General features: G+C 41.5%; 1 protein-coding gene across 2 annotated transcripts; it reads right to left on the bottom strand.

Moving 5' to 3' along the window:
- Positions 1-25,338: 25,338 nt before the first annotated feature.
- KCNK17 (potassium two pore domain channel subfamily K member 17) lies at positions 25,339-69,705 on the bottom strand. 2 transcript variants are annotated; one of them, XM_056568641.1, is made up of 6 exons: positions 69,601-69,705; positions 66,985-67,237; positions 30,920-31,034; positions 28,731-28,897; positions 26,559-26,727; positions 25,339-25,921 (listed from the first exon to the last, which is right to left on the bottom strand). In XM_056568641.1, exons 2-6 carry the CDS (start codon positions 67,198-67,200, stop codon positions 25,644-25,646), a joined length of 945 nt encoding a protein of 314 aa, XP_056424616.1. In that variant the 5' UTR covers positions 67,201-67,237; positions 69,601-69,705; the 3' UTR covers positions 25,339-25,643. The 2 variants fall into 2 exon arrangements, with proteins under 2 accessions (XP_056424616.1, XP_056424617.1); XM_056568642.1 differs by lacking the exon at positions 69,601-69,705 and having other exon boundaries at positions 66,985-67,462.
- Between the last annotated feature and the right edge of the window lie 2,384 nt (positions 69,706-72,089).

Raw genomic sequence — 72,089 nt, 5'->3', positions numbered from 1 at the left:
CCTAACATACAAATGGCACGCTGTGCCCAACCTCTGAGCTGGGCTAAGTCCAGAGGATCGTTAGAGGATGCTGCTTGCTCGGATAAATTTAGTATCTTGGTTAGTGGCCCTAGTAGATCTAAAATCCTGTCTTGGATGGTTTTGAACGAACGTTCTATCCCCTTTTTTACATATTTGCCTGACCTGGTCAGATATTTCATGAGGATAGGGTCCACTTCTGGAGTATTGGCCACTTTTTTGGCCATATAGGGCCAAGGGCATTCCGCTCTTAATTTGTTTCTGTTCACCCGGTCAAGTGACCGTCGGGTCCAGAATTCAATATAATTGGCCACTTGGGGTAAAGGTGCCCAGTCCCCTCAGCGGGGATGCGTGATGTCTTCCGGATTAAAGAAGGGTTGGCCTCATGTATCCAGGATGGCCTCACCTGGTACCTCCGGATCGGCGGCAGTAAGATCCGCCAGTAGGCCCGCATCATTATGGTCAGAGTCTGAATCTGAGCCGTCCGGCCCTACAGACTCATCAGCAGACTCCTCATCAGATGTTTCAAATGAGTCTGGCTTAGTCCGTCTGGCGGACTTATGCCTCTTGTTGGCATACTCCCCAAGGCCTGAGGGTCGAATAGAATCATTTATTGATGCGGGGTGACAGGCCATGGTGGGTCCTGTCTGAGGCACTGATTGTACTTCCCCTGCCGGGGAGTCGGAAGTCACCGTAACGTGCTTACGTTTACAGAGAGCCTTGCCTGTCTTAGCCGCCTCTCCAGTAGGAGCTCGATGAGGCACATCACGGGCGGCTGCAGAGGCCAGGGCCTCCTGTACAGACCTATGGATGAGGTCTTGTATCTGGGAAGCAGATAGCGTTTGGGTTGTTTCAGGGGTTAACAACTCCCTTACCACAGCAGCTTGAGAACTTTCTCCAGCCATCACAGTAATAATAATGAAATGAATAAAACAGTAAACAATAATAGGCTCTGATGATACTGAAGGTGACCAAGAAGAGCTTTATAAGAGCCCTGTATGGAAGGACAGTAGCACAATGCAAAAGGGGGGTATCCCCTTATAAAATAGGGAGTATAGTCCTGTAAAAGGGGAAAAACACCCAGAGTGCCTAGCAAAATACCTGCACACACTAATCTATTGCAGCGCGTCAGCTCCTAGCCTTCCCTCTCACCGCTCGCACCCGAATGGCGTTGGTGAGAGGAAGAGCAGTGAAGTCCTAGCGCTCAGAGCCGAAATCACACGAGATTTCGGCCTAGAGCGACGTGATAGGCCAGCCGCCGAGCAGGACGCGTTGCTATAGGCGTACTGAAGGAGGATAGCACGCCCCATTCCCCTCCTCTTCGCATGCTGGATTCCCGCGGCGGGAAGATGGAGAAGACCTCGGCGGTTCAGATCGCGATTCCCGACACAGTGTGCGGGTCTCTGAGAAGGTTACTGTTTCAGTCCTTCCGCGGCCCCTTCTCCCCCCTTTTTCCCCTGCCATCACTTACCCGGCGCCATTTTCTTTCATCGCGCCGGGTAAGTGAGGGGAGGGAAAAAAGGGGGGAGAAGGGGCCGCGGAAGGACTGAAACAGTACCCTTCTCAGAGACCCGCACACTGTGTCGGAAATCGCGATCTGAACCACCGAGGTCGCGGTCCCTGACAATGAGTAATAGACACAAGAATATAAGAGAATAGAAGAGAAAAGTACAGATAAGATTATGGAAAAAATAAAAGGTAGACAGGAAATATATAAAAAGGAAATAAATCTTGACAAAACATATACTGAAAGCAAATTAAGGAACATTGATCACTTAACTGACTGCCATGAGAGGAGATGTCCCAGGCAGCCCTTTATATATGAGCCAGTCGTTGATATACGTTTTAAAAATTGTTTTTAAAAATTCTGCTATGGGCATTAAAAAGAAAGATTTAATACAAGATATGAGCCTCCTGTCTGATATATAACTCAGGATCAGTACAGGATGAGTAATGTAATGTATGTACACAGTGACCTCACCAGCAGAATAGTGAGTACAGATCTGGAGTATAATACAGGATATAACTCAGGATCAGTACAGGATAAGTAATGTAATGTATGTACACAGTGACCTCACCAGCAGAATAGTGAGTACAGATCTGGAGTATAATACAGGATATAACTCAGGATCAGTACAGGATGAGTAATGTAATGTATGTACACAGTGATCTCACCAGCAGAATAGTGAGTACAGCTCTGGAGTATAATACAGGATATAACTCAGGATCAGTACAGGATACGTAATGTAATGTATGTACACAGGGATCTCACCAGCAGAATAGTGAGTACAGATCTGGAGTATAATACAGGATATAACTCAGGATCAGTGAAGGATAAGTAATGTAATGTATGTACACAGTGACCTCACCAGCAGAATAGTGAGTACAGCTCTGGAGTATAATACAGGATATAACTCAGGATCAGTACAGGATAAGTAATGTAATGTATGTACACAGTGACCCCACCAGCAGAATAGTGAGTACAGCTCTGGAGTATAATACAGGATATATCTCAGGATCAGTACAGGATAAGTAATGTAATGTATGTACACAGTGACCTCACCAGCAGAATAGTGAGTACAGATCTGGAGTATAATACAGGATATAACTCAGGATCAGTGAAGGATAAGTAATGTAATGTATGTACACAGTGACCTCACCAGCAGAATAGTGAGTACAGCTCTGGAGTATAATACAGGATATAACTCAGGATCAGTACAGGATAAGTAATGTAATGTATGTACACAGTGACCCCACCAGCAGAATAGTGAGTACAGCTCTGGAGTATAATACAGGATATAACTCAGGATCAGTACAGGATAAGTAATGTAATGTATGTACACAGTGACCTCACCAGCAGAATAGTGAGTACAGATCTGGAGTATAATACAGGATATAACTCAGGATCAGTGCAGGATAAGTAATGTAATGTATGTACACAGTGACCTCACCAGCAGAATAGGGAGTACAGCTCTGGAGTATAATACAGGATATAACTCAGGATCAGTACAGGATAAGTAATGTAATGTATGTACACAGTGACCCCACCAACAGAATAGTGAGTACAGCTCTGGAGTATAATACAGGATATAACTCAGGATCAGTACAGGATAAGTAATGTAATGTATGTACACAGTGACCTCACCAGCAGAATAGTGAGTACAGCTCTGGGGTATAATACAGGATATAACTCAGGATCAGTACAGGATAAGTAATGTAATGTATGTACACAGTGACCCCACCAGCAGAATAGTGAGTACAGCTCTGGGGTATAATACAGGATATAACTCAGGATCAGTACAGGATAAGTAATGTAATGTATGTAGACAGTGACCTCACCAGCAGAATAGTGAGTACAGCTCTGGAGTATAATACAGGATATAACTCAGGATCAGTACAGGATAAGTAATGTAATGTATGTACACAGTGACCTCACCAGCAGAATAGTGAGTCCAGCTCTGGAGTAAGGTTGGGTGTGTCTGTGCTCCTGTGACTTCCAGCAAACTTCCAGAGAAGCAGACTTTTCTTCCGCCCCTCCCCAGGTGTGTGGCAGACTCCTGGGTAGGGGTCTCTGCTATGGAGCCCCAGGAATCCAGGACTTCATTTTGCGCTCCCCGTTCTAGGCCGGAGGGGTGTGTGCGCGAACATGCAACGGCCAGTAGCCAGGATGGGGTCAGAAGATCGACCAGGGCCCACAGCAATGTGGGGCCCCCTCCCCCATCCCCAGCTGGGAGCTGCAAAGCTTCTAGCAAAAGTTCATCCAGGCCAAGAAGCTCATCCAGGCAGAGGAATGGAGTAAAGGCGTCTACATCAGTTTCCCCAGAACCCCAGCAATGGGGGGTAAAGGGGCCAAGGGAATCCCTGGCAATATTCACATCCAGAATGCCGGCCAAGATGGCTCAATATGAGGAGCTTGGGAAGCAGCTCAGAGGAATAAGAGCGGATTTAAAATGTGCCCGATACCAAGTGGATCAGTCATCCAGGGCCAAGAAGGCAGCATTTGCCGCTAAGGTAAAAACATTAAAGAAAAAAGTGGAGGAGATTGTGCGGATGAGGTCTGACATTGTGGAAGGTGCCGGCATTTTCCGTGAGAAGTTTGTCCATGGTGCTCGTTTCTCTGGTATGCCGGTCTCTAGAGATAATGATGATGATTGCCAGAGTGAGGAGGAGGAGATGGAGGAAGGTGAAGGAGGTGAGGAGAGCAATGTGAGTGAGGGGGATATGGATACTAATTCTGTGCGTGACACCACTGCTACCCCTGACCCCCCACTTACCCTGAGTGAAGACCGTGTGAACCCGGCTCAGGTGGCCTTACCTACCTCCAGTGAGGATGATGATGATAATGATGATGGCAGTAACTGCAGTCAAGGCAGCGGCTTGGCAGATGGGGGTCTCCTGCGGGCGATTGTAATGCAGGAGTCCCCCACCCGTCTGGAAAACTTCTCTTTTGGAGAGGATTTAGGCCCAGAGGAGGAGAGGAAGAATAAAAAAGCGAAGGGCAGGAAGAGGAAGAAAACGCAAGGACAAGTTAAGTTTGTCTTTTCTTCTTTCCAGCAGTCTGAGTCAGCTGAGAAGCCGATTCAGGATGCTGGGTCCCCCAACCTGCCAGACCCCGTTTCTGTAGTGGAGCGGGGCCAGCATGGGGGATACAGTAGTGCACCCAAAATGGCCGCGGGTGCGATAGAAAAAAAAGGGCACCCTCCTGTGAGGGGGGAGGGTGCCCAGGCACCAGAAAATGGTGGCAGATACCCTTGTTCGGGGGGCGGTACAGGTCCTGGCATTGCAGGGCACTCCCCTGTGAGGGGGGGGAGTGTTCGGGCACCGGACCTTGTTGGTTCAGGGGGCGGTCCCCTAGGTGATGCAGTCGGTACCGATCCTGGCACTGTGAAGGAGGAGGTTCCCTGCGCGTCAGCCGCAGTAGGCGGGGCGGGAGTGCGTCCAGAGGGACAGCTCCCGTCAAAATCGGCGGCGTGCGATGGGGCGGGGCCACCTATGATGGGGGCGGAGTCTGTGTCTGTGCCCAAAGACACTGGACAGAAGAGCCGTGCAGCTCCAATCATTAAGCCAGCAACCCTTATACCTGGAGTAATAGACCCAGCCAGCCCGGCCTGTAACACATCAAGGGAGAGTGTACGCAAGAGTGAAAGTGAGAGCAAAAATGTGAATAAAAATGGTAATGTGGGAGGATGTGAGTTATGGCAGTGTGCATGGGAGGAGTTGTAGTAGCAGTATGGATGAAGGGAGCGGAGTGCAAGAGAGGGGTGCAAGCGGGGTGCAAGAGAGGGGTGCAAGCGGGGTGCAAGAGATGGGTGCAAGTGGGGTGCAAGAGAGGGGTGTTTGTGAAATACAGGTGAGGAGTGGTAGTGGTATGCAAAAGAGAGGTGTTATGGCTGAGGCTTACATTAGGAACAAGGGTCCTGGTTTGGGGTCTGGTTCTGGTTCGACTGCCCCCCCGGTAGTGGCTGCTTCTCCCAGAAGCTATGCCAGCGTCACTGCCGGGGGATCAGGGGGATCTCCATCTCCATCTGGCTCTGGTGGTCAATTGCAACAGCGCCTCCTGGAGGCTCTACGTAGGGGAGACAGGTCAATCCATGTAGAGGGGAGGGGTGAGGTTGACCTGTCTTTTTGGATAGAAAGACATGGCTTAGGCGCCTTCCGAGAACAAAACGGGGAGGTGGTCTGGTCCCTTCCAACATCCGGGCAGGAAAGTGGCCGTAGGAATGTGGTCCGTTTGGTGTGGAGGGGCGAAGATGCGTGTCCGCCTCGGGGTAAGGTGGTTGAGCTCCTCCTCCAGATGGAATTCAGGGCAAGTGACATCTTTGCCCTGATCCACCCCTACGGTACTTCCGAGTTTGACATCAGCTTCGTTCGACCGGAGGGTTTGGAACTTTTCTGGTCGAACTATGAGGTGGTGAAAAGCGAGCCCGGCTGGCGGGATTTCGCCGTAAAGGCGATATCCCGTCAGAATCTGGCCAAGAAAGTGACTGTATTGACACGTAACGAGTCACTATCTTGCTATGACATCATGACCTGGCTCAGCAGATATGGTGATGTGACGGACATGCCGAAAAAGAACTATGACGAACATGGGATCTGGTCTGGGGCCTGGACGTTTTCCGTCAAACTTAAGCGTTCGGGGAGCACTGTTGCCCACATCCCATCAGCTGCTTTTCTTGGGAGAGACAGAATCCAAATTTTCTACCAGGGGCAGCCCAAGGTCTGTCACAGGTGTGGCAGCCCCACTCACTTTAGCGCAGCCTGTACCGTGCAGGTCTGTGCTCTGTGTGGTGGGGTAGGTCATCTTGCCGCATCCTGTAGGCAGATCCGGTGTCATCTGTGTGGTGTCTTAGGACACCCTTTCAGCCGTTGTCCTAGCGCCTTTGCCCGTGCGACGGTCACCTTGGCTGGGGAGAGCAGTAATGTTGCCTCAGCTGGGGAGGGCACGAGCGCGGGAGAAGGTGCAACAGGGTCAGTGAAGAGGAAAAGTCCCGCCAAGCTGAGGCGGGAGGCTAATCGGAGAAGGAGCAGGGAACTGGAGAGTTCCCATGTGGCAGGGGTAGCTTCTGGCCCTGCTCCAGAGGTTAGTCCTGAAACTGCTGAGGCCCTGGGGGAGAATGTGCTGGATGAGGAAATGGGGAGAATCTGTAAAGAAGAGGGCAGCAAGGCCAATCTTTCCGATTCCTCCCACTATGAAAGTGTGGATGAGGAAGGTGAAGAGAGGCCAAAAAAAAAGGGCAGTAAAGGGAGAAAGAAGAGGTCGGAGCCCTCTAGTCCTCGTCCTATGGACCAGGTCCCAAGATTGATCTGTCTAACCGGTACTCTGTCCTTGATGACATCTCCTCCCCTTCCATGGAGGGGGGGGTCGAGGATGGGGTGCCTGAAGTGGGGGAGCCTCCGGGGGGAACTGGGCCCTGTCCTGATGGGGCAATTTCCTCAGGGGATGGGGCCAAACCGGAGCCAGGTGGAAATGGGGATTCAAAAATGGACCAATCAGAATCCAAAAAACGGTCCAAAGAGAAAGAAGCCTCCTCATCTGGGGATGAGGGGGTGAAGAAAAAACAGAGATAATGGGGGTTAGGGCCATCTAACTCAATCACCCATGATGGCGGCACTCACCCCATTGACGCTGGCATCTATTAACTGTGCCAGCATAAAGTCTGATACGGCTAGATTCGCAGCCTTTGATTTTCTCGGCCGTGTTGATGCCGACATTTTCTTTTTACAGGAGACCAGGTTGTCAGATCTAGCCTCCCTGGTAAAAGCCAGGAGAGAGTGGAGGCGTGGCCCCTCCCACTGGTCTCTTGCGGCTGAGCCGTATAGTGGGGTGGCGGTCCTTTTTACCGCTCCTGTTGAATGCAGACGGGTTATTGAGTTAGAAATGGGGAGGTGCCTGATGTTAGATGTCCTCATGAAGGGGCAAGAGCTTCGGCTTATTAACATCTACGCCCCACAAACAAAGTGGGGACGAAAAGATCTCTTTATGAGGATTAAGCCCTTTCTTTTTACAAGCCGACAGGTGATCTTTGGAGGGGATTTCAATACTGTCACGAGATCCCAAGATAGGAGAGGCTCCAATGATCGGTTGGCTTATGATAGCATAGCCCTCAATAGTATAGTTAGGGAAGCTCGCCTAGAGGACGCCCACATCCGGAGCCCCTCAGGCCACGCGGGTTTCACCTATCATCGAGGTAGCTGCAGGTCTAGAATAGACAGGTTTTATTTAAAGGAGGAAGCCGTCTCTTCCGCAGTGTCCGTGGTTGAGGTGGAATTCTCCGATCACTGTATGATTTCTTTTTCCTTGAATGTTTCAGAGACCCCCCGGATGGGTAAAGGTTATTGGAAGCTGAATTCGTCCCTCCTGGAGGAAGCGGAGATAAGACAGTCCTTTGAGGATTTTCTTCAGAGTCAGGTACCTTTACTGGGCCTATGTAGTAGTAAGTCAGAGTGGTGGGAGATATTCAAGAAGCGGGTTGCGGGGTTCTTCCACCAGCTCTCGAGCCTCAGGTCCCTGAACAGGTATCGCCTGTATCAGGGTCTGAGGAGGAAACTCGAGCTTCTCGTCTCGACTGGAGGTAGCCGGGAGGATATCTCCAGAGTGAAGTCCTTGCTGATGAGGTGTCAGTACGATAGGCACGCATCTTTGGTTTTTGAGAGGGATTTCGGGAAGTACCGCTCGCCCGACCCTTACAGAAACTGTAAGATGTCAGTGAGTAGTAAAGTGGTCTCAGGACTGATTGATAGTACGGGATCTCTGAATCGGTCCAGATCAGGGATTTTGGAGGTCGTCAGATCCTTCTACTCGCACCTCTTGGGAAGGAAGGATCTAGATCGAGACAGGATGTCGGCTTTCCTGGCTGAAACCATTCCTGAGCCAGGGGTAGACCCCTCTCTTGATGTTTTGGCAGAAGAAATCAGGGAAGAGGAAGTGAGACTGGCGATCGAGGGGCTGGCCCCTAAGAAGTCGCCAGGTCCGGATGGCTTAACATCCGAGTGGTACAGGACCTTTAAGGAGTCTTTAGCTCCCCTCTTGACTGAGGTATTCAATGAGTGTCTCTCCTCGGGCACTCTGCCGAAGTCAATGAGGAGGTCAGCCCTGATTCTTCTCTCAAAGGGTAAAGATCCCAGCCGTATTGAGAATTGGAGACCCATAGCTCTTCTCAATGCGGACAGGAAACTTCTGGCCAAGATACTGTTTAATCGGCTGGTGAAGTTTGCACCCCGGCTCCTTTCGGGGGCCCAGCACTGCTCTGTTCCAGGCCGAAGCACCTTAAGTGCTGTCCTTAGTGTCAGGGAGGCAGTGGAGCGGAGTAGTGCAGGTCTCTGGAAGGGGTACTTGCTGTCCCTGGATCAGGCCAAAGCATTTGATCAGGTGAACCACGAGTACCTCTGGTCCTTCCTCCTGAGATATGGCTTACCGAGTACTTTTGTTAATTGGCTTAAGATCTTGTATGCAGGGGCAGAGAGTTTCCCACTGGTGAACGGTTGGTCTGGCCGCTCTTTTGAGGTGGGGTCCGGAGTCCGTCAGGGTTGTCCCTTGAGCCCGCTTTTATACATGTTCGCAATCGATCCCTTCATCCGGAGGGTAGATTGTGGGCCGTTGGCGGGAGTCGGGATGAGTCTGGCGGAGCTGGATGTCGCCCAGAGAGTGGTGGCGTACGCTGATGATGTCACCATCTTCGTGTCCTCGAGAGAGGAGGTCGATGTGGTGATGTCGGAAGTGGACCGCTACTCGGAGGCATCCGGGTCTAAGATCAACCAGGATAAGTGTGAAAGTCTCTGGCTGGGAGGGGGAGATCCCACGTTTGATCTCCCGGACACCCTTCCAGGGCCCCAAGAGTCAGCAAAACTTCTGGGCATCACATTTGGCCAGGATGATTATCCCACCAAAAACTGGGATGGTAAGCTCCAGGATGCCACTCAGAAGGTGAATCAGTGGAAGGGTTGGTCTATGACCCTCAGGGAAAGGGTACACCTGATCAAATCGTACCTGCTTCCCTTGTTTATCTATCTGGGCAGTGTATGTATCTTGCCAGAGGCTTACTATACTAGGATCTACAGCCTGTTTTTCCATCTGTTATGGGGGAACAGGATGAACCTAGTCAAGAGGGAGGTTACGTACCGCACGAGGAGACTAGGGGGTTTATCTATGGTAAACCCCATGGTGTTCTTAACGAACACCTTCTTGAAAGCCAACATCTCAAACCTTTGGTCAGAGAGGGCTCCTCCGTGGGTATTCTCCTGCAGGGAGTGGTTTCGGCCTTTCTTCCAGGAATGGGAGACAGGAGGGCAAGTGAAGGACCTCCGTACGCCCCATGGATATCTTCCGGCTTATGCTACCCCGACTCTGAAGGCGATACGTCGGTGGGGTCTGGGAGTGTGGGAGATCAGGACCCAATCAAGGCAGTTCCTTGACAAACGGGTTCTGTTGACCCACTTCCAGAAGCCTCTGGCGCTCAGGGACTGCCCAGGTCGGGATCTGAGGGTGGGGTTGTATCTTTTAAACATGAAAAGGATCCCCCAGAAGTTTTGGGACTTGGCCTGGCGCTGCTTTCAGGGGAAGCTATATGTGAGGGACAATTTGAAGTGTAGGAGATCTGATGACCGGGGGTGTCCCCGAGAAGAGTGCGGGGACATGCTGGAAAGCATGGACCACTTCCTGCTTCATTGTCCCTTTAATATAGGGGTCTACAACCGGGTGGGCGCTTCCATCGGCTGGAGTCAACTTGCCGGCCTTACCTATCCGGAATGGGCTTATGGGGCATTCAGGACCCTGGGTGGCCGTGATCGGGGCACTTTATTCTTAGTCAGTTTAGTGGTTAGGTACTACACGTGGAATGCACGGTGTTTAGTGTCTACACAGCGGAAAGTCCTCTCCGAGGTGGAGGTCTGTAGGAACATCACCGGTGACCTTGGGAAGATCAGGTCTTTGGAGTATGGCAGTCTTGGTACCAGTAGGGCTTCTCTCCTATGGAGAGGGTTTTGTTTTGATGTGCCCTAGGTACTAGACCTTTTGGGTAGAGTACCCTGGTTTTGGTTAGGGACAGTGATGTAGGGACAGGGTTAAGGTGATAGTAGGGTCAGTTTATTTTTAGGGATAATGGTAGGGTGAGAGGTAGGGTGCAGTTAGGGAAAGAATGTAAATATTTTGTATGTATCAGGATTGCCATCCTTCTTCCTGGTGGTGGGCTAATGCATGTGCACCATAGCTTTTTGTTTTGTTTTCAGACGCTAAAGTTATGAAGGGCTTACAGGCACCGAACTTGGGCCTAAAGTGGGTTGTATTGTTTGTTTTTGTATATTATAAAGCTGGTTATGGTAAAGTTGGTTGGGAGGAGTTCTAGGTTGGGAGGGTGTTTTTGTGGGTGGTGGTGGTTGTTTGTTTTGGTGGACCTGGCATGGGTCAGTTATGGACTGGACATTGAGGACTATGGACTCTATGGACTCTGACCCATGTACAGGAGGGTGGGTGGTGCGGGTGAAGGGACAGTTTAGAGTAGGTTGTTTTCTGTATATTTATAGGTGTATATAGGTTATATGTATATAGTATGTATATTGTATATATAGTAAATATTATAATTTTGTTTGTTTTATATTTTGGTTTGTGTATTATATAGTGTTTATAGTAGTGATAGATGGCAGTCGAACCATTTTTTTTTTTTTTTTTTTGTATCTGTTGTGGACTTTTTTGGGTTGTTTTATGTTTGCAATATATATAATATTTATAAAAAAAATGTAAATTATTATTATTTTTTTTTTTTTTTTTGTTAAAGCTAAATATGCAATTTTATTTTTGGTTTTTGCACATTAGGTATGCATGCATGTGAGTGTGTTTGGTTATGTTTGGTGTAGTATTAGTATTTTTAGGAAAAGCTGGGCTGGCCGTTTAGGCAGGATTTTTGTTCTTGAAAAGTATGGGTTTATGTTATTTCATTTTGTTATTTTCCATTATGGCAAAGTTGTGCTGGTTCTGTGTTTGTTATGATTTATATTTTTCTAATAAAAGATTTACAGGATATAACTCAGGATCAGTGCAGGATAAGTAATGTAATGTATGTACACAGTGACCTCACCAGCAGAATAGTGAGTGCAGAGTATAATACAGGATATAACTCAGGATCAGTGCAGGATAAGTAATGTAATGTATGTACACAGTGACCTCACCAGCAGAATAGTGAGTACAGCTCTGGGGTATAATACAGGATATAACTCAGGATCAGTACAGGATAAGTAATGTAATGTATGTACACAGTGACCTCACCAGCAGAATAGTGAGTACAGCTCTGGAGTATAATGCAGGATATAACTCAGGATCAGTACAGGATAAGTAATGTAATGTATGTACATAGTGATCTCACCAGCAGAATAGTGAGTACAGCTCTGGAGTATAATGCAGGATATAACTCAGGATCAGTACAGGATAAGTAATGTAATGTATGTACACAGTGATCTCACCAGCAGAATAGTGAGTACAGATCTGGAGTATAATACAGGATATAACTCAGGATCAGTACAGGATAAGTAATGTAATGTATGTACACAGTGACCTCACCAGCAGAATAGTGAGTACAGCTCTGGAGTATAATACAGGATATAACTCAGGATCAGTACAGGATAAGTAATGTAATGTATGTACACAGTGACCTCACCAGCAGAATAGTGAGTGCTGTACATGGTGCTTTGTAGGTCGCTGCATTATGTCCAGTGAGTTCTCGTTTTCAGAGTAAATATTGTCCCAAGTGATATTGATCTGAGCCGTGAGAAGCCGGGACCCCTAGATGTTCCGGGTTACGGATTGTTTGTCTATGGCTGTAAATGATGATTACTTGGGCAGATAGTGGAGGGAACCAATGGTGTCCTGAGACGCTGTGTACATAACCTGCCGGGGCCATGTGCTGCGCTCCCTCAGTGACAGGCTGATATATGACATTATACTGGGGTTGGATGTAATAGATGCCCCGGACGCAGCGATATGATAATACTGCATTATTTCGGTGCCATGATACAAAGTAAAAAAATAATTATTACTTTTATATTTTATAGTAACAGAATTGAGTGCTCAGAATGGGACATCCTATGAGAAAAAACTTAATATAGACCCCCCCCTCTACATGGAGTAGTCATTCCCTTCTATCTCTATTACTATCAGACGTTATCCTGGACCCCCACCTATACTTTTATACATCATTTATATTACTGAAGTCTCCTTAAGCATTTTGTCCTGTGCCTGCCCCTTCTGTGCCCCTGTAGTTGCCCCCTTTGTTCCTGTTTTGGCTGCTTTCTTTGGATACAATTGTTTTTTTTATCTAGACAATGCTCTGTGAGCTAAACATCCTGGACCCCAGACTGATACATTGTACATAGCTAGTCCTGCCCTCAGCTGAGGAGTGATGCAATTGTATCCAGTCTAGACAATGCTCTGTGAGCTAAACATCCCGGACTCCAGACTGATACATTGTACATAACTAGTCCTGCTCTCAGCTGAGAAGTATATACAATTGTATCCAGTCTGGACAATGCTCTGTGAGCTAAACATCCAGGACTCCAGACTGATACATTGTACATAGCTAGTCCTGCCCTCAGCTGAGAAGTGATACAATTGTATCCAGTCTAGACAATGCTCTGTGATCTAAACATCCTGGACTCCAGACTGATACATTGTACATAGCTAGTCCTGCCCTCAGCTGAGAAGTGATACAATTGTATCCAGTCTAGACAATGCTCTGTGAGCTAAACATCCCGGACTCCAGACTGATACATTGTACACAGCTAGTCCTGCCCTCAGCTGAGAAGTGATACAATTGTATCCAGCCTAGACAATGCTCTGTGAGCTAAACATCCTGGACTCCAGACTGATACATTGTACATAGCTAGTCCTGCTCTCAGCTGAGAAGTGATACAATTGTATCCAGTCTAGACAATGCTCTGTGAGCTAAACATCCTGGACCCCAGACTGATACATTGTACATAGCTCGTCCTGCTCTCAGCTGAGAAGTGATACAATTGTATCCAGTCTAGACAATGCTCTGTGAGCTAAACATCCTTGACCCCAGACTGATACATTGTACATAGCTAGTCCTGCTCTCAGCTGAGAAGTGATACAATTGTATCCAGTCTAGACAATGCTCTGTGAGCTAAACATCCTGGACTCCAGACTGATACATTGTACATAGCTCGTCCTGCTCCCAGCTGAGAAGTGATACAATTGTATCCAGTCTAGACAATGCTCTGTGAGCTAAACATCCTGGACTCCAGACCGATACAGACAATGCTTTGTGAGCTAAACTTCCTGTACATGAATGTTCCCAATCTGTGGCTCTCTCCCTGCGCTGACAGATGAATGCTGGGAGTTGTAGTTTTATAGCGGGGGAGACACAAGAGGGCGGTGGGTTTGATAGGAGAAAAGACATTGGTCGATTCTGTTGCAGATTTTCCAGTCACATCGGTCAGTATAATTGTATCCTGCATAATAGAGCCCTGGATTATTCCCAGTAAGAGTGGAGCATTGTGGGAAAATAAAGCGAATGATTTGTGGAACAAAAAAATATTCTAAAAAAGACAAAAACAGGATCAAACCAATGTGAACCTTAAAGGGGTACTCCGGTGGAAAACTTTTTTTTTTTTTTTTTAAATCAAACGGTGCGAGAAAGTTAAACAGATTTGTAAATTACTTCTATAAAAAAATCTTTATCCTTCCAGGACTTATTAGCTGCTGAATACTACAGAAGAAATTATTTTCTTTTTGGAACACAGAGCTCTTTGCTGACATCACAAGCACAGTGCTCTCTGCTGACATCTCTGTCCATTCTAAGAACTGTCCAGAGTAGGAGAAAATCCCCATAGAAAACATATGCCGCTCTGGACAGTTCCTAAAATGGACAGAGGTGTCAGCAGAGAGCACTGTGGTCATGATGTCAGCAGAGAGCTCTGTGTTCCAAAAAGAAAAGAATTTCTTCTGTAGTATTCAGCAGCTAATAAGTACTGGAAGGATTAAGATTTTTTTTAATAGAAAGTAATTTACAAATCTGTTTAACTTTCTGGCACCAGTTGATTAAAAAAAAATATATATATAGTTTTCCACCGGAGTACCCCTTTAATAGGAGTCTTATACCTTATAGGGGAGGGGATTTAGATTCGGAGTTTTCTTATTTTATTTTATTTACTTTATTTATTATTTTATTTATTTATGATGTTATTTATTAATTTAGCACTTTTACCATTTCTAAGAATAAATCAAAGCTTCAGCTTTTCCATTTCTGGTCCTGGATCCCACAGACGGCCGCGCAGTCACTGATCGGATGAATATTATCACTATATATATTACCATCATACTGTTACTGACCAAATCCTGTATACTAAGAGCAATATTACCAATAATACCAGTATACAAGAAGGAATGTTATCACCATACATATTACCGCCATACTGGTACTGATCAAATTCTGTCTACTGAGATCAATGTTATCAATAATACCACTATACAAGGAGCAAATATTTCAACCCTACAGTAAACATACAGTAGATATAGGCTGTACACAGGCTCTGCAGACCATATAAGTGATTACATACAGTTACATCTGGTATGTAATCTGCGAGTCGCTACACCTTTTCCTTATGTGTGAATAAAACACCCGAGGTGATTAAGCAATATTTGTGAGTGTCAGGATTTCTTTACCTATTTCTGATGCCGAACTCTGCGAACACCACGTTACAGATACCAGAGCCGACTCCCCGCTACTTCCATTGTACATATTAGCCCCCCTTTAAATAATTACAGCCCGTATATATAGTTGCAGCCCCTCTTATGTAGTAGCAGCAGTCCTCCTTTAGGTAGTAGTAGAAGCCCCCTTTAGGTAGTAGTATCAGCAGCAGCCCCCTTTAGGCAGTAGTAATAGCAGCATTCCCCTATAGATAGTTATAGCAGCCCATTTTAATTAGCAATAGCGGCACCCCTTTAGGTAATAGTATTAGAACCCCCCTTTAGGTAATAGTAGTAGCATCCCCTTTAGATAATAGTATTAGAACCCCCCTTTAGGTAATAGTAGTAGCACCCCCTTTAGGTAATAGTATTAGAACCCCCCTTTAGGTAATAGTAGTAGCACCCCTTTAGGTAATAGTAGTAGCACCCCCTTTAGGTAATAGTATTAGAACCCCCCTTTAGGTAATAGTAGTAGCACCCCCTTTAGACTGTAGTAACAGTAGTAGAATCAAACACATCATACAAACACACAAGTCATACATACACACATCATGCAAACATATATACACACACCATACTTACACACAATATATAAATATATATATATATATATATATATATATATATACACACATCATACATACACACTTTATACATACAACAAACAACCTTTAAGGGGTTGCCCCCTTGCGGGGTAAACCCTTACTAAGACCCCCCCCCCCCCCCCCCCCCCCCCAAAAAAAAAAAAAAAACTTGGATTTTATTGTTTGCTACTTAAAATATCACCCCCCTACACACAAGTTTTATTGTTATCAGCGGCGCTATTGGTGGTTTTATAGGGAGAATATATCTGATTCCCCTCTCTACTGGGTCACCGGTAGCGGTTTCATGTATTAATGCAGTGGACGTTGTGGTGGAATAGTGACAGAGATAGGGTTTATGTGCTGGAAGTGATCGTACACAGATCCGGGCCGCACAGTGAATCACATTTATTCTCCTTATAAAACCACCAATAGCGCCGCTGATCATTTTAAAACTTGTGTGTAGGGGTGATATTTTAAGTAGCAAACAATAAAATCTATACGTTTTTAGGGGAGGGGGGTTCTTAATAAGGGTTTACTCCATGAAAGGGGTTATTTATTGATGAATTTGCCCTGGAACTTTCAGGGACCTTTTCCTGTGATACTTTATACATATATCACACATGCAAACACACACACCTCTCATACATACATCATAGACACACACATCTCTCATACATACATCATACATACACACACCTCTCATACATACATCATAGACACACACATCTCTCATACATACATAATACATACACACACCTCTCATACATACATCATAGACACACACACCTCTCATACATACATCATAGACACACACACATCTCTCATACATACATAATACATACACACACCTCTCATACATACATCATAGACACACACACCTCTCATACATACATCATAGACACACACACCTCTCTCATACATACATCATAGACACACACATCTCTCATACATACATCATAGACACACACATCTCTCATACATACATAATACATACACACACCTCTCATACATACATCATAGACACACACATCTCTCATACATACATAATACATACACACACCTCTCATACATACATCATAGACACACACATCTCTCATACATACATAATACATACACACATCTCTCATACATACATCATAGACACACACACCTCTCATACATACATCATAGACACACACATCTCTCATACATACATCATAGACACACACATCTCTCATACATACATCATACATACACACACCTCTCATACATACATCATAGACACACACATCTCTCATACATACATAATACATACACACACCTCTCATACATACATACATCATAGACACACACACCTCTCATACATACATCATAGACACACACACATCTCTCATACATACATAATACATACACACACCTCTCATACATACATCATAGACACACACACCTCTCATACATACATCATAGACACACACACCTCTCATACATACATAATACATACACACCTCTCTCATACATACATCATAGACACACACATCTCTCATACATACATCATAGACACACACATCTCTCATACATACATAATACATACACACACCTCTCATACATACATCATAGACACACACATCTCTCATACATACATAATACATACACACACCTCTCATACATACATCATAGACACACACATCTCTCATACATACATAATACATACACACATCTCTCATACATACATCATAGACACACACACCTCTCATACATACATCATAGACACACACATCTCTCATACATACATCATAGACACACACATCTCTCATACATACATCATACATACACACACCTCTCATACGTACATCATACATACACAAACCTCTCATACATACATAATACATACACACACATACATCTCTCATACATCATACATACACACACACATCTATCATACATACATCACACATGCAAACACGCACATCTCTCATACATACATGATACATACACACACAAATCTTTCATACATAGATTATACATACACACACATCTATCATACATACATCATACATACACACACACACATCTATCATACATCATACACACACACACATCTATCATACATACATCTATCATACATACATACACACGTCATACATACACACATCTATCACATACACATCTATCATACACATGTCTATCATACATACACACACCTATCACACACACACACCTATGATACACACACACACATCATATATACATCCATAATAAATACAAATAAATACACATCTTCTTACAGTACAGTAGTGTTATATAGAGGAGAGAATGATATCACATCTTATTACAGTACAGTAGTGTTATATAGAGGATGATATCACATCTTATTACAGTACAGTAGTGTTATATAGAGGATGATATCACATCTTATTACAGTACAGTAGTGTTATATAGAGGATGATATCACATCTTATTACAGTACAGCAGTGTTATATAGAGGAGAGGATGATATCACATCTTATTACAGTACAGCAGTGTTATATAGAGGATGATATCACATCTTATTACTGTACAGTAGTGTTATATAGAGGATGATATCTTATTACAGTACAGTAGTGTTATATAGATGATGATATCTTATTACAGTACAGTAGTGTTATATAGAGGATGATATCTTATTACAGTACAGTAGTGTTATATAGAGGATGCTATCACCTCTTATTACTGTACAGTAGTGTTATATAGAGGATGATATCTTATTACAGTACAGTAGTGTTATATAGAGGATGATATCACCTCTTATTACAGTACAGTAGTGTTATATAGAGGATGATATCTTATTACAGTACAGTAGTGTTATATAGAGGATGATATCTTATTACAGTACAGTAGTGTTATATAGAGGATGATATCTTATTACAGTACAGTAGTGTTATATAGAGGATGATATCACATCTTATTACAGTACAGGAGTGTTATATAGAGGATGATATCTTATTACAGTACAGTAGTGTTATATAGAGGATGATATCTTATTACAGTACAGCAGTGTTATATAGAGGATGATATCTTATTACAGTACAGTAGTGTTATATAGAGGATGATATCTTATTACAGTACAGTAGTGTTATATAGAGGATGATATCTTATTACAGTACAGTAGTGTTATATATAGGATGATATCTTATTACAGTACAGCAGTGTTATATAGAGGATGATATCTTATTACAGTACAGTAGTGTTATATAGAGGATGACATCTTATTACAGTACAGTAGTGTTATATAGAGGATGACATCTTATTACAGTACAGTAGTGTTATATAGAGGATGATATCTTATTACAGTACAGTAGTGTTATATAGAGGATGATATCTTATTACAGTACAGTAGTGTTATATAGAGGATGATATCTTATTACAGTACAGTAGTGTTATATAGAGGATGACATCTTATTACAGTACAGTAGTGTTATATAGAGGATGACATCTTATTACAGTACAGTAGTGTTATATAGAGGATGACATCTTATTACAGTACAGTAGTGTTATATAGAGGATGATATCTTATTACAGTACAGTAGTGTTATATAGAGGATGATATCTTATTACAGTACAGTAGTGTTATATAGAGGATGATATCTTATTACAGTACAGTAGTGTTATATAGAGGATGATATCTTATTACAGTACAGTAGTGTTATATAGAGGATGATATCTTATTACAGTACAGTAGTGTTATATAGAGGATGATATCTTATTACAGTACAGTAGTGTTATATAGAGGATGATATCTTATTACAGTACAGTAGTGTTATATAGAGGATGATATCTTATTACAGTACAGTAGTGTTATATAGAGGATGATATCACCTCTTATTACAGTACAGTAGTGTTATATAGAGGATGATATCTTATTACAGTACAGTAGTGTTATATAGAGGATGACATCTTATTACAGTACAGTAGTGTTATATAGAGGATGATATCTTATTACAGTACAGTAGTGTTATATAGAGGATGACATCTTATTACAGTACAGTAGTGTTATATAGAGGATGATATCTTATTACAGTACAGTAGTGTTATATAGAGGAGGATATCACATCTTATTACAGTACAGTAGTGTTATATAGAGGATGATATCACATCTTATTACAGTACAGTAGTGTTATATAGAGGATGATATCTTATTACAGTACAGTAGTGTTATATAGAGGATATCTTATTACAGTACAGTAGTGTTAGAGGATGATATCTTATTACAGTACAGTAGTGTTATATAGAGGATGATATCACATCTTATTACAGTACAGTAGTGTTATATAGAGGATGATATCTTATTACAGTACAGTAGTGTTATATAGAGGATGACATCTTATTACAGTACAGTAGTGTTATATAGAGGATGATATCTTATTACAGTACAGTAGTGTTATATAGAGGATGACATCTTATTACAGTACAGTAGTGTTATATAGAGGATGATATCTTATTACAGTACAGTAGTGTTATATAGAGGATGATATCTTATTACAGTACAGTAGTGTTATATAGAGGATGATATCTTATTACAGTACAGTAGTGTTATATAGAGGATGATATCTTATTACAGTACAGTAGTGTTATATAGAGGATGATATCTTATTACAGTACAGTAGTGTTATATAGAGGATGATATCACCTCTTATTACAGTACAGTAGTGTTATATAGAGGATGATATCTTATTACAGTGCAGTAGTGTTATATAGAGGATGATATCTTATTACAGTACAGTAGTGTTATATAGAGGATGATATCTTATTACAGTACAGTAGTGTTATATAGAGGATGATATCTTATTACAGTACAGTAGTGTTATATAGAGGATGATATCTTATTACAGTACAGTAGTGTTATATAGAGGATGATATCTTATTACAGTACAGTAGTGTTATATAGAGGATGATATCTTATTACAGTACAGTAGTGTTATATAGAGGATGATATCTTATTACAGTACAGTAGTGTTATATAGAGGATGACATCTTATTACAGTACAGTAGTGTTATATAGAGGGTGATATCTTATTACAGTACAGTAGTGTTATATAGAGGATGACATCTTATTACAGTACAGTAGTGTTATATAGAGGATGATATCACATCTTATTACAGTACAGTAGTGTTATATAAAGGGTGATATCTTATTACAGTACAGTAGTGTTATATAGAGGATGATATCACATCTTATTACAGTACAGTAGTGTTATATAGAGGATGATATCTTATTACAGTACAGTAGTGTTATATAGAGGATGATATCTTATTACAGTACAGTAGTGTTATATAAAGGGTGATATCTTATTACAGTACAGCAGTGTTATATAGAGGATGATATCTTATTACAGTACAGTAGTGTTATATAAAGGGTGATATCTTATTACAGTACAGTAGTGTTATATAGAGGATGATATCTTATTACAGTAGAGTAGTGTTATATAGAGGATGATATCAGGGGACTATATCTTGTGTTTCCTCGTCCTCCTGGGTTGTGTATACACTGATAGGCTGCAGGGTGAGTGACCCCGGTGACCCGTCCGCCGTTGCCTCATGTTTTGGCCGGACAGTGTGACACCCTCTTATCTATCAGCTGTGAGGGGCCGGAGCCCAGCGCTGCCTCCTGATTGGTCCTGAGCCGACAGCCCTGAGGGCCCGGGGCCAATAACAATAAGTGTTCAGTTGTGATGTAGAAAGGGTTAATGATTACAGGATGGGAATACACGTATATACCCCGCAGTATACAGAGTCCATAACACCCCTAAATCAAGATGGAGTCACCCCGCAGGGAGCGGCCAATGAGAGGGCGAGGGGAACTCTGACTTTGTGTGTCATCTCCTCCTCACTAAGATCTCTGCAGCCTGTCAGTGAATGGGGCAAAGAAGAAGAACCCCACATAGCGCCCTGCGCATAAACCACGCCAATAATATGGCGACCATAGACTGATAATCTGTATTCGCCACATTCATTATACCACTTTCCGCAGGGGCACATGGCATTTGCGCCACAGGGCGCGTTTGTTGGGCATGGTGGGCGTGATTTGCGTGGGAAATCTTTTGACGCAGGATTTATCTTTTGCCACTTTTAAAGAGTCGCACAAAATTACGCAAATCCCATGTGACTCCCAAACCCAGTCTCCCCGCATCTATCTGCACAAATTCATTAAAGTAACCAACCATTATAACTTGCGACCTTTAAGAAGTTGCAAAAAAATTGCGCAAATTCCCCGCCACCCCCGACCACATGCTCAATGTTCACATTTAAGTTAACAAAGAGAATCTGTAACTTTTCCATTCCAAATTGCGACTTTCTCGTTCATCAACCATTGCGCACTACGGCAACTTTAGGTTAAATTTGCGCTATTACCGTTCGCTGAATGATCCGTATGTCTATGACTTTATTGTAAAGGGGTTAGAGATACGTTTTTAAGTCCTGGTTAACCTCTTTGAGGCTGCGTTCACGCTAATTATCACCGCCATTTTAGTGCAATTTTCCCAAATCGTGGAAAAAATTGCGCAATTTTTTTTAAAGGAGATTTTGGAAAATAGTGGTAACATTGTAGCAGTATTTAGTGGTGGTAATGTCCCATGTGAACATCGCCTTAAAAGGAGGATTTATCATTGCGTCAACCGGTTGGTTTGGTCGCATGTTCTCGCTGGTTGGCATTAATTGCGCTGTAAAAGGAGGATTTATCATTGCGTCAACCAGTGGGTTTGGTCGCATGTTCTCGCTGGTTGGCATTAATTGCGCTGTAAAACGGGCAAATAATCCCCCCCAAATTTGCTAGTTTTTTGTCCATAGCACTCTCCATGGAAAGCAGTGTTATGCGCACCGGCGAGCCTCTGGCTGTCCGGGTATGCTGGGAGTTGTAGTTTTGCAACAACTGGAGTCCCCATGGTTAGGAAACACTGATAGACACCCAAAATTGCGCAAGATACAAAGATAAACCTTATCCTGTATTATTAATAATAATAATAATAATGAATAATAATGATGATGATGATGATAATTGTAATAAAAATAATAATGATGTCAATAATAAAAAATAATAAGATGATGATGATGGCAATATAATAATAATATAATAATGATGATAATAAAAAAATAATAATGATAATAAAAATAATAATAAAATAATAATTATTATAATAATGATAATAATGATAATAATAATAATAAAATAATATAATAAATGATAATAAAAATAATAATGATAACGATAAGAATAATAATGACGATGATGACAATATAAATAATAATAATAATCATAATAATAATAATAAAAATAATAATAATGATAATAAAAATAAAAATAATGATGATAATAATAATGAAAATAATAATGATGATAATCAAAATAATAATGATGATAATAATAATGATAATAATAATAATAATGACAATAATCAAAATAATAATGATAATATAATAATAATAATAATAATGATGATAATCAAAATAATGATAATAATGATGATGATAATAAAAATGATAATAATAATAATGACGATGACAATATAAATAATAATGATAATAATAATAAAAACAATAATAATGATGACAATAAAAATAATAATGATGATAATAATGATAATGATGATAATGATGATAATGATAATAATAATGATAATAAAAATAATGATGATGATAATAAAAATAATAATAATAATAATAATAAACCATGCAATATCCTATACGCACAAATAGTAATAGATATGCTATTAAAGTGCCCATCCAATCAGAAGACTAGGGCTTATAAAGGTGTAACCCCCTGGGATTGCTGTTGTGTATTATTCTGCAATTACATAAAATGTCCAGTAGATGGCAGACAATCAAAGAAACAGAGCAGCGACTAAAGCTGAGGTAGGAGGAGTTTTGTGGACATGTGCTCATAGGCATCTTGCATTTCTCAGTTCCAACAGAGGCAGAGTGGACGGACACAGGGGGAGAGCCTACGAGGCTAGCCAGTGCTGCGGCAGCTGAGAGGAATCTTCTAGCAGGTTAAACAAGATCCATGGCTGGTAGCAGGAAAGCCTCTGTGAGTAGTAGGGAACTTGACTGGACTGACCTGATATACAGCCTATGTAAGGATAAGCCTGAAGCCCTTTCCCCCTGCTTCTTAATAAGAAACCCTGACCTAGTTATGGGTGGTGTAAGGGGCGGCCTAAAACCCTTTTTCCCTGTCCCACAAAAAAGGCACAAAAACCTAAACTCACATACCGACAAAAAGACCTTGAGATCCGTTGTGGACCTTTTCAGCCTACTCCAAGTATGGGCCCCATTTATTCAAGCTTCACCAACTGAAGGTACCCAACAGCTACTAGGACGGAGATTAAGATGGGCTGTAGGTGTGCTTGTTATGTTATGTCTGGTTTTCTTTTACGCAATTCAAAGTTAGTTGTGTTCTATTTTTGACGCGGCAGGGACTAGGTCTCCAAACTGTGGACCTCTGGCTTTTGAAAAACTACAACTCCCAGCATGCCCAGACAGCCAACGGCTGTCTGGGCATGCTGGGAGTTGTAGTTTTGCAACAGCCAGAGGTCCACAGTTTGGAGACCACTGATCTGTGGTGTTCCCCTACTCTATTGTCATATTGGGCGCAGTTACGTATATTTGTGTGTTCTGCATTTGATTGTATTTTATGAAGGTTTTTTCCTATTTGTCGACATTTATTTAGGATTCCGGGTGATGATCCTTATGGGCCGCAGACTCAAGAAGGGAAAGTGTTCAGAGCAAACCTGTCCCTCTGCCACCAACCCCATCCGTACGGTGTGGCACCGCAAGCTTCGCCATGGAGCCGGTATGTTTCACCGCCAAACGGGAGGCTTCACAGGGAACTCATCCTATTGTGCTCGCTAACCGTTATTATGGCGAGCAACACGTTATTGCGATGAGATGGGATGGATCATGTGACCCAGGGGGATCGTACCCACTGTAATAAAGAGAAGGCGGAAGCTGCATGCATTATAGTGTGATCTCCTCCCCCAGCAGCTGTCACAGGAGCACAGAGGATGTAAGCGCGACTATGACCAATCGTGAGGTCATTTTATAGATGGCCGCCGTTATACGTAATAGCTGGACACGTCACACGTCTATGTTATACTTTATTACAGCTGATAAATGACCAAAACACAGGGTCATGTGACCGCCACAGAGTATTTAAAGGGGTACTCCACCTGATCGCGCTTGGCAGGGGTCCCGCCGCTGGGGACCCCTGCGATTTCGATTGCAGCACTCCAGACATCCGGTGCACGGAACAAACTTTGCTCAGTACTGGATGACTGGCGATGCGGAGCGGAGACTCGTGACATCATGCCCCGCTCGTGACGTCACGGTCACACCCCCTCAATGCAAGTCTATGGGAGGGGGCGTGACAGCCGCCACACCCCCTCCCATAGACTTGCATTGAGGGGGCGTGGCCGTGATGTCACAAGTGGGGCACGGCGGTGACGTCACGAGCCTTTGGATTGGGGATAAGATGTCTAGGGGTGGAATACCCCTTTAAGGAGACCAATTACATGGTGGAAGAAGCAGCCCCCCCCCCCCACCCCTTCCCCACTAGCAGCAGCACAACAAAGTATTTCAGGAGAGGAGTGCTCTAAGTCTTATGAAGGTCAAATATTGACAATGACTTAGTGGAGGGATCAGGGTCCCCATTGCACAGGGTATTTCGGGAGCGGAGGGTGTTGATCCTGCTGAAGGTCACAGACTGAATGTTTGTTGTGGAAGGAGCAGGGTCCTCCAGCAGCGCAGAGTACTTCAGGAGGGATGTATATCGGTGACCTGTCCAGCACAGACGCTGCTCTCGTGGACACCCAGCGCCCCCTTTGTCCATTGTTCCGGTGTCACTCCAGTGAGTCGGCTTTGCTGGTGCTGGAGGTGGATTCCGAGTCCTCGGGGCCCTGTAGAGGTGTGGGGGCCCGTCCGTTCAGAGTGACCTCTATGAGCTCCAGGTCCCTCTTCTCCTCCACTTTCCTCTTACAGCACAGGCAGAAGTCCGGGGAGCTCTCCAGGAGGTTTATAGAGAGGTTGATGATGAGGGAGAGCCACGCCAGGCCGAACAGGATCCACAGCGACACCACGTTCCGGTACCAGTTAGGATAATTCTTCTCCGGGACCTGCCCTGCGGAACAAATGGGAATTTTACAGTATATTTCAGTGTTTTCCAACCAGTGTACATCCAGCGGTTACAGAGCTACAACTCCCAGCATGCCCAGACAGCCAATGTAGACAGCAGATCACCTCCCTGCAAGCTGAGGTCCGCTGCCTGTTAGGGGAATTCCATCTCTAGTAACAGATAGACCAGAATGGAATACAGGAAATGGGGGACGGGGCATGAATAGTCAAAGTTGTGTTTCCCAACCAATGTGCCTCCAGCTGTTAAAAAACTACAACTCCCAGCATGCTGTTCTGGGAGTTGGCTGTTCAGGCACGTTGGGAGTTGCAGTTTTGTAACCGCTGGAGGGACACTTGTTGGGAAACACCAGTTTCTGGTGAATGTGTGTAAACCCCACCCATACTGAGGTCCATTTTGCAGGACAATCTAGTAAAGAAAAAGCGCCACCCTGCTCCACAGGTTGTGTGTGATATTGCAGCTCAGCTTTAATGATGTGAACCTGCAATACCACACAAAACCTGTGTACAGAGGTGGCGCTGTTTGAAGAAGAAAGAAGCCTGTTTCTTCTCATCCTGGACATCCCCTGTCATGATGAGAATCCAGTTCACCTCTGCTACATCTGCATCACGTCCTGGATACCCACCGATGACATAGTCTCCAAAACCAATAGTGCTCAGGGTGATGAAGGCGTAATAGAAGCCCTCCTCGTACGTCCAGCCCTCCATCGCCCGGAAGAGGATGGGCGGCAGCAAGAAGAAGAGGAGAAGACCGGACACCAGGGCGCAGGTGCTGGAGAGGAACTTCACTGTTTTCTGCAAGAAGAAGAAGAATCTATGAGGAAAGAACGATTATCCTAGACGAGCTGCAGTACTAGGTGCGGCCACTACAGAATATATGGCGCTGTGTATGGCATAAAATAGGCTACATCAAAGATGGACCCCTTATTGTGGTGGACCACAGGGTGAATGGCGAGACCACGGGTGTGGTGGTGTGAGTGGTGGGATCTGATGTTATTAACCCGAGGGTCGGATGGTATTAACTAACCCCTTAAGGACGTAGAGTTTTTCAGTTTTTGCACTTTCGTTTTTTCCTCCTTACCCTTTAAAAATCATAACCCTTTCAATTTTCCACCTAAAAATCCATATTATGGCTTATTTTTTCCGTCACCAATTCTACTTTGCAGTGACATTAGCCATTTTACCCAAAAATTCACGGCGAAACGGAAAAAAAAAATCATTGTGCGACAAAATCGAAGAAAAAACGCCATTTGGTAACTTTTGGGGGCTTCCGTTTCTACGCAGTGCATATTTCGGTAAAAATGACATATTATTCTGTAGGTCCATACGGTTATAATGATCCCCTACTTATATAGGTTTGATTTTGTCGCACTTCTGGAAAAAATCATAACTACATGCAGGAAAATTTATACGTTTAAAAATGTCCTCTTCTGACCCCTATAACTTTATTTTTCCATGTACAGGGCGGTATGAGGGCTCATTTTTTTCGCTGTGATCTGAAGTTTTTATCAGTATAATTTTTGTTTTGATCTCTCTCTCTCTCTCTCAACACATAGGGGTTAGAGGAAATTTTATCTATCTAGATTTGTAAATTACTTCTAATAAAAAATGTTAATACTTTCAATAATTATCAGCTGCTGAAGTTGAGTTGTTGTTTTCTGTCTGGCAACAGTGCTCTCTGCTGACATCTCTGCTTGTCTCGGGAACTGCACAGAGTAGAAGAGGTTTGCTATGGGGATTTGCTTCTAAACTGGGTGGTTCCCGAGACAGGTGTCATCAGAGAGCACTTAGACAGAAAAGAACAACTCAACTTCAGCAGCTCATAAGTACTGAAAGGATTAAGATTTTTTAGTAGAAGTAATTTACAAATCTAGATAGATAGATAAAATTTCCTCTAACCCCTATGTGTTCGTGACGCCAGTGTGGTTTTTGGGTTCCGGGACACCACACGCTCGGATTCTCCTCTATCCCTCGGGCTAGTAGTGAATAAAGAGTCCACAACCAGTTATGGTCAAACCGAGGCTTTATAGAGTAGAAGACGGGTGGAATTATCTTCACATCTATGGCCAGAAATCCCAGAGAGGTCACCAGGACCCAGAGGACCTCGCAGCTTGCTGGACCAATACTTGTAATAGACTTGACTAGGTGCAGGACTTGACTAGGTGCAGGACTTGACTAGGTGCAGGACTTGACTAGGTGCAGGACTTGACTAGGTGCAGGACTTGACTAGGTGCAGGACTTGACTAGGTGCAGTGACAGGAGACAGACTTGTAGACATACTGGAGACTGTAGCTTTGGGGTCTTCCAGATGCTGAAGTCCTGAGATCTCTGGTAGCTGCTTCAGCATAGACTTAGGTGGTATAGCTTAGAGCTCAAAAAGATGGAATTGCAAATGGCCGCCCCTTTATATAGTGAGGGGACTGGACTATAGCCCATTGGTCAAGCTGTGGGTCAAAGGTTAAAGCTGGTGCTCTCTGGGAGAACATGTGACAACAGATCATGTGACTTAACATAACATGTGACCAACTTACATACAGGTCCTTTAGACCTCCCACAGGATCCTGTCTATGCATTAAAGGAACATACACACATTTATAAAACCAACAGGAGAACAAGGGGAGTCCCTGCAGGAGAGCCTGAAAGTCACTGAGGGACTCAACCTGACAGGGCCTACAGGTATTACAGGACCGTGTACCTGTACTGGGACATCACATTATCATGTACAGAGGGTGCAGTCATGTGACCCCCGAGGACAGATATGTTATGTACAGGGGGCGCAGTCTTCTGTTTCTTCTCACCTGTCGCCGAGTTTTCCTCCCCAGGAATTCGGCAGCTCTCTGCACCAGACGCAGCATCCTTCGCCCCAGACGGTTCAGCAGGATCAGGTTCAGCGGGATCCCGAAGAGCGCAAAGAAGATGCAGAAGATGCGACCGCCAGCGGTGCTGGGGCTCACGTTACCGTAACCTGCAAGTCAGAGGAGAAAGACGTTACATTGTGAGTGAGAACCACGTTACAGTCCCCACATATGATGTTGTTTTCTTTCTGATCAGTCCGGGGCACAGCCGGGCGCCCACCAGACGCTGCCATCATGATACCATGAGAACCTCCTATTATACAGTCCTGATGATAGGAAAAGAAAGGCTGCCACCTAGTGGAGACTGAGACAACTGCAGCCATATTATGTATTCTCACAGACAGGGAGTGTACTGCAGTACTACATCGCCCCCATGAGGCTGCCGGCAGACAAAAACTAGGTTTGACTTTTTTTTTTGGTTTGACCACCACCCCTCCACACACACACACACCGTCATGTGACTTTTTCATCATGTGACTGAAGGATTTCAAATGAAGAGTTGAAGGAAAACACCAGATATCACAGGACCCTATAATACGCGGCTCAAAAACATAAAGGAAACACTAAACAACACAATATAACTCCAAGTCACTGACACTTGTGTGAGATCCCACTGTCCACTCAGGAAGAACACTGACAATCAATTTCACATGGAACAGACAACACTTGGAAATTATAGGCAATTAGCAAGACAACCCCAATAAAGGAGTGGTTCTGCAGGTGGTGACCACAGACCACTTCTAAGTTCCTATGCTTCCTGGATGATATTTTGGTCACTTTTGAATGCTGGCGGTGGTTTCACTCTAGTGGTAGCATGAGACTGAGTCTACAACCCACACAAGTGGATCAGGTAGTGCAGCTCATCCAGGATGGCACATCAATGCGAGCTGTGGCAAGAAGGTTTGCTGTGTCTGTCAGCGTAGTGTCCAGAGCATGGAGGCGCTACCAGGAGACAGGCCAGTACATCAGGAGACATGGAGGAGGCCATAGGAGGGCAACAACCCAGCAGCAGGACCGCTGCCTCCGCCTTTGTGCAAGGAGGAGCAGGAGGAGCACTGCCAGAGCCCTGCAAAATTACCTCCAGCAGGCCACAAATGTGCATGTGTCCACTCAAACGGTCAGAAACAGACTCCATGAGGGTGTTATGAGGGCCCGACGTCCACAGGTGGGGGTTGTGCTTACAGCCCAACACCGTGCAGGACGTTTGGCAACTTCCAGAGAACACCAAGATTGGCAAACTCACCACTGGCGCCCTGTGCTCTTCACAGATGAAAGTAGGTTCACACTGAGCACATGTGACAGAGTCTGGAGACGCTGTGGAGAACGTTCTGCTGCCTGCAACATCCTCCAGCATGACCGGTTTGGCGGTGGGTCAGTAATGGTGTGGGGTGGCATTTCTTTGGGGGGCCGCACAGCCCTCCATGTGCTTGCCAGAGGTAGCCTGACTGCCATTAGGTACCGAGATGAGATCCTCAGACCCCTTGTGAGACTATATGCTGGTGCGGTTGGGTTCCTCCTAATACAAGACAATGCTAGACCTCATGTGGCTGGAATGTGTCAGCAGTTCCTACAAGAGGAAGGCATTGATGCTATGGACTGGCTGCCCGTTCCCCAGACCTGAATCCGATTGAGCACATCTGGGATGTTTCGCTCCATCCCACACAGACTGTCCAGGAGTTGGCGGATGCTTTAGTCCAGGTCTGGGAGGACATTCCTCAGGAGACCATCCTCCACCTCATCAGGAGCATGCCCAGGCGTTGTAGGGAGGTCATACGGGCACGTGGAGGCCACACACACTACTGAGCCTCATTGGGACTTGTATTAAGGACATTACATAAAGTTGGTTCAGCCTGTAGTGGGGTTTTCCACTTTGATTTTGAGTGACTCCATATCCAGACCTCCAGGGGTTAATACATTTGATTTCCATTGATAATTTTTGTGAGATTTTGTTGTCACATTCAACTACGTAAAGAGGAAAGGATTTCATACGATTAGTTCATTCAGATCTAGGATGTGTTATCGCGGTGTCATCTTTAGTTTTTTGAGCAGTGTAGATTGCAGTATTATCACAGGACCATATAATAGAGCCTGACCCACCATACATAACGTTATTATACCGTCCTGGTTCTCACCAATTGTTGTTATGGCCGTCACTGAGAAGAAGAAAGATCCAGTGAAGTCCCATCTGTCCGCACTGGTGTCATTTCCCAGAAGAGGAATCCCGTTCTTATACGCCTGTATGATACCCTAAGAAAAATCATATAGCAGTTATAATACATTGTACGAAGGAGGCAGTATTATAGTAGTTATATTCTTGTATATAGGAGCAGTATTATAGCAGTTATATTCTTGTATATAGGAACAGTATTATAGCAGTTATATTCTTGTATATAGGAGGCAGTATTATAGCAGTTATATTCTTGTATATAGGGAGCAGTATTATAGTAGTTATATTCTTGTATATAGGAGGCAGTATTATAGTAGATATATTCTTGTATATAGGAGCCAGTATTATAGCAGTTATATTCTTGTATATAGGAGCCAGTATTATAGCAGTTATATTCTTGTATATAGGAGCCAGTATTATAGCAGTTATATTCTTGTATATAGGAGCCAGTATTATAGCAGTTATATTCTTGTATATAGGAGCAGTATTATAGCAGTTATATTCTTGTATATAGGAGCAGTATTATAGTAGATATATTCTTGTATATAGGAGCCAGTATTATAGCAGTTATATTCTTGTATATAGGAGCCAGTATTATAGCAGTTATATTCTTGTATATAGGAGCCAGTATTATAGCAGTTATATTCTTGTATATAGGAGCCAGTATTATAGCAGTTATATTCTTGCATATAGGAGCCAGTATTATAGCAGTAGTTATATTCTTGCATATAGGAGCCAGTATTATAGTAGTTATATTCTTGTATAAAGGAGCCAGTATTATAGCAGTTATATTCTTGTATACAGGAGACAGTATTATAGCAGTTATATTCTTGTATACAGGAGACAGTATTATAGCAGTTATATTCTTGTATATAGGAGCAGTATTATAGCAGTTATATTCTTGTATACAGGAGACAGTATTATAGGGAAAATTTGTACTTACCATAATTTTGCTTTCCATGAGTCTGAAGGCAGCACAGAAGGGTTAATAGCTCCTTTCAGTTTATCCCAGAACCTAGCAAACAATTAAGAGAATTAACAAGCCTCAGGCCAAGCCTGGCTATAAATATCCATCAGAACCTCATCCACTTGTGTTATTGAATAGACTCAGTTCTGATGCAAAAAGATGACCTATAGTAGGGAGGGTTTGTATGTGCTGCCTTCAGACTCATGGAAAGCAAAATGATGGTAAGTACAAATTTTCCCTTTCCATTTCGTCTTCAGGCAGCACAGAAGGGAGCTGTATAGCAACATAAGGGGGGATACTTAATTGAACACGGCATAGAGCACCGACATGCCAGAGGCTGGACCCCAGCTTTGGTTGTCTAGAGTGTAGATTGAGCTATGATGGAATCTGGTGTCTCAACTCCTGTGAACTCACTGGCGTTCAGAATCGTAGACTTAAGCCATTCCACCAAGGTAGCTTTAGACACCTTTCTTCCCTTTACCACACCGGCAACTGTACGAACAGATTCTCTTCCACCCTGAATGTCTTGGTTCTATTGTGGTAGCAGATTAGTGCTGTAGACCCATCCAGATGGTGAAGAACTCTACCTCCTCAACAGTGGATCCAGTAAGAACTTCAGCAAGCGAATTCCCTGATGATGTCATCTTAGATGACACCTTCAGCAGGACTCCCTCTGGTACAAATCTTATAAAGGGATCTCATGAGGAGAGCGCTTGTATTTTATCCCAACCTGTGTGAGAATGTTATCGCAATCAGGAAAGAACTTGTAGGACAAATCACTTCAGGTCGACTTACTCGGGAGAGGCTTAGACACCACCACCAGAGGAAGACCCATGACAGGTCTGACGAAGACCCATGACAGGTCTGAGGAAGACCCATGACAGGTCTGAGGAAGACCCATGACAGGTCTGAGGAAGACCCATGACAGGTCTGAGGAAGACCCATGACAGGTCTGAGGAAGACCCATGACAGGTCTGAGGAAGACCCATGACAGGTCTGAGGAAGACCCATGACAGGTCTGAGGAAGACCCATGACAGGTCTGAGGAAGACCCATGACAGGTCTGAGGAAGACCCATGACAGGTCTGAGGAAGACCCATGACAGGTCTGAGGAAGACCCATGACAGGTCTGAGGAAGACCCATGACAGGTCTGAGGAAGACCCATGACAGGTCTGAGGAAGACCCATGACAGGTCTGAGGAAGACCCATGACAGGTCTGAGGAAGACCCATGACAGGTCTGAGGAAGACCCATGACAGGTCTGAGGAAGACCCATGACAGGTCTGAGGAAGACCCATGACAGGTCTGAGGAAGACCCATGACAGGTCTGAGGAAGACCCATGACAGGTCTGAGGAAGACCCATGACAGGTCTGAGGAAGACCCATGACAGGTCTGAGGAAGACCCATGACAGGTCTGAGGAAGACCCATGACAGGTCTGAGGAAGACCCATGACAGGTCTGAGGAAGACCCATGACAGGTCTGAGGAAGACCCATGACAGGTCTGAGGAAGACCCATGACAGGTCTGAGGAAGACCCATGACAGGTCTGAGGAAGACCCATGACAGGTCTGAGGAAGACCCATGACAGGTCTGAGGAAGACCCATGACAGGTCTGAGGAAGACCCATGACAGGTCTGAGGAAGACCCATGACAGGTCTGAGGAAGACCCATGACAGGTCTGAGGAAGACCCATGACAGGTCTGAGGAAGACCCATGACAGGTCTGAGGAAGACCCATGACAGGTCTGAGGAAGACCCATGACAGGTCTGAGGAAGACCCATGACAGGTCTGAGGAAGACCCATGACAGGTCTGAGGAAGACCCATGACAGGTCTGAGGAAGACCCATGACAGGTCTGAGGAAGACCCATGACAGGTCTGAGGAAGACCCATGACAGGTCTGAGGAAGACCCATGACAGGTCTGAGGAAGACCCATGACAGGTCTGAGGAAGACCCATGACAGGTCTGAGGAAGACCCATGACAGGTCTGAGGAAGACCCATGACAGGTCTGAGGAAGACCCATGACAGGTCTGAGGAAGACCCATGACAGGTCTGAGGAAGACCCATGACAGGTCTGAGGAAGACCCATGACAGGTCTGAGGAAGACCCATGACAGGTCTGAGGAAGACCCATGACAGGTCTGAGGAAGACCCATGACAGGTCTGAGGAAGACCCATGACAGGTCTGAGGAAGACCCATGACAGGTCTGACCTGCCTTAGTGCTGTGAAGAATCAAGTGATGACTGGATGACCGCCAATCTGCTATCTGTGAAGGAATTTATTGAGACATGGAGCCTCAATGTATTCGCTCACAGGCTTTTTTCAAATCCATTTTGGAGGAAATGCAAAACAACTGCAAATGGAACCTCTTTTCGATCCTCCTCCAGAACGTGAACTTTCTCTAGAGTGTCGAGTAGAGCGCCTTTAAGGATTCTCTTTCGGCTGAAAAGACGAGTAGATATCACCTCCTCCAATGAGCCCATCATATGGAATCTATCCTTCTCAAACTCCACACAGTCAAAGGCAACAGCTTCGGCTGTGGATGAAGGACCCATTCTGTGTCAGCAGGTCCCTGTGGGGAGGAAATTTCCTTCAACTGTAACAGGAGGGAAAACAAACCCCGTCTTGGCCAGTATGGGGCTATTAGGATCACGTCTGGCTTGTCCATCAGGATCTCCTTTATGACTGGAGGCTGAAATAGATAGATGTAAAGGCCTCTCTATGATACTGTCAGTGCATCCAAGATGTCTGGTTGGTTTCTGCAATTCAGAGAAGCAAATTTAGCAACCTTCCAGTTTTCTATGGTAGCCCTCATGTCGTAATCAGGTAGACCTCTCCTGCTGACTATTTGGCAGAGGTATACTTCAGTGAGGGACCTCTGCTTGAACATAGAATAGTTCTGCTCGGATGATCCGCCTGGATATTCAGAGTGCCTGCTGGGACCGCTGGGATACTGGGCACTGGGTTAAAGCGTAGCCAAAATACCCAAGTTCATCTTCCTCAGGTTGGCTGACATCTGATATTCTTCATGTGTCCAGCTCCTCTGGACTCAAAGATCCAACATGTAAGCTCCTTAATCTGATTCAGAGGCATCTGTTGTGAGCAGGACCACATCCGTAGGTCAAAAGCTACAACCTACTGGGAGATTTCCTTTTGGAAAGCCACAATCTGAGACTCCTGCATGTGCGACTGACCGCCCAAGTGGGGAGGAAAAATATTGGAGATTCCTGTCCAGACAGACTGAACTTTCTCCTGGAAATCTCTCAGACTGTTTGTAGAATGTGACTTCTTCAGTGAAAAAAACAGCCAGAGTCAGGTGCCCGTGTACGGCACCACATGGATCCCCTGAAGATGAAGAACAGCTACTACCACAATGGCTCTACCACCCTGGGAGTATATACTAATGGCAGGGTCCAGAATAGTGAAGCACTCCTTTTCCTGACTGTATGACCACTCTGATATTCCACTGAGGATGAATGTATGGGCACATGTAGATAGGTGTCCATAACACATGCCACCCTTCCTCAGGCTGACAGGAATCCAGAAAGTCTTGCACCAACCATGGTTGTCCTTCTGACATCAAACTGATTTGGTTTGGTAGTCTTCTCCCTGGTTCCTTTATCCTGCGCCCTTTTGTAGAACATTGGCTCTTGGAGAAGAAGTTTCGCCCTTTAGAGCAGCAGGACTAAGATGGTTTCCATTTGGCAGCTTGTGGAAAGGCCAAGCTCTTCCTTTCCTTGGAGGAACTCTAGGATCCTCATATACTGCTGACCCATCAGACAACCGGGCTGATTCTCAGATGAGATTCTAAACACGTCTAAGGGAAATCACATAGGACGTCTGATACAGACCTGAGTGATGACACTTGGGAGACAATTCTTCTCCAGGTACCTTGTCCTCAATGTCTCTGCTCAGCGGACTACTCATGGTGGCAGAGTTGGATATCTGAGGACACCAGTGACTTTACATTGTTAAGTAACCGCAAAGTCTGTCTGACCTGGATTCTCCCAATGTTTGGACTGTGACTTGAGCCTGGAGTCCATCTCATGTACCTGTCTGGCTTTGTCCACTCAAGAGAAAAAATGTCAGCAAAGCCTTGTACATGAAAAACATCAGTATATAGTGAGCAGAGCCTCACTACTGACAGGAATATATAGAAAACATCAGTATACAGTGAGCAGAGCCTCACTACTGACAGGAATATATAGAAAACATCAGTATACAGTGAGCAGAGCCTCACTACTGACAGGAATATATAGAAAACATCAGTATATAGTGAGCAGGGCCTCACTACTGACAGGAATATATAGAAAACATCAGTATACAGTGAGCAGGGCCTCATTACTGACAGGAATATATAGAAAACATCAGTATATAGTGAGCAGAGCCTCATTACTGACAGAAATGTATAGAAAACATCAGTATATAGTGAGCAGGGCCTCACTACTGACAGGAATATATAGAAAACATCAGTATACAGTGAGCAGGGCCTCACTACTGACAGGACTATATAGAAAACATCAGTATACAGTGAGCAGGGCCTCACTACTGACAGGAATATATAGAAAACATCAGTATACAGTGAGCAGGGCCTCACTACTGACAGGAATATATAGAAAACATCAGTATACAGTGAGCAGAGCCTCACTACTGACAGGAATATATAGAAGACATCAGTATATAGTGAGCAGGGCCTCACTACTGACAGGAATATATAGAAAACATCAGTATACAGTGAGCAGGGCCTCACTACTGACAGGAATATATAGAAATGTATAGAAAACATCAGTATACAGTGAGCAGGGCCTCACTACTGACAGGAATATATAGAAAACATCAGTATATAGGGAGCAGGGCCTCACTACTGACAGGAATATATAGAAAACATCAGTATACAGTGAGCAGGGCCTCACTACTGACAGGAATATATAGAAAACATCAGTATACAGTGAGCAGGGCCTCACTACTGACAGGACTATATAGAAATGTATAGAAAACATCAGTATACAGTGAGCAGAGCCTCACTACTGACAGGAATATATAGAATACATCAGTATATAGTGAGCAGGGCCTCACTACTGACAGGAATATATAGAAAACATCAGTATATAGTGAGCAGAGCCTCAATACTGACAGGAATATATAGAAAACATCAGTATATAGTGAGCAGGGCCTCACTACTGACAGGAATATATAGAATACATCAGTATACAGTGAGCAGAGCCTCACTACTGACAGGACTATATAGAAAACATCAGTATACAGTGAGCAGAGCCTCACTACTGACAGGAATATATAGAAAACATCAGTATACAGTGAGCAGGGCCTCACTAGTGACAGGAATATATAGAAAACATCAGTATACAGTGAGCAGAGCCTCAATACTGACAGGAATATATAGAAAACATCAGTATACAGTGAGCAGGGCCTCACTACTGACAGGAATATATAGAAAACATCAGTATACAGTGAGCAGGGCCTCACTAGTGACAGGAATATATAGAAAACATCAGTATATAGTGAGCAGAGCCTCACTACTGACAGGAATATATAGAAAACATCAGTATATAGTGAGCAGAGCCTCACTACTGACAGGAATATATAGAAAACATCAGTATACAGTGAGCAGAGCCTCACTACTGACAGGAATATATAGAAAACATCAGTATATAGTGAGCAGGACCTCACTACTGACAGGAATATATAGAAAACATCAGTATACAGTGAGCAGGGCCTCACTACTGACAGGAATATATAGAAAACATCAGTATATAGAGAGCAGGACCTCACTACTGACAGGAATATATAGAAAACATCAGTATATAGTGAGCAGGACCTCACTACTGACAGGAATATATAGAAAACATCAGTATATAGTGAGCAGGGCCTCACTACTGACAGGAATATATAGAAAACATCAGTATATAGAGAGCAGGACCTCACTACTGACAGGAATATATAGAAAACATCAGTATATAGAGAGCAGGGCCTCATTACTGACAGGAATATATAGAAAACATCAGTATATAGAGAGCAGGACCTCACTACTGACAGGAATATATAGAAAACATCAGTATATAGTGAGCAGGACCTCACTACTGACAGGAATATATAGAAAACATCAGTATATAGTGAGCAGGGCCTCACTACTGACAGGAATATATAGAAAACATCAGTATATAGAGAGCAGGACCTCACTACTGACAGGAATATATAGAAAACATCAGTATATAGAGAGCAGGGCCTCATTACTGACAGGAATATATAGAAAACATCAGTATACAGTGAGCAGAGCCTCACTACTGACAGGAATATATAGAAAACATCAGTATATAGTGAGCAGGACCTCACTACTGACAGGAATATATAGAAAACATCAGTATACAGTGAGCAGGGCCTCACTACTGACAGGAATATATAGAAAACATCAGTATATAGAGAGCAGGACCTCACTACTGACAGGAATATATAGAAAACATCAGTATATAGTGAGCAGGACCTCACTACTGACAGGAATATATAGAAAACATCAGTATATAGTGAGCAGGGCCTCACTACTGACAGGAATATATAGAAAACATCAGTATATAGAGAGCAGGACCTCACTACTGACAGGAATATATAGAAAACATCAGTATATAGAGAGCAGGGCCTCATTACTGACAGGAATATATAGAAAACATCAGTATATAGAGAGCAGGACCTCACTACTGACAGGAATATATAGAAAACATCAGTATACAGTGAGCAGGGCCTCACTACTGACAGGAATATATAGAAAACATCAGTATATAGAGAGCAGGACCTCACTACTGACAGGAATATATAGAAAACATCAGTATATAGTGAGCAGGACCTCACTACTGACAGGAATATATAGAAAACATCAGTATATAGTGAGCAGGGCCTCACTACTGACAGGAATATATAGAAAACATCAGTATATAGAGAGCAGGACCTCACTACTGACAGGAATATATAGAAAACATCAGTATATAGAGAGCAGGGCCTCATTACTGACAGGAATATATAGAAAACATCAGTATATAGAGAGCAGGACCTCACTACTGACAGGAATATATAGAAAACATCAGTATACAGTGAGCAGGGCCTCACTACTGACAGGAATATATAGAAAACATCAGTATACAGTGAGCAGGACCTCACTATTGACAGGAATATATAGAAAACATCAGTATACAGTGAGCAGGACCTCACTACTGACAGGAATATATAGAAAACCTCAGTATACAGTGAGCAGGACCTCACTACTGACAGGAATATATAGAAAACCTCAGTATACAGTGAGCAGGGCCTCACTACTGACAGGAATATATAGAAAACATCAGTATATAGTGAGCAGGCCCTCACTACTGACAGGAATATATAGAAAACATCAGTATACAGTGAGCAGGACCTCACTACTGACAGGAATATATAGAAAACATCAGTATATAGTGAGCAGGGCCTCATTACTGACAGGAATATATATAGAAAACATCAGTATATAGTGAGCAGGGCCTCACTACTGACAGGAATATATAGAAAACATCAGTATATAGTGAGCAGAGCCTCACTACTGACAGGAATATATAGAAAACATCAGTATATAGTGAGCAGGGCCTCACTACTGACAGGAATATATAGAAAACATCAGTATACAGTGAGCAGGACCTCACTACTGACAGGAATATATAGAAAACATCAGTATACAGTGAGCAGGACCTCACTACTGACAGGAATATATAGAAAACATCAGTATATAGTGAGCAGAGCCTCACTACTGACAGGAATATATAGAAAACATCAGTATATAGTGAGCAGGGCCTCACTACTGACAGGAATATATAGAAAACATCAGTATATAGTGAGCAGAGCCTCACTACTGACAGGAATATATAGAAAACATCAGTATATAGTGAGCAGAGCCTCACTACTGACAGGAATATATAGAATACATCAGTATATAGTGAGCAGAGCCTCACTACTGACAGGAATATATAGAAAACATCAGTATATAGTGAGCAGAGCCTCACTACTGACAGGAATATATAGAAAACATCAGTATATAGTGAGCAGAGCCTCATTACTGACAGAAATGTATAGAAAACATCAGTATATAGTGAGCAGGGCCTCACTACTGACAGGAATATATAGAAAACATCAGTATATAGTGAGCAGAGCCTCACTACTGACAGGAATATATAGAAAACATCAGTATACAGTGAGCAGAGCCTCAATACTGACAGGAATATATAGAAAACATCAGTATATAGTGAGCAGAGCCTCACTACTGACAGGAATATATAGAAAACATCAGTATATAGTGAGCAGGGCCTCACTACTGACAGGAATATATAGAAAACATCAGTATACAGTGAGCAGAGCCTCAATACTGACAGGAATATATAGAAAACATCAGTATATAGTGAGCAGAGCCTCACTACTGACAGGAATATATAGAAAACATCAGTATATAGTGAGCAGGGCCTCACTACTGACAGGAATATATAGAAAACATCAGTATATAGTGAGCAGGGCCTCACTACTGACAGGAATATATAGAAAACATCAGTATATAGTGAGCAGGGCCTCACTACTGACAGGAATATATAGAAAACATCAGTATACAGTGAGCAGAGCCTCAATACTGACAGGAATATATAGAAATCAGTATACAGTGAGCAGAGCCTCACTACTGACAGGAATATATAGAAAACATCAGTATACAGTGAGCAGGACCTCACTACTGACAGGAATATATAGAAAACATCAGTATATAGTGAGCAGGGCCTCACTACTGACAGGAATATATAGAAAACATCAGTATACAGTGAGCAGAGCCTCAATACTGACAGGAATATATAGAAATCAGTATACAGTGAGCAGGGCCTCACTACTGACAGGAGTATATAGAAAACATCAGTATACAGTATCACTTACTGACAGGATTATATATCAGTATACAGTATAATGTGAGTATACAGCATCACTTACTTACAGGATTATATATAAGTATACAGCATCACTTACTGACAGGGTTATGTATACAGTATAAAGGTGAGTATACAGCATCACCTATTTACAGGCTCCTCCGGGGCCCCACTCGTACCCGGGAGCAGAAATATATATATATACAGCCGGCTCAACCAGGGAGTAGCTGGACATCTGTGATCCGAACAGACAGTATAAGCTGAAGACATAACCCGCATAGTCACCAATACACATAATCTCATGTGACCGCACAGAAATACTGCATGATCGTGTATTAGTGCGCGCAGCATTACACACTATACCAGCAACAACATGGCAGGGATTACAATATGAGTGATATGGGGAGTAATCATCATCACCACGTACACTGTATAAATAGTGAGAACCATCATCACAATATACATAGTATATACTAAGTGTTACCGTGAGCGTACAGCGTCACACACTTATCCTGCCATAGAGTATTACAGTGAGAGACTCTGCACTAACTCTGCACTAACTCTGCACTAACTCTGCACTAACTCTGCACTAACTCTGCACTAACTCTGCACTAACTCTGCACTAACTCTGCACTAACTCTGCACTAACTCTGCACTAACTCTGCACTAACTCTGCACTAACTCTGCACTAACTCTGCACTAACTCTGCACTAACTCTGCACACTGCTGCTGGGGGAGGCTGAGCCTAATTACACAGCCCGCAAAGCTGACAATCCCTCTGTCTGCCAGCAGCTATTACCTGGAGAGAAACCGCATAAGGCTGGGTTCACACTACGTTTTCCCCCATACGGGAGCGCATACGGCAGGGGGGAGCTAAAACCTTGCGCTCCCGTATGTCATTCATTTCAATGAGCCGGCCGGAGTGAAACGTTCGGTCCGGTCGGCTCATTTTTGCGCCGTATGCGCTTTTACAACCGGACCTAAAACTGTGGTCAACCACGGTTTGAGGTCCGGTTGTAAAAGCGCATACGGCGCAAAAATGAGCCGACCGGACCGAACCGAACGTTTCACTCCGGCCGGCTCATTGAAATGAATGACATACGGGAGCGCATACGAAGGCATACGGGAGCGCGAGGGCTTAGCTCCCCCTGCCGTATGCGCTCCCGTATGGGACAAAACGTAGTGTGAACCCACCCTAAGATAGGGAGACCATACAACACTGCAATAGCCTAGTATATGCACATAGCAACAGACCAGCAATATACAACACAGCAATAGCCTAGTATATACACATAACAGACCAGCAATATACAACACTGCAATAGTCTAGTATATACACATAACAGACCAGCAATATACAACACAGCAATAGCCTAGTATATACACATAACAGACCAGCAATATACAACACAGCAATAGCCTAGTATATACACATAACAGACCAGCAATATACAACACAGCAATAGCCTAGTATATACACATAACAGACCAGCAATATACAACACAGCAATAGCCTAGTATATGCACATAACAGACCAGCAATATACAACACAGCAATAGCCTAGTATATGCACATAACAGACCAGCAATATACAACACTGCAATAGCCTAGTATATGCACATAACAGACCAGCAATATACAACACAGCAATAGCCTAGTATATGTACATAACAGACCAGCAATATACAACACTGCAATAGCCTAGTATATGCACATAACAGACCAGCAATATACAACACTGCAATAGCCTAGTATATACACATAACAGACCAGCAATATACAACACTGCAGTAGCCTAGTATATGCACATAACAGACCAGCAATATACAACACAGCAATAGCCTAGTATATGTACATAACAGACCAGCAATATACAACACTGCAATAGCCTAGTATATGCACATAACAGACCAGGAATATACAACACTGCAATAGCCTAGTATATGCACATAACAGACCAGCAATATACAACACTGCAATAGCCTAGTATATGCACATAACAGACCAGCAATATACAACACTGCAATAGCCTAGTATATGCACATAACAGACCAGCAATATACAACACTGCAATAGCCTAGTATATGCACATAACAGACCAGCAATATACAACACTGCAATAGCCTAGTATATGCACATAGCAACAGACCAGCAATATGCAACACTGCAATAGCCTAGTATATGCACATAGCAACAGACCAGCAATATGCAACACTGCAATAGCCTAGTATATGCACATAGCAACAGACCAGCAATATGCAACACTGCAATAGCCTAGTATATGCACATAGCAACAGACCAGCAATATGCAACACTGCAATAGCCTAGTATATGCACATAACAGACCAGCAATATACAACACTGCAATAGCCTAGTATATGCACATAGCAACAGACCAGCAATATACAACACTGCAATAGCCTAGTATATGCACATAACAGACCAGCAATATACAACACTGCAATAGCCTAGTATATGCACATAACAGACCAGCAATATACAACACTGCAATAGCCTAGTATATGCACATAACAGACCAGCAATATACAACACTGCAATAGCCTAGTATATGCACATAACAGATCAGCAATATACAACACAGCAATAGCCTAGTATATACACATAACAGACCAGGAATATACAACACTGCAATAGCCTAGTATATGCACATAGCAACAGACCAGCAATATGCAACACTGCAATAGCCTAGTATATGCACATAACAGACCAGCAATATACAACACTGCAATAGCCTAGTATATGCACATAACAGACCAGCAATATGCAACACTGCAATAGCCTAGTATATGCACATAACAGACCAGCAATATACAACACTGCAATAGCCTAGTATATGCACATAGCAACAGACCAGCAATATACAACACTGCAATAGCCTAGTATATGCACATAACAGACCAGCAATATACAACACTGCAATAGCCTAGTATATGCACATAGCAACAGACCAGCAATATACAACACTGCAATAGCCTAGTATATGCACATAACAGACCAGCAATATACAACACTGCAATAGCCTAGTATATGCACATAACAGACCAGCAATATACAACACTGCAATAGCCTAGTATATGCACATAACAGACCAGCAATATACAACACTGCAATAGCCTAGTATATACACATAGCAACAGACCAGCAATATACAACACTGCAGTAGCCTAGTATATGCACATAGCAACAGACCAGCAATATACAACACAGCAATAGCCTAGTATATGCACATAACAGACCAGCAATATACAACACTGCAGTAGCCTAGTATATATGCAAAACACCAAACAAAGACTGACTATGAATATTGTGGCCTCCATGTACATTAATACAGATACCAGCCGGCAGACAGCCCTCCAGAAGTAACCCCAGCATACGCAATGTGCCCCCACATACCTTATAGAACGCGCGATCCGGCTGCCCAGCACTGCAGGTGCGGGCGCCATGATCGGCGCTCTGATGTAGGGCTTCCCCTGGAACTCCCATCCTGCACCAGCGGCCGAATGACGCATCTCCACACCGGAATCTAATGGCCGCCTCCACCGGAGCTCCCCGCCGCAGCACCGCGCTGCCACATAGCGCATGGACGCACTAGCAAGTGAAATGAATCACCGGGAGCCCCAGGACTGCAGGGAATCCTATGCTGCACTGTAAACAGGTCAGCTCTCCAGGGGGACGGCCTAGCCAGGCTCACCCTGCATTTAAGGCTAGACTTGCTCAGCCATGCAGAGGGGTCCCACGAGCCAGTAGCCCCCCAAGTCTGGCGACCCCGCAGGTTTACCGAGACTGCGCTCAGGGGGCCAGGGCTTCCCAATGGCCCCATCTAAGAGAATAGGAAGGAAAAAGACAGATATTAGTTGGTGGGCTTGGAAGGTATATACCTTACACCTGTCCAGTAATAGCAGGTATCTACACCTGACACCTGTCCAGTAATAGCAGGTATCTACACCTGACACCTGTCCAGTAATAGCAGGTATATACACCTGACACCTGTCCAGTAATAGCAGGTATATACACCTGACACCTGTCCAGTAATAGAAGGTATATACACCTGACACCTGTCCAGTAATAGCAGGTATATACACCTGACACCTGTCCAGTAATAGCAGGTATATACACCTTACACCTGTCCAGTAATAGCAGGTATATACACCTGATACCTGTCCAGTAATAGCAGGTATATACACCTGACACCTGTCCAGTAATAGCAGGTATATACACCTGACACCTGTCCAGTAATAGCAGGTATATACACCTGACACCTGTCCAGTAATAGCAGGTATATACACCTGACACCTGTCCAGTAATAGCAGGTATATACACCTGACACCTGTCCAGTAATAGCAGGTATATACACCTGACACCTGTCCAGTAATAGCAGGTATATACACCTTACACCTGTCCAGTAATAGCAGGTATATACACCTGACACCTGTCCAGTAATAGCAGGTATATACACCTGACACCTGACACCTGTCCAGTAATAGCAGGTATATACACCTGACACCTGTCCCAGAACTGAAGGACAGAAAAAACCACAAGTGGATGAGGTTCTGATGGATGTTATAGCCAGGCCGGGCCTGAGGCTTGTTAATTCTCTTAATTGTGTGCTAGGTGGGCGGTCCTGGGATAAACTGAAAGGAGCTATTAACCCCTTCTGTGCTGCCTGAAGACGAAATGGAAAGTAGTTATATTCTTGTATATAGGAGGCGGTATTATAGTAGTTATATTCTTGTATATAGGAGCAGTATTATAGTAGATATATTCTTGTATATATAGGAGGCGGTATTATAGTAGTTATATTCTTGTATATAGGAGCCGGTATTATAGTAGTTATTTTCTTGTATATAGGAGCAGTATTATAGTAGTTATATTCTTGTATATAGGAGCAGTATTATAGTAGTTATATTCTTGTATATAGGAGCAGTATTATAGTAGTTATATTCTTGTATATAGGAGCAGTATTATAGTAGTTATATTCTTGTATATAGGAGCAGTATTATAGTAGTTATATTCTTGTATATAGGAGCAGTATTATAGTAGTTATATTCTTGTATATAGGAGGCAGTATTATAGTAGTTATATTCTTGTATATAGGAGCAGTATTGTAGTAGTTATATTCTTGTATATAGGAGCAGTATTATATTAGTTATATTCTTGTATATAGGAGCAGTATTATAATAGTTATATTCCTGTATATAGGAGCAGTATTATAGTAGTTATATTCTTGTATATAGGAGCAGTATTATAGTAGTTATATTCTTGTGTATAGGAGACAGTATTATAGTAGTTATATTCTTGTGTATAGGAGACAGTATTATAGTAGTTATATTCTTATATATAGGAGCAGTATTATAGTAGTTATATTCTTGTATATAGGAGCAGTATTATAGTAGTTATATTCTTGTATATAGGAGCAGTATTATAGTAGTTATATTCTTGTATATAGGAGCAGTATTATAGTAGTTATATTCTTGTATGTAGGAGCAGTATTATAGTAATGATATTCTTGTATATAGGAGGCAGTATTATAGTAGTTATATTCTTGTATATAGGAGGCAGTATTATAGTAGTTATATTCTTGTATATAGGAGCAGTATTATAGTAATTATATTCTTGTATATAGGAGGCGGTATTATAGTAGTTATATTCTTGTATATAGGAGCAGTATTATAGTAGTTATATTCTTGTATATAGGAGCAGTATTATAGTAGTTATATTCTTGTATATAGGAGCAGTATTATAGTAATTATATTCTTGTATATAGGAGGCGGTATTATAGTAGTTATATTCTTGTATATAGGAGGCAGTATTATAGTAGTTATATTCTTGTATATAGGAGCAGTATTATAGTAGTTATATTCTTGTATATAGGAGCAGTATTATAGTAGTTATATTCTTGTATATAGGAGCAGTATTATAGTAGATATATTCTTGTATATATAGGAGGCGGTATTATAGTAGTTATATTCTTGTATATAGGAGCCGGTATTATAGTAGTTATTTTCTTGTATATAGGAGCAGTATTATAGTAGTTATATTCTTGTATATAGGAGCAGTATTATAGTAGTTATATTCTTGTATATAGGAGCAGTATTATAGTAGTTATATTCTTGTATATAGGAGCAGTATTATAGTAGTTATATTCTTGTATATAGGAGCAGTATTATAGTAGTTATATTCTTGTATATAGGAGCAGTATTATAGTAGTTATATTCTTGTATATAGGAGGCAGTATTATAGTAGTTATATTCTTGTATATAGGAGCAGTATTGTAGTAGTTATATTCTTGTATATAGGAGCAGTATTATATTAGTTATATTCCTGTATATAGGAGCAGTATTATAGTAGTTATATTCCTGTATATAGGAGCAGTATTATAGTAGTTATATTCTTGTATATAGGAGCAGTATTATAGTAGTTATATTCTTGTGTATAGGAGACAGTATTATAGTAGTTATATTCTTGTGTATAGGAGACAGTATTATAGTAGTTATATTCTTGTATATAGGAGCAGTATTATAGTAGTTATATTCTTGTATATAGGAGCAGTATTATAGTAGTTATATTCTTGTATATAGGAGCAGTATTATAGTAGTTATATTCTTGTATATAGGAGCAGTATTATAGTAGTTATATTCTTGTATGTAGGAGCAGTATTATAGTAATGATATTCTTGTATATAGGAGGCAGTATTATAGTAGTTATATTCTTGTATATAGGAGGCAGTATTATAGTAGTTATATTCTTGTATATAGGAGGCAGTATTATAGTAGTTATATTCTTGTATATAGGAGCAGTATTATAGTAATTATATTCTTGTATATAGGAGGCGGTATTATAGTAGTTATATTCTTGTATATAGGAGCAGTATTATAGTAGTTATATTCTTGTATATAGGAGCAGTATTATAGTAGTTATATTCTTGTATATAGGAGCAGTATTATAGTAATTATATTCTTGTATATAGGAGGCGGTATTATAGTAGTTATATTCTTGTATATAGGAGGCAGTATTATAGTAGTTATATTCTTGTATATAGGAGCAGTATTATAGTAGTTATATTCTTGTATATAGGAGCAGTATTATAGTAGTTATATTCTTGTATATAGGAGCAATATTATAGTAGTTTTATTCTTGTATATAGGAACAGTATTATAGTAGTTATATTCTTGTATATAGGAGCAGTATTATAGTAGTTATATTCTTGCATATAGGAGGCAGTAGTACAGTAGTTATATTCTTGTATATAGGAGCAGTATTATAGTAGATATATTCTTGTATATAGGAGCAGTATTATAGTAGTTATATTCTTGCATATAGGAGGCAGTAGTATAGTAGTTATATTCTTGTATATAGGAGCAGTATTATAGTAGATATATTCTTGTATATAGGAGCAGTATTATAGTAGTTATATTCTTGTATATATGGGGCAGTATTATAGTAGTTATATTCTTGTATATATGGGGCAGTATTATAGTAGTTATATTCTTGTATATAGGAGCAGTATTATAGTAGTTATATTCTTGTATATATGGGGCGGTATTATATAGTGCAGTATTCTGCTCAGTGACGGACATTTTTCCTCATGTTATATATAGCTTTTATTTCATTACTGTTATTTGCTCTTTCACTTTCCTTATTTCCCTGGTTACCTCAGGTTTATGATGTGTAGATTTCATGACACGATGAGGTTCTAGTTCCCGCTATTCTTTGAGTTTATGAGGTGGGGAGAATCCGGTCCTCACATAATATTTGCTTTAGGAAATAAGCTCTATGGTCAGTGAGGGGTTAACAGGTCGGCAGCCATGATGTGTAATGTAATAACCCGGTGCTGACGTCTCTCATTTACTCTTCCGGCAGCGGCTTCTGTACAGGAGATGTCCTCTTACTATTTATCGGAGCTTTTATGGTTGATCTGTTTTATTATTATCTTTATTTGTCCTGATCACTGCTGTCTTGGGCTGAGGTTGCGTCACAATGTACCATCTCTGATCAGCGCGGCAATCGTATGAATAAATGGGAATAAAGTTACTGACAGTACAATAAAGATTCCTGTAACTTTACATGATACTTTGTTTGATTTCTCACCAAGGAAACTTGTTAACATCCAGAGGCTGCAAAACTCATGCAGATCTAATACTTCCCACAGCTGGTGATTTGTTACAATTGTATCACTTCTCAGCTGAGAGCAGGACTAGTTATGTACAATGTATCAGTCTGGGGTCCAGGATGTTTAGCTCACAGAGCATTGTCTAGACTGAATACAATTGTATCACTTCTCAGCTGAGGGCAGGACTAGCTATGTACAATGTATCAGTCTGGGGTCCAGGATGTTTAGCTCACAGAGCATTGTCTAGACTGAATACAATTGTATCACTTCTCAGCTGAGGGCAGGACTAGCTATGTACAATGTATCAGTCTGGAGTCCAGGATGTTTAGCTCACAGAGCATTGTCTAGACTGGATACAATTGTATATACTTCTCAGCTGAGGGCAGGACTCGCTATGTACAATGTATCAGTCTGGAGTCCGGGATGTTTAGCTCACAGAGCATTGTCTAGACTGGATACAATTGTATCACTTCTCAGCTGAGGGCAGGACTCGCTATGTACAATGTATCAGTCTGGAGTCCGGGATGTTTAGCTCACAGAGCATTGTCTAGACTGGATACAATTGTATCACTTCTCAGCTGGGAGCAGGACTAGCTATGTACAATGTACCAGTCTGGAGTCCAGGATGTTTAGCTCACAGAGCATTGTCTAGACTGGATACAATTGTATCACTTCTCAGCTGAGAGCAGGACTAGATATGTACAATGTATCAGTCTGGAGTCCAGGGTGTTTAGCTCACAGAGCATTGTCTAGACTGGAAACAATTGCATCACTTCTCAGCTGAGAGCAGGACTAGCTATGTACAATGTATCAGTCTGGAGTCCAGGATGTTTAGCTCACAGAGCATTGTCTAGACTGGATACAATTGTATCACTTCTCAGCTGGGAGCAGGACTAGCTATGTACAATGTACCAGTCTGGAGTCCAGGATGTTTAGCTCACAGAGCATTGTCTAGACTGGATACAATTGTATCACTTCTCAGCTGGGAGCAGGACTAGCTATGTACAATGTACCAGTCTGGAGTCCAGGATGTTTAGCTCACAGAGCATTGTCTAGACTGGATACAATTGTATCACTTCTCAGCTGAGATCAGGACTAGCTATGTACAATGTATCAGTCTGGAGTCCAGGATTAAGGTGGGATCAATCTTTTTCGTTTATCTATTTGTATATTTGTATAGTTAGAGTCTTATTACATTATTCAGAAAAAAAATTGAAGATTTATAAAATATAATTGGGGGAAAAACATAAAAAAATAGAAAATCTATGTAGTATGATGTTATAGCCAGCAGGTGGTGCACACACACCCCATTTGCTCTAATAGGGATCTTCTATTGACATGTCTGTAATTAGGTTACTATGCAGTATTATTCAGTAACAGTACGGTATCATGTTCAGATGCTATGCTTTGGCAATAGGTGGTCACTATATGGCGGTATTATTTGTCCATGGTATATTGGTATTATTTGCTCTCAGGGTTTTATGTTTGTAATAGAAATGGGTATCATACTGTGGGGATAAAAAGTTTGGGCACCCCAGGTACAAATTTGTATTAATGTGCATAAAGAAGCCAAGGAAAGATGGAAAAATCTCCAAAAGGCATCAAATTACAGATTAGACATTCTTATAATATGTCACCAAAAGTTACATTTTATTTCCATCATTTACACTTTCAAAATAACAGAAAACAAAAAAATGGCGTCTGCAAAAGTTTGGGCACCCTGCAGAATTTATAGCATGCACTGCCCCCTTTGCAAAGCTGAGACCTGCCAGTGTCATGGATTGTTCTCAATCATCATCTGGGAAGACCAGGTGATGTCAATCTCAAAGGTTTTAAATGCCCAGACTCATTTGACCTTGCCCCAACAATCAGCACCATGGGTTCTTCTAAGCAGTTGTCTAGAAATCTGAAACTGAAAATAGTTGACGCTCACAAAGCTGGAGAAGGCTATAAGAAGATAGCAAAACATTTTCAGATGTCAATATCCTCTGTTTGGAATGTAATTAAGAAATGGCAGTCATCAGGAACAGTGGAAGTTAAAGCAAGATCTGGAAGACCAAGAAAAATATCAGACAGAACAGCTTGCAGGATTGTGAGAAAAACTATTCAAAACCCACGTTTGACTGCACAATCCCTCCAGAAAGATCTGGCAGACACTGGAGTTGTGGTGCACTATTCCACTATAAAGAGATACTTGTACAAATATGGTCTTCATGGAAGAGTCATCAGAAGAAAACCTCTTCTACATCCTCACCACAAAAATCAGCGTTTGAACTTTGCAAATGAACATATAGACAAGCTTGATGCATTTTGGAAACAAGTTCTGTGGACCAATGAGGGTAAAATTTAATTTTTTGGCCAGAATGAGCAAAGGTATGTTTGGAGAAGAAGGGGAACAGAATTTAATGAAAAGAACCTCTGTCCAACTGTTAAGCATGGGGGTGGATCAATCATGCTTTGGGGTTTTATTGCAGCCAGTGGCACAGGCAACATCTCACGAGCAGAAGGAAAAATGGATTCAATAAAATGTCAGCAAATTTTGGATGCTAACTTGATGCCATCTGTGAAAAAGCTAAAGTTAAAGAGAGGATGGCTTCTACAAATGGATAATGATCCTAAACACACCTCGAAATCCACGGGGGATTACATCAAGAGGCGTAAACTGAAGGTTTTGCCATGGCCTTCACAATCTCCTGACCTCAACATAATTGAAAATCTATGGATAGACCTTAAAAGAGCAGTGCGTGACAGACAGCCCAGAAATCTCAAAGAACTGGAAGACTTTTGTAAGGAAGAATGGGCAAAGATACCTCAAACAAGAATTGAAAGACTCTTGGCTGGCTACAAAAAGCGTTTACAAGCTGTGATACTTGCCAAAGGGGGCAGTACAAGATATTAACTCTGCAGGGTGCACAAACTTTTACAGACGCCATTTTTTTGTTTTCTGTTATTTTGAAAGTGTAAATGATGGAAATAAAATCTAACTTTTGTTGACATATTATAAGAATGTCTAATCTGTAATTTGATGCCTTTTGGAGATTTTTCCATCTTTCCTTGGCTTCTTTATGCACATTAATACACATATTTACCTGGGGTGCCCAAACTTTTGATCCCCACCGTATTAGCTCCGTGTTTTTGGCCACTATAAATCTGTATTATTTAGCAGAATATTATCTTGGTCGTACATTAGGTGTATTAGGGGAGGGGATAGATTTAAAGACCCTTGAAACACCACAGGTTTGTTTCTTGTCACATGTAACAAACATAATATTATAACTTTGCCCCAATAATCTCGAGTTATAACATCCATGAAAGTTTTCAGACCCTTTCACTTTTCTCATAGTTTGTTATGTTGTTTCCCATCATTCAATATCCCATAATGACAAAGTGATCACAGAATTATAGAAATGTTTGCAAATATATTAAAAAGGAAAGACTAAAATTTGGCATGGACATAAATACTCAAACCCTCCATGATCTTTAGCTGACTCCTCCTGTTTCTCTTGATCATCTCTGACATGTTTCTCCACCTTGGTCAGAGTCACTTGGGGTAGATTCATCTGATTGGACAAGACACAGCCCTGTCTATATAAGATCTCACAGCTGACAATATATATCAGAGCAAACACCAAGCCATGAGGGGTAAAGAACTGCATGTAGAGCTCAGACACAGCCCTGTCTATATAAGGTCTCACAGCTGACAATGTATATCAGAGCAAACACCAAGCCATGAGCGGGAAAGAACTGCCTGTAGAGCTCAGACACAGCCCTGTCTATATAAGGTCTCACAGCTGACAATGTATATCAGAGCAAACACCAAGCCATGAGTGGGAAAGAACTGCCTGTAGAGCTCAGACACAGCTATGTCTATATAAGGTCTCACAGCTGACAATGTGTATCAGAGCAAACACCAAGCCATGAGTAGGAAAGAACTGCCTGTAGAGCTCAGACACAGCCCTGTCTATATAAGATCTCACAGCTGACATTGTATATCAGAGCAAACACCAAGCCATCAGTGGGAAAGAACTGCCTGTAGAGCTCAGACACAGCCCTGTCTATATAAGATCTCACAGCTGACATTGTATATCAGAGCAAACACCAAGCCATGAGGGTGAAAGAACTGCCTGTAGAGCTCAGACACAGCCCTGTCTATATAAGGTCTCACAGCTGACAATGTATATCAGAGCAAACACCAAGCCATGAGGGGGAAAGAACTGCCTGTAGAGCTCAGACACAGCCCTGTCTATATAAGATCTCACAGCTGACAGTGTATATCAGAGCAAACACCAAGCCATGAGGGGGAAAGAACTGCCTGTCCAGCTCAGACACAGCCCTGTCTATATAAGATCTCACAGCTGACAATATATATCAGAGCAAACACCAAGCCATGAGAGTGAAAGAACTGCCTGTAGAGATCAGACACAGCCCTGTCTATATAAGGTCTCACAGCTGACAATGTATATCAGAGCAAACACCAAGCCATGAGGGGTAAAGAACTGCCTGCAGAGATCAGACACAGCCCTGTCTATATAAGATCTCACAGCTGACAATATATATCAGAGCAAACACCAAGTCATGAGTGGGAAAGAACTGCCTGTAGGGCTCAGACACAGCCCTGTCTATATAAGATCTCACAGCTGACAATATATCTCAGAGCAAACACCAAGCCATGAGTGTGAAAGAACTGCCTGTAGTGCTCAGACACAGCCCTGTCTATATAAGATCTCACAGCTGACATTGTATATCAGAGCAAACACCAAGCCATCAGTGGGAAAGAACTGCCTGTAGAGCTCAGACACAGCCCTGTCTATATAAGATCTCACAGCTGACATTGTATATCAGAGCAAACACCAAGCCATTAGGGTGAAAGAACTGCCTGTAGAGCTCAGACACAGCCCTGTCTATATAAGGTCTCACAGCTGACAATGTATATCAGAGCAAACACCAAGCCATGAGGGGGAAAGAACTGCCTGTAGAGCTCAGACACAGCCCTGTCTATATAAGATCTCACAGCTGACAGTGTATATCAGAGCAAACACCAAGCCATGAGGGGGAAAGAACTGCCTGTCCAGCTCAGACACAGCCCTGTCTATATAAGATCTCACAGCTGACAATATATATCAGAGCAAACACCAAGCCATGAGAGTGAAAGAACTGCCTGTAGAGATCAGACACAGCCCTGTCTATATAAGGTCTCACAGCTGACAATGTATATCAGAGCAAACACCAAGCCATGAGGGGTAAAGAACTGCCTGCAGAGATCAGACACAGCCCTGTCTATATAAGATCTCACAGCTGACAATATATATCAGAGCAAACACCAAGTCATGAGTGGGAAAGAACTGCCTGTAGGGCTCAGACACAGCCCTGTCTATATAAGATCTCACAGCTGACAATATATCTCAGAGCAAACACCAAGCCATGAGTGGGAAAGAACTGCCTGTAGAGCTCAGACACAGCCCTGTCTATATAAGATCTCACAGCTGACAATGTATATCAGAGCAAACACCAAGTCATGAGGGAGAAAGAACTGCCTGCAGAGATCAGACACAGCCCTGTCTATATAAGGCCTCACAGCTGACAATGTATTTCAGAGCAAACACCAAGTCATGAGCGGTAAAGAACTGCCTGTAGAGCTCAGACACAGCCCTGTCTAGTCTATATAAGGTCTCACAGCTGACAATGTATATCAGAGCAAACACCAAGCCATGAGTGGGAAATAACTGCCTGTAGAGCTCAGACACAGCCCTGTCTATATAAGGCCTCACAGCTGACAATGTATATCAGAGCAAACACCAAGCCATGAGGGGTAAAGAACTGCCTGTAGAGCTCAGACACAGCCCTGTCTATATAAGATCTCACAGCTGACAATGTATATCAGAGCAAACACCAAGTCATGAGGGTGAAAGAACTGCCTGCAGAGCTCAGACACAGCCCTGTCTATATAAGATCTCACAGCTGACAATGTATATCAGAGCAAACACCAAGTCATGAGGGGAAAGAATTGCCTGTAGAGCTCAGACACAGCCCTGTCTATATAAGGTCTCACAGCTGACAATGTATATCAGAGCAAACACCAAGCCATGAGGGGGAAAGAACTGCATGTAGAGCTCAGACACAGCCCTGTCTATATAAGGTCTCACAGCTGACAATGTATATCAGAGCAAACACCAAGCCATGAGTGGGAAATAACTGCCTGTAGAGCTCAGACACAGTCCTGTCTATATAAGGTCTCACAGCTGACAATGTATATCAGAGCAAACACCAAGCCATGAGGGGGAAAGAACTGCCTGCAGAGCTCAGACACAGCCCTGTGTATATAAGGTCTCACAGCTGACAATGTATATCAGAACAAACACCAAGATATGAGGGGTAAAGAACTGCCTGTAGAGCTCAGACACAGTCCTGTCTATATAAGGTCTCACAGCTGACAGTGTATATCAGAGCAAACACCAAGCCATGAGTGGGAAATAACTGCCTGTAGAGCTCAGACACAGTCTTGTCTATATAAGGTCTCACAGCTGACAATCTATATCAGAGCAAACACCAAGTCATGAGGAGGAAAGAACTGCCTGTAGAGCTCAGACACAGTCCTGTCTATATAAGGTCTCACAGCTGACATTGTATATCAGAGCAAACACCAAGCTATGGGGGGAAAGAACTGCCTGTAGAGCTCAGACACAGCCCTGTCTGTATAAGGGCTCACAGCTGACAATGTATATCAGAGCAAACACCAAGCCATGAGGGGAAAGAACTGCCTGTAGAGCTCAGACACAGCCCTGTCTGTATAAGGGCTCACAGCTGACAATGTATATCAGAGCAAACACCAAGCCATGAGGAGAAAGAACTGCCTGTCGAGCTCAGACACAGTCCTGTCTATATAAGGTCTCACAGCTGACAATGTATATCAGAGCAAACACCAAGTCATGAGGAGGAAAGAAATGCCTGTAGAGCTCAGACACAGTCCTGTCTATATAAGGTCTCACAGCTGACAGTGTATATCAGAGCAAACACCAAGCTATGGGGGGAAACTACCTGTTGAGCTTAGAGACAGGATTGTGTGGAGGCTCAGATTATGGAGTATTGAGGGGAAAATGTTGGAAACACAAGAGCAACAGAACAAAATGTGAAAGCTGGGAGCGGGGCTGAAGACTTCTTTGGATACATTGTATATAGTGATCGGGGGTGAAGATTTTCAGGATAAATTGTATATAGTGATGGGGGTGAAGACTTTCTGGATACATTGTATATAGTGACCGGTGTGAAGACTTTCTGGATACATTGTATATAGTGACCGGGGGTGAAGACTTTCTGGATACATTGTACATAATGAATGGGGGGGGGGGTGATGACTTTCTGGATACATTGTATATAGTGACCAGGGGTTAATACTTTCTGAATACATTGTATATAGCGACCGGTGTGAAGACTTTTTGGATACATTGTATATAGTGACCGGGGGGGGGGGGGGGTAAGGGGTGAAGACTTTCTGGATACATTGTATATAGTGACCGGGGGTGAAGACTTTCTGGATACATTGTATATAGTGACCGGTGTGAAGACTTTCTGGATACATTGTATATAGTGGCCGGGGGGGGGGGGGGTGAAGACTTTCTGGATACATTGTATATAGTGACCGATGTGATGACTTTCTGGATACATTGTATATAGTGACCGGGGGTGAAGACTTTCTGGATACAGTGTATATAGTGACCGGGGGTGAAGACTTTCTGGATACATTGTATATAGTGACCGAGGGGGGGGGGGGTGAAGACTTTCTGGATACATTGTATATAGTGACCGGGGGTGAAGACTTTCTGGATACAGTGTATATAGTGACCGGGGTTGAAGACTTTCTGGATACATTGTATATAGTGACCGGGGGGGTGAAGACTTTCTGGATACATTGTATATAGTGACCGGGGGTGAAGACTTTCTGGATACAGTGTATATAGTGACCGGGGGGTGAAGACTTTCTGGATACATTGTATATAGTGACCGGGGGTGAAGACTTTCTGGATACATTGTATATAGTGACTGGGGGTGAAGACTTTCTGTATACATTGTATATAGTGACCGGGGGTGAAGACTTTCTGGATACATTGTATATAGTGACCGGGGGTGAAGACTTTCTGGATACATTGTATATAGTGACTGGGGGTGAAGACTTTCTGTATACATTGTATATAGTGACCGGGGGTGAAGACTTTCTAAATACATTGTATATAGTGACCGGTGGTGAAAACTTTCTGGATACATTGTATATAGTGACCGGGGATGAAGACTTTCTGGATACAGTGTATATAGTGACCGGGGGTGAAGACTTTCTGGATACATTGTATATAGTGACCGGGGGTGAAGACTTTCTGGATACATTGTATATAGTGACCGGGGGGGGAAGACTTTCTGGATACATTGTATATAGTGACCGGGGGTGAAGACTTTCTGGATACATTGTATATAGTGACCGGGGGTGAAGACTTTCTGGATACATTGTATATAGTGACCGGGGGTGAAGACTTTCTGGATACATTGTATATAGTGACCGGGGGTGAAGACTTTCTGGATACATTGTATATAGTGACTGGGGGTGAAGACTTTCTGTATACATTGTATATAGTGACCGGGGGTGAAGACTTTCTAAATACATTGTATATAGTGACCGGTGGTGAAAACTTTCTGGATACATTGTATATAGTGACCGGGGATGAAGACTTTCTGGATACAGTGTATATAGTGACCGGGGGTGAAGACTTTCTGGATACATTGTATATAGTGACCGGGGGTGAAGACTTTCTGGATACATTGTATATAGTGACCGGGGGGGGAAGACTTTCTGGATACATTGTATATAGTGACCGGGGGTGAAGACTTTCTGGATACATTGTATATAGTGACCGGGGGTGAAGACTTTCTGGATACATTGTATATAGTGACCGGGGGTGAAGACTTTCTGGATACATTGTATATAGTGACCGGGGGTGAAGACTTTCTGGATACATTGTATATAGTGACTGGGGGTGAAGACTTTCTGTATACATTGTATATAGTGACCGGGGGTGAAGACTTTCTAAATACATTGTATATAGTGACCGGGGATGAAGACTTTCTGGATACAGTGTATATAGTGACCGGGGGTGAAGACTTTCTGGATACATTGTATATAGTGACCGGGGGTGAAGACTTTCTGGATACATTGTATATAGTGACCGGGGGTGAAGACTTTCTGGATACATTGTATATAGTGACCGGGGGTGAAGACTTTCTGGATACATTGTATATAGAAGAGAGAAATGTTAAACATTCTGACTTCTCTGTATATAACTGTGAATCCTAAGAACAGAAAGGAAAAGTGAAAACTCTGTTTCCTGTCTCTGAGGTTCTGGGGACTTTGTTTTCTCTTCTTTCATCCAATCCTCTTCATGTATTGAGGTCATAGACTCTGTGGCCTCCACCATAAGTAGATAAGATGGAATCCAAGGAAAAACAAGTCACTTTAGTCTAAACAAATACTGGACCGCCCAAAAAATCTACCGCCAGATCCGGCTAAAAGCAAATAATTCTACAAGCAATGTATCAGCTGCTGTCAAAGCAAATAAAGGGCTAATACACCCAGCTATAAAATCCCAGCATTCCCTCTGATAATTTACAGCAGTCATCTCTCACGTTTCTCTCTGCATATGAGATGTCACCCACAGGGGAAATTCTGATTATTGACAGGAATTGATACAAGGGTGACTATAATACTGCCCCCTATGTACAAGAATATAAGTACAATAATACTGCCCCCTATGTACAAGAATATAACTACTATAATACTGCCTCCTATATACAAGAATATAACTACTATAATACTGCTCCTATATACAAGAATATAACTACTATAATACTGCTCCTATATACAGGAATATAACTACTATAATACTGCTCCTATATACAAGAATATAACTACTATAATACTGCCTCCTATATACAAGAATATAACTACTATAATACTGCTCCTATATACAAGAATATAACTACTATAATACTGCTCCAATATACAAGAATATAACTACTATAATACTGCCCCTATATACAAGAATATAACTACTATAATACTGCTCCTATATACAAGAATATAACTATAATAATACTGCCCCCTATGTACAAGAATATAACTATAATAATACTGCCCCCTAAGTACAAGAATATAACTACTATAATACTGCTCCTATATACAAGAATATAACTACTATAATACTGCTCCTATATACAAGAATATAACTACTATAATACTGCTCCTATATACAAGAATATAACTACTATAATACTGCTCCTATATACAAGAATATAACTACTATAATACTGCTCCTATATACAAGAATATAACTACTATAATACTTCTCCTATATACAAGAATATAACTACTATAATACTGCTCCTATATACAAGAATATAACTACTATAATACTGCTTCTATATACAAGAATATAACTACTATAATACTGCTCCTATATACAAGAATATAACTACTATAATACTGCATCTATATACAAGAATATACCTACTATAATACTGCTCCTATATATACAAGAATATAACTACTATAATACTGCCCCTATATACAAGAATATAACTACAATAATACTGCCCCCTATGTACAAGAATATAACTACTATAATACTGCTCCTATATACAAGAATATAACTACTATAATACTGCTCCTATATACAAGAATATACCTACTATAATACTGCTCCTATATACAAGAATATAACTACTATAATACTGCCCCTATGTACAAGAATTTAACTACAATAATACTGCCCCCTATGTACAAGAATATAACTACAATAATACTGCCCCATATATACAAGAATATAACTCCTATAATACTGCCTCCTATATACAAGAATATAACTACTATAATACTGCTCCTATATACAAGAATATAACTACTATAATATTGCTACTATATACAAGAATATAACTACTATAATACTGCTCCTATATACAAGAATATAACTACTATAATACTGCTCCTATATACAAGAATATAACTACTATAATACTGCTCCTATATACAAGAATATAACTACTATAATACTGCTCCTATATACAAGAGTATAACTACTATAATACTGCTCCTATATACAAGAATATAACTACTATAATATTGCTACTATATACAAGAATATAACTACTATACTACTGCTCCTATATACAAGAATATAACTACTATAATACTGCTCCTATATACAAGAATATAACTACTATAATACTGCTACTATATACAGGAATATAACTACTATAATACTGCTCCTATATACAAGAATATAACTACTATAATACTGCTCCTATATACAAGAATATAACTACTATAATACTGCTCCTATATACAAGAATATATCTACTATAATACTGCTCCTATATACAAGAATATAACTACTATAATACTGCTCCTATAAACAAGAATATAAGTACTATAATACTGCTCCTATATACAAGAACATAACTACTATAATACTGCCCCCTATATACAAGAATATAACTACTATAATACTGCTCCTATATACAAGAATATAACTACTATAATACTGCTCCTATATACAAGAATATAACTACTATAATACTGCTCCTATATACAAGAATATATCTACTATAATACTGCTCCTATATACAAGAATATTACTACTATAATACTGCTCCTATATACAAGAAGATAACTACTATAATACTGCTCCTATATACAAGAACATAACTACTATAATACTGCCCCCTATATACAAGAATATAACTACTATAATACTGCTCCTATATACAGGAATATATCTACTATAATACTGCTCCTATATAAAAGAATATAACTACTATAATACTGCTCCTATATACAAGAATATATCTATTATAATACTGCTCCTATATACAAGAATATAACTACTATAATACTGCTCCTATATACAAGAATATAACAACGATAATACTGCTCCTATATACAAGAACATAACTACTATAATACTGCCCCATATATAAGAATATAACTACAATAGTACTGCTCCTATATACAAGAATATAACTACTATAATACTGCTCCTATATACAAGAACATAACTACTATAATACTGCCCCCTATATACAAGAATATAACTACTATAATACTGCTCCTATATACAAGAATATAACTACTATAATACTGCTCCTATATACAGGAATATAACTACTATAATACTGCCTCCTATATACAAGAATATAACTACTATAATACTGCTCCTATATACAAGAATATAACTACTATAATACTGCTCCTATATACAGGAATATAACTACTATAATACTGCTCCTATATACAAGAATATAACTACTATAATACTGCTCCTATATACAAGAATATAACTACTATAATACTGCTCCTATATACAAGAATATAACTACTATAGTACTGCCCCCTATATACAATATAACTACTATAATACTGCTCCTATATACAAGAATATATCTACTATAATACTGCTCCTATATACAAGAATATAACTACTATAATACTGCTCCTATATACAAGAATATAACTACTATAATACTGCTCCTATATACAGGAATATAACTACTATAATACTGCTCCTATATACAAGAATATAACTACTATAATACTGCTCCTATATACAAGAATATAACTACTATAATACTGCTCCTATATACAAGAATATAACTACTATAATACTGCCCCCTATATACAATATAACTACTAGAATACTGCTCCTATATACAAGAATATAACTACTAGAATACTGCTCCTATATACAAGAATATAACTACTATAATACTGCCCCCTATATACAAGAATATAACTACTAGAATACTGCTCCTATATACAAGAATATAACTACTATAATACTGCTCCTATATACAAGAATATAACTACTATAATACTGCCTCCTATATACAACAATATAACTACTATAATACTGCCCCCTATATACAAGAATATAACTACTATAATACTGCTCCTATATACAAGAATATAACTACTATAATACTGCTCCTATATACAGGAATATAACTACTATAATACTGCTCCTATATACAAGAATATAACTACTATAATACTGCTCCTATATACAAGAATATAACTACTATAATACTGCTCCTATATACAAGAACATAACTACTATAATACTGCCCCATATATAAGAATATAACTACAATAGTACTGCTCCTATATACAAGAATATAACTACTATAATACTGCTCCTATATACAAGAACATAACTACTATAATACTGCCCCCTATATACAAGAATATAACTACTATAATACTGCTCCTATATACAAGAACATAACTACTATAATACTGCCCCATATATAAGAATATAACTACAATAGTACTGCTCCTATATACAAGAATATAACTACTATAATACTGCTCCTATATACAAGAACATAACTACTATAATACTGCTCCTATATACAAGAATATAACTACTATAATACTGCTCCTATATACAAGAACATAACTACTATAATACTGCCCCATATATAAGAATATAACTACAATAGTACTGCTCCTATATACAAGAACATAACTACTATAATACTGCTCCTATATACAAGAATATAACTACTATAATACTGCTCCTATATACAGGAATATAACTACTATAATACTGCCTCCTATATACAAGAATATAACTACTATAATACTGCTCCTATATACAAGAATATAACTACTATAATACTGCTCCTATATACAGGAATATAACTACTATAATACTGCTCCTATATACAAGAATATAACTACTATAATACTGCTCCTATATACAAGAATATAACTACTATAATACTGCTCCTATATACAAGAATATAACTACTATAATACTGCCCCCTATATACAATATAACTACTATAATACTGCTCCTATATACAAGAATATATCTACTATAATACTGCTCCTATATACAAGAATATAACTACTATAATACTGCTCCTATATACAAGAATATAACTACTATAATACTGCTCCTATATACAGGAATATAACTACTATAATACTGCTCCTATATACAAGAATATAACTACTATAATACTGCTCCTATATACAAGAATATAACTACTATAATACTGCTCCTATATACAAGAATATAACTACTATAATACTGCCCCCTATATACAATATAACTACTAGAATACTGCTCCTATATACAAGAATATAACTACTAGAATACTGCTCCTATATACAAGAACATAACTACTATAATACTGCTCCTATATACAAGAATATAACTACTATAATACTGCTCTTATATACAAGAATATAACTACTATAATACTGCTCCTATATACAAGAATATAACTACTATAATACTGCTCCCATATACAAGCATATAACTACTATAATACTGCTCCTATATACAAGAATATAACTACTATAACACTGCTCCTATATACAGGAATATATCTACTATAATACTGCTCCTATATACAAGAATATAACTACTATAATACTGCTCCTATATACAAGAATATAACTACTATAATACTGCTCCTATATACAAGAACATAACTACCCCCCAAACTATTATTACACTTAGGACTGTTCTAATCTATGAAGGAAGTAGTAGTAAAGTCTTGGAATATTTTTGATTCTCTTTGATCTGTTTTCTCTTTTATGGTTTTATATCTCAGTAATTTATTTCTTGATCTTTGTTTCAGGTCGGTGATGCTGAGATATTGCTTGGACCTTAACCAGCTTATATGTTTTTTTGTTCTTTTTTTAAATAAACAATTTTAATTGTTACTATTTTAAGATGAATAACATTACATGACCCCAATAACTAGATCTCCGCACCCAACTGTGTGGAAATGATCTTCAACTGGACGTGTCTAAGAATGTGAATGACGCAAGATTGTGATAACGAAGAGTAGGGATGGAGTAGAGACAGAGGAGGAGTAGAGGCCGAGGAGGAGTAGAGACCGAGGAGGAGTAGAGGCCGAGGAGGAGTAGAGACCGAGGGCGAGTAAACAACAACAAGGAAAGAACGAGAATGAAGGAAGAAAAAGGAAATAGAAGATGAGGAAGAAGATGGAGAAGATGAAGGATAAAAAGAAATGAATGAGGAAAAAGACCAAAATGAGGATGAGGTAAGAGCGATGACGAGGGGAAGTGATGACAGAAGACCAAGGATGAGCGAAGACCCAGCGGGAGCGAGCAAAGACCCAGCGGGAGCGAGCGAAGACCCAGCGGGAGCGAGCAAAGACCCAGCGGGAGCAAGCAAAGACCAAGCAGGAGCGAACGAAGACCAAGCGGGAGCGAGCGAAGACCGAGAGGGAGCGAAGACCCAGAGGGAGTGAGGGAAGACCAAGCGGGAGTGAGGGAAGACCAAGCGGGAGTGAGGGAAGACCAAGAGGGGGTGAGGGAAGACCAAGAGGGAGTGAAGACCAAGAGGGAGTGAAGACTAAACATAAAGAAAGCCAGAGTGAACAGAGATAGTGATGGATGATGACTGAGGATAATCTTCTGGATCCTCTAAATCAATGATACTGAGCCTAACAACAGAACACTGACTGAGCCGCAGGTACAAGGACTGGGATGATGATGATGAGAGAAGGAGAAGAGGAACAGTGAGAACCGGAGATAGAAGGACCAGAATGGAATCCCAGAGATGATGACCATAGATGAATGATGTAGATGTAAGGACTATAAAGGGGCAATGAAGGACAAGGGCCAGGGGTCTCCTCTGGGTACCATGAGGGCTCAGTTGACTGGGCTGTTGAGGGGCTGCAGCTGTCGTTACATTTTCTTCTCCCTAACGTCATGTACACAGCAGATGATTCCTCATCATGAGATCAATGAAGATAAGGAGGACAAACAGATAAGACGCACAGAGCTCAGCAGCGCCCTCATCTGTCCTGAGACCATCCAATCCACCGGGAGCAAGAGAATACAGAGAGAAGGCAGTGTGACCTGTGTATACCATCGGCGTGACCTGTCTATACCATCAGCATGACCTGTGTATACCATGAGCATGACCTGTGTATACCATCAGCGGGACCTGTGTATACCATCAGCGGGACCTGTGTATACCATTAGCGTGACCTGTGTATACCATCAGCGTTTCAGTCTGACCCCTGTATACTGTTAGTCTGACCCCTGTATAAAGTCAATTATTCTGACCCCTGTAGAGTGCTGACTGGTCTGACCCCTGTAGAGTGCTGACTGGTCTGACCCCTGTAGAGTGCTGACTGGTCTGACCCCTGTAGATTGCTGACTTGTCTGACCCCTGTAGAGTGCTGACTGGTCTGACCCCTGTAGAGTGCTGACTTGTCTGACCCCTGTAGAGTGCTGACTGGTCTGAACCCTGTAGAGAGTGCTGACTGGTCTGACCTCTGTAGAGTGCTGACTGGTCTGACCCCTGTAGAGTGCTGACTGGTCTGAACCCTGTAGAGAGTGCTGACTGGTCTGACCTCTGTAGAGTGCTGACTGGTCTGACCCCTGTAGAGTGCTGACTGGTATGAACCCTGTAGAGAGTGCTGACTGGTCTGACCCCTGTAGAGTGCTGACTGGTCTGACCCCTGTAGAGTGCTGACTTGTCTGACCCCTGTAGAGTGCTGACTGGTCTGAACCCTGTAGAGAGTGCTGACTGGTCTGACCCCTGTAGAGTGCTGACTGGTCTGACCACTGTAGAGTGCTGACTGGTCTGACCCCTGTAGAGTGCTGACTGGTCTGACCCCTGTAGAGTGCTGACTGGTCTGACCCCTGTAGAGTGCTGACTGGTCTGACCCCTGTAGAGTGCTGACTGGTCTGACCCCTGTAGAGTGCTAACTGGTCTGAACCCTGTAGAGAGTGCTGACTGGTCTGACCCCTGTAGAGTGCTGACTGGTCTGACCCCTGTAGAGTGCTGACTGGTCTGACCCCTGTAGAGTGCTGACTGGTCTGACCCCTGTAGAGTGCTGACTGGTCTGACCCCTGTAGAGAGTGCTGACTAGTCTGACCCCTGTAGAGTGCTGACTGGTCTGACCCCTGCAGAGTGCTGACTGGTCTGACCCCTGTAGAGAGTGCTGACTGGTCTGATCCCTGTAGAGTGCTGACTGGTCTGACCCCTGTAGAGTGCTGACTGGTCTGACCCCTGTAGAGTGCTGACTGGTCTGACCCCTGTAGAGTGCTGACTGGTCTGACCCCTGTAGAGAGTGCTGACTGATCTGACCCCTGTAGAGTGCTGACTGGTCTGACCCCTGTAGAGTGCTGACTGGTCTGACCCCTGTAGAGTGCTGACTGGTCTGACCCCTGTAGAGAGTGCTGACTAGTCTGACCCCTGTAGAGTGCTGACTGGTCTGACCCCTGTAGAGAGTGCTGACTAGTCTGACCCCTGTAGAGTGCTGACTGGTCTGACCCCTGCAGAGTGCTGACTGGTCTGACCCCTGCAGAGTGCTGACTGGTCTGACCCCTGTAGAGAGTGCTGACTGGTCTGACCCCTGTAGAGTGCTGACTGGTCTGACCCCTGTAGAGTGCTGACTGGTCTGACCCCTGTAGAGTGCTGACTGGTCTGACCCCTGCAGAGTGCTGACTGGTCTGACCCCTGCAGAGTGCTGACTGGTCTGACCCCTGTAGAGAGTGCTGACTGGTCTGACCCCTGTAGAGTGCTGACTGGTCTGACCCCTGTAGAGTGCTGACTGGTCTGACCCCTGTAGAGTGCTGACTAGTCTGACCCCTGTAGAGAGTGCTGACTGGTCTGACCCCTGTAGAGTGCTGACTGGTCTGACCCCTGTAGAGTGCTGACTAGTCTGACCCCTGTAGAGAGTGCTGACTGGTCTGACCCCTGTAGAGTGCTGACTAGTCTGACCCCTGTAGAGAGTGCTGACTAGTCTGACCCCTGTAGAGTGCTGACTGGTCTGACCCCTGCAGAGTGCTGACTGGTCTGACCCCTGTAGAGAGTGCTGACTGGTCTGACCCCTGTAGAGTGCTGACTGGTCTGACCCCTGTAGAGTGCTGACTGGTCTGACCCCTGACCTCGCTTGTACTCACCCTGATGAACATGTCGAGGGTCTTGTCGTCCATACACGTGTGGTTCCTCAGCAGCTCCCACTTCTCCTGCTGGAAGTTGAGGGTCTGATCCTGCTCGGCCTCGTTCTCCAGGGCCCAGAAGACGGCGGCCCCCAGGAGCAGGTAACAGAAGTAAATGACCAGGATGACCAGGGTGACCGGCACCCGGCAACACCGCAGCTTACTGCAGCAAAGCATGATGGGCCGGAGCCACTGCGGGAACCCTGGAGTCCTCCTAAAATACAGGCTGCTTGTAATATACAGAGTGCTCTAAATATAGGGACTACTCCTAATATACAGAGTGTTCTAAATAAAGGGACTACTCCTAATATACAGAGTGCTCTAAATATAGGGACTACTCCTAATATACAGAGTGCTTTAAATATAGGGACTACTACTAATATACAGAGTGCTCTAAATATAGGGACTGCTCCTAATATAGAGTGCTCTAAATATAGGGACTACTCCTAATATACAGAGTGTTCTAAATAAAGAGACTACTCCTAATATACAGAGTGCTCTAAATATAGGGACTACTCCTAATATACAGAGTGCTCTAAATAAAGGGACTACTCCTAATATACAGAGTGCTCTAAATATAGGGACTGCTCCTAATATACAGAGTGCTCTAAATAAAGGGACTACTCCTAATATACAGAGTGCTCTAAATATAGGGACTACTACTAATATACAGTGTGCTCTAAATAAAGGGACTACTCCTATTATACAGAGTGCTCTAAATATAGGGACTACTCCTATTATAGAGCTAAATATAGGGACTACTCCTAATATACAGAGTGCTCTAAATAAAGGGACTACTCCTATTATACAGAGTGCTCTAAATATAGGGACTACTCCTATTATACAGAGTGCTCTAAATATAGGGACTACTCCTAATATACAGAGTGCTCTAAATAAAGGGACTACTCCTATTATACAGAGTGCTCTAAATATAGGGACTACTCCTATTATACAGAGTGCTCTAAATATAGACACTACTCCTAATATACAGAGTGTTCTGAACATAGGGACTACTCCTATTATACAGCTAAATATAGGGACTACTCCTAATATACAGAGTGCTCTAAATATAGGGACTACTACTAATATACAGAGTGCTCTAAATAAAGGGACTACTCCTAATATACAGAGTGTTCTGAACATAGGGACTACTCCTATTATACAGAGTGCTCTAAATATAGGGACTTCTCCTAATATACAGAGTGCTCTAAATATAGGAACTACTCCTATTATACAGCTAAATATAGGGACTACTCCTAATATACAGAGTGCTCTAAATATAGGGACTACTACTAATATACAGAGTGCTCTAAATATAGGGACTGCTCCTAATATATAGAGTGCTCCAAATATAGGGACTACTCCTAATATACAGAGTGCTCTAAATATAGGGACTGCTCCTAATATAGAGTGCTCTAAATATAGGGACTACTCCTAATATACAGAGTGCTCTAAATATAGGGACTGCTCCTAATATACAGAGTGCGCTAAATATAGGGACTACTCCTAATATACAGAGTGCTCTAAATATAGGGACTACTACTAATATACAGAGTGCTCTAAATATAGGGACTACTCCTATTATACAGAGTGCTCTAAACATAGGGACTGCTCCTAATATACAGAGTGCTCTAAATATAGGGACTACTCCTAATATAGAGACTGCTCCTAATATACAGACTGATACTAATATACAAAGACTGTTCCAAATATATAGACTGCTCCTGCTATGAAGAGACTGACCCTAATGAAGATACTGATCCTCATAGAGAATTATCCTAATATACAGATACTGCTTCTAAAACAGAGACAAATCCTTAAAAACAGAAACATAGAGACAGACCCTAATATAGAGACAGGTCCTAATATACAGAAACTGGCCATAATATAGAGACAATTCTAAGTATACAGACACTGGCCCTAATACAGAGAAATGTCCTAATACAGAAAGACTGGCCCTAATATAGAGACAGTTCCAAGTATACAGACACTGGTCCTAATATACAGGTCAAAATATGCAGAGAATCCTCCTAATATACAAAGGTACTTATCCCAATACATGGAATGCACCTACAGTCCTTACATGATTTCTAATACACAGGCTGCCTATAGAGGATGAGTCTAATACAGAGAAAGGGCCCAATGGTAAGACTGCATCAGCACCAAACATATAGCAGGTCCCTAATACAGAGAGAGATAGAATAGAGATGACTCCTCAGAAGACAGAAGAGACTGATCCTAATATACAGAGACTTCTAATATACAGAGACTGATCCTAATATACATAGACTGAACCTAATATACATAGACTGAACCTAATATAGAGAGACGCTTCTCCAAATATACAGAGACTGATCCTAATATACAGAGACTGATTCTAATATACAGAAACTGATCCTAATATACAGAGACTGATTCTAATATACAGAGACTGATCCTAATATACAGACTGATCCTAATATACAGAGACTGATCCTAATATAGAGAGACGCTTCTCCAAATATACAGAGACTGATCCTAATATACAGAGACTGATCCTAATATACAGAGAGTCACCCGGAGCCCCCGCATACAGACCCCGCAGCAGCCGCATTAGTCCCGATCCCCGCAGCAGCTCCGAGTCCCGCAGTCGCACAGAGCCAAGTGCGGGGTGTCCTGAGCTGAGGGCGGGGCCTCCCGGGAAGGGGCGGCGCCTGTTTAGAGAGGTCCAGGACAGGAGACAACAAGGGGTTAAAGGCTTTATGTAAATAGTAATAACTTTACAATGTATCAGTCCAGACAAAGCTCAACAGTCACTTCCCTCCCCTGTCCTGTTACAATGTATCAGTCTAAACTCTAGGTCTGTACATACAATGATGGGTGTAGTAGTATCTGTATATACAATGATGGGTGTAGTAGTATCTGTATATATAATGATTGGTGTAGTAGTATCTGTACATACAATGATTGGTGTAGTAGTATCTGTATATATAATGATTGGTGTAGTAGTATCTGTACATACAATGATTGGTGTAGTAGTATCTGTACATACAATGATTGGTGTAGTAGTATCTGTATATATAATGATTGGTGTAGTAGTATCTGTATATATAATGATTGGTGTAGTAGTATCTGTATATATAATGATTGGTGTAGTAGTATCTGTATATATAATGATTGGTGTAGTAGTATCTGTATATATAATGATTGGTGTAGTAGTATCTGTATATATAATGATTGGTGTAGTAGTATCTGTATATATAATGATTGGTGTAGTAGTATCTGTATATATAATGATTGGTGTAGTAGTATCTGTATATATAATGATTGGTGTAGTAGTATCTGTATATACAATGATTGGTGTAGTAGTATCTGTATATATAATGATTGGTGTAGTAGTATCTGTATATACAATGATTGGTGTAGTACTATCTGTATATACAATGATTGGTGTAGTACTATCTGTATATACAATGATTGGTGTAGTAGTATTTGTATATACAATGATTGGTGTAGTAGTATCTGTATATACAATGATTGGTGTAGTAGTATCTGTATATATAATGATTGGTGTAGTAGTATCTGTATATACAATGATGGGTGTAGTAGTATCTGTATATATAATGATTGGTGTAGTAGTATCTGTATATATAATGATTGGTGTAGTAGTATCTGTATATATAATGATTGGTGTAGTAGTATCTGTATATATAATGATTGGTGTAGTAGTATCTGTATATACAATGATTGGTGTAGTAGTATCTGTATATATAATGATTGGTGTAGTAGTATCTGTATATACAATGATTGGTGTAGTAGTATCTGTATATACAATGATTGGTGTAGTAGTATCTGTATATGTAATGATTGGTGTAGTAGTATCTGTATATATATAATGATTGGTGTAGTAGTATTTGTATATATAATGATTGGTGTAGTAGTATCTGTATATATAATGATTGGTGTAGTAGTATCTGTATATATAATGATTGGTGTAGTAGTATCTGTATATATAATGATTGGTGTAGTAGTATCTGTATATACAATGATTGGTGTAGTAGTATCTGTATATATAATGATTGGTGTAGTAGTATCTGTATATATAATGATTGGTGTAGTAGTATCTGTATATACAATGATTGGTGTAGTAGTATCTGTATATACAATGATTGGTGTAGTAGTATCTGTATATATAATGATTGGTGTAGTAGTATCTGTATATATAATGATTGGTGTAGTAGTATCTGTATATATAATGATTGGTGTAGTAGTATCTGTATATACAATGATTGGTGTAGTAGTATCTGTATATATAATGATTGGTGTAGTAGTATCTGTGTATATAATGATTGGTGTAGTAGTATCTGTATATACAATGATTGGTGTAGTAGTATCTGTATATATAATGATTGGTGTAGTAGTATCTGTATATATAATGATTGGTGTAGTAGTATCTGTATATATAATGATTGGTGTAGTAGTATCTGTATATATAATGATTGGTGTAGTAGTATCTGTATATATAATGATTGGTGTAGTAGTATCTGTATATATAATGATTGGTGTAGTAGTATCTGTATATATAATGATTGGTGTAGTAGTATCTGTATATATAATGATTGGTGTAGTAGTATATGTATATATAATGATTGGTGTAGTAGTATCTGTATATATAATGATTGGTGTAGTAGTATCTGTATATATAATGATTGGTGTAGTAGTATCTGTATATACAATGATTGGTGTAGTAGTATCTGTATATACAATGATTGGTGTAGTAGTATCTGTATATATAATGATGGGTGTAGTAGTATCTGTATATATAATGATTGGTGTAGTAGTATCTGTATATACAATGATTGGTGTAGTAGTATCTGTATATACAATGATTGGTGTAGTAGTATCTGTATATATAATGATTGGTGTAGTAGTATCTGTATATATAATGATTGGTGTAGTAGTATCTGTATATACAATGATGGGTGTAGTAGTATCTGTATATACAATGATAGGTGTAGTAGTATCTGTATATATAATGATGGGTGTAGTAGTATCTGTATATACAATGATTGGTGTAGTAGTATCTG

The sequence above is a fragment of the Hyla sarda genome, chromosome 3 (genome assembly GCF_029499605.1).
Source record: "Hyla sarda isolate aHylSar1 chromosome 3, aHylSar1.hap1, whole genome shotgun sequence".
NCBI lineage: Eukaryota > Metazoa > Chordata > Amphibia > Anura > Hylidae > Hyla > Hyla sarda.
This window is presented reverse-complemented; position numbering and strand designations above follow the sequence as displayed.

Excerpts from the sequence above, each read along its gene's own strand:
- KCNK17 (XM_056568641.1), bottom strand. The coding sequence starts at position 67,200 with ATGCTTTGCTGCAGTAAGCTGCGGTGTTGCCGGGTGCCGGTCACCCTG. Across the intron at positions 31,035-66,984 it reads CCCTCGACATGTTCATCAGG|GGTATCATACAGGCGTATAA; the intron begins GTGAGTACAAGC and ends GATTTTTCTTAG. Across the intron at positions 26,728-28,730 it reads GGAGGAAAACTCGGCGACAG|AAAACAGTGAAGTTCCTCTC; the intron begins GTGAGAAGAAAC and ends TTCTTCTTGCAG.